General features: G+C 27.7%; 1 long non-coding RNA gene across 1 annotated transcript; it reads left to right on the top strand.

Moving 5' to 3' along the window:
• Positions 1 to 14,487: 14,487 nt before the first annotated feature.
• LOC111626677 lies at positions 14,488 to 38,038 on the top strand. Its single transcript, XR_002756912.1, has 3 exons — positions 14,488 to 14,799; positions 25,334 to 25,384; positions 38,023 to 38,038. It is a non-coding gene; the product is annotated as an uncharacterized LOC111626677 (long non-coding RNA).
• The last annotated feature ends 33,529 nt before the right edge of the window (positions 38,039 to 71,567 follow it).

Below are 71,567 nucleotides of genomic sequence, written 5' to 3'. Positions count from 1 at the left end.
CAAACTATAAGAAAAATTATTTAATTATTTAAATTTTCAGTTTATTTTTAAGTGAAATCTATTCCTTAACGAGGCATTAATAAAGGATGAAAGGGATATTTAACACTATAACTTATACGAAATGATTTCAAAAACTATAATTTGCATTTTAGAATATTATTACAAGTTAAATGTTGAATGTAAAATTTACTTATTTGGATTAAAATTTAATGTAAACGCTCATCAACTGATATCCAAGAGAATTATAATATATTAAATGGAATAATAATAATTCTCTTTCAGATTCGTTTGTGCTACGTAAATTAAACTGTCTGGACCATTTTCTGTTTTCATTATTATCCAATCGGCTTATTTTAACTGTTTAATTCCTTGTTGTGACACTTGAATTCTCTATTCGTTAATTAATAGTAAATTACTAATTGTTTCCGATTAGATACAATCGAGTTATTATGTAGGTTATTCTAAATTAATATATCGTTACATCACACAAATAAAAAGAAAAATCTCATTTCTGAGAAGGATTAAGTAGAAAATTGCTATTTAAACGTTGAAATTCCTAAAGTTAGATAACTCGAGCGGTCTTACATCACTCAAAACAGCAAAAAGTGGGCCTATATTTTTTATTTATTTTATTCTGATGCTTATTCCGATGTTAGAAGTGAAAACGTAGAGTTGCTTCGAATAAGATTGCTTTATTCATATTCAAAAATAAGATGAAAAACTTATGTTTTTTTTAATTTTATAGAATTTATATAATTATATAAAACATGAATAAGTAAAATTAAAGAACTTATCGATTGTATTTTTCCTAGTTTTTTCCATCGGTAAGTAAACATAATTTATACAAAACACGTTCTAAAGTTCTGATTAGTGATTAATAACCTCATTGATAATTCGCTGACTAAACTTAGCTTAATAGAAAATATGATAAAAATAGTAATTTATTAGCTTATATTCGTGGAAAGTATCGCAATAAGGAATAGAAAGTCTCTGGTCTAAGTAAGCTACAAAAATGATTGAAGATAATTTTCTAGTTTCATTCAGATCCCAAGTATTAATCGTTTATGATTCAGCATCATTTATTTATCATCTCGTACAGACTTTCGATGTTATTTTAAGCATTATTCATTATAAAGAAAATAAAAATAAACGTTAACAACACCCCGATACTTTTCAATTTATCATAAATGATTTATTGCCGAGGTGCTTGCCAAAAGTGTTAAAGTAATAATTATTATTATCAATTCATGCTCGACTTTTGGAATGTTTTCTAGAAATAAAAATAAAATAAAATTTATTGGTCGAAAATTACGAAATATTTTCGAGTTTGCACGATTTTATAACTATCAAAAGACGAATGGAAGAAGAGTGAAAGAGGTTAACATTTTCTATACGAGAGTTGAACGCACCAAAGAGAGAGAGGGTGGCATTAAATCAAATATCAACATAACAACACGGAAACTTAAAATAGAAGAAGGCTATTGTAATAGTTTACAAAAATACAGTCTGCACTTTACCGGTTGTCATGGTGATACTGGCGTAGCAACAATGAGTTCCCTCCGCGTCAAACTGTCAGAAGAACGGTGATGAATGAGGTCGGCGTGACACTCAGAATCTGCAGACACCTGTACGTGGTTGGCCCTCTCCTATCTGATACTTTGGTCAGCTTGTACGCTATCGTATAAAGTTGTATAATAAGCCTCAGTGCAAACTGCTACTTCGTTCTACGGCAAATTTTCGAAAACGAAATTCTCGCGTTAATCTCTTCTATAAATCTTATCGTATTTTTATTATAATTTAGCTAAACGACTGATTTATAGAATATCAACTTATATATTTCACAAAAGCCCAACAGTATACATTTAATTCTTGTTTCTAGAAAGTATACGAGTTTGAATAAACAGAGTTTTACATCAAAGTTTTACTTGTCTGACAAAGTATATTTGCCAAAGAATGAGTGATCGTATTTTCCACTCTTGAATGTATAAATAGTTTCCTCTTGCGATGATAAATAAACGTGCTAAAATCTACCTTAATATAACAGAAAGGAAGAGTTATTGAAGACTAATAAAGTGGAATATATTATTTGATAAATATATCATTTTTACGATGATCGAATATATTTCATTTTTATAAATTGAAAAATTAATCAAAAATCGAATTTTTCTGTCGTGTTTCGTATTATTTATTCGATATTTTCATAAGATAAGAATAAAAAAAAATAAGTGACTTAATCAATTAAACTTTTTAATTTATCAAAGCGAGAGGGAAAATTCTCTAATATCATCAAAGAAATGTATGGAAGAAAAAAAAATCACTGAAAAATCTTGACCCGGCCTAAATTGCCATTTTTCATAAGAATTTTTTATTTATTTTTATAAATTAGGAAAACCACTCACTTTAGATATAAAAAAAATCTTAAATAAAAGATACAGTAACTCCGAAACTTCTTAAAAATTCAATGAGAGTTGAAGATATTCTAGGATTTCCTTAGAAAATACTTACGGGTGATAAATCAATAGAAAGTTCAACCTATCACTATACTATACTATATATTACACTAATAAAATTTTTAGAAATAACTTATAAAATTGATATTTCCTATTAAAAATAATAAAACATTACAATTACATATTTTAATTCTGACAATTTTCTAATTCTACTTAAGATATTTTTAAATAAATACATAAATTATTATTTTATTTTATTGTAATTATTTATTATTAACTAGCTTTGAATTATAATTCAATTTACGAAAAAATAATCAGTTTTAATGTAGTTTCTTTAACAATAAAAGGATATTGAAAATAACTTGCTCGATTTTTAGTTTGTTAACGAAGAAGTTAAGAAAAGATTAAATTTTACTTTATGATCCTTTGTCGCACGTATATTTTGGCATTGTTGAGGTTATCAGATATTCTGATATCGAATATATTCTGTAGAGATAAGCAATGACAGGAGAAAAAAAAAGAAAGAAGAGAAATAACATTTTTCCGTATCCGTGGACAAGTTTTGCGCATGTAGGCATTCCATTCTTTTGAACAAAGGCGTCTTTTGTCTCTTGTGTTGGGCACTTTATCGTATCGGTGTTTGGTGAGGCCTTTATCGACTGTCAAAGTGGTCATGTTCGGTTGTTCGATAGTGCACCATCTCCTGTCTTTGGATGGATGATTGGCAGTTCTCGCTTCGTATCTAGCCTCTTTCTGTCTGATGGCTGACAGTCGTGGGTCATGTATATTGATTTCTGGTACAAAAACCGTCTTTGCCTATACAAGTATTGATGTTGGGGATTACAGAACTGCTGGGAGGATCAATCCGAGTGGAAATTAGACTCGCACTACCTACCAGACAGATGGAAACATAAATGATGTTTAAGTTATGTTCAAACCATGAATGGTGCATTGCATTTTAAAACACGATTAATGATAAATTAAAAGTTATCTTTAGAAAGTTGTAGATTTAAAATATATATAGGCTATATATATTTATTTATTTATTTATCCTACAAAAAACACACGCTGGTATGAAAATAGATATGTATAAATATTTCCATTTCTATAATTTAATCTATAATAAAATTATAAATTTTGGATTTTCTTATATATGCAGATGCAATTTTAATAAAAGCATTAAACATTTTTTTCTTAACTGTCTCTAGAAAAAATAACTGCACTTTTGAAATATTACGCTCTGGAAATAATGATTTAGTTTGACTGAAATAAAATTTTCTCTCTTGAATATAAGTTTTAGAATAAAAATAATTACTGATTACTAAAAAATATATCTATCACGCAGTTGACAGACATTAGATATTTATTTTATCTAAGTATATAATTTCATAACGAATAGTGTTTCGATGCTTTAAATAAAACCTTCACTTCATAATTCAATAAAAATTATCGAGTATTTTCATATAAATAACATTAAAAAAAAAAGCTTATTTCAATCTCGACGCTTTAGATTACAAATTAATATATGTAGAACTGCAGACATCAATCAAAACTAACACGTTAAATGAAATAGTACATATCCATTCATTCATATCACAAAAAGCTGCGATTTTAACTGTCAGAAAGAGAAAGAATAATATTATATCCACATGTAATAGCCCGAGATCTATATAATGCCAAGAGTTTTGATGGATAAGTTTAGAAGAAAAATATAGCAAAGATATATTTATAGATCAAAAATTCAGATTCATAAATTAGTCTAGTTGATTTTCGTAGATCACGCATTTCGCTACGTGATCTGCCACATTTGGCTAAGTCAAGGTATTGTTTGAAATGTCTGCCGTGTCTATAAATAAAGCCATTATAACCTCGCATTACTAAGTGAAAATCGGTCGGTACATGTGTACGACACCATTGTATTCTACATATTCATATATCAAACTGTCACTGAATGACTCACACATTCTCTCGACGTCATACAGTTCCTCTCGAAGTGTTTCACACGCAAAATTGTTTTCAATTTAAAATTTTGTGTGGGCGGCTGAACGATTAAAATTAAAGGTTCCCCCTTTGAAGAACTCTCCATACGAATATAAACTTTTTATTTTTCGAAGGTGAACGGGGCTACATTCTTTTCATACCTTAAACTTTCTCCCGAAAATTATTGTTGACGTGACAAAAATACTTTCGTGAATGACTTTTCGTTAAAAAAAAAAAAATATGTGATTTATTTTCTATAATAAATTAATCTCATGTATTATTTAACAGGTTTGCAGAAAATAACAAAAGAAAAAATAATAATAATAATCGAAAGTTTTATGTTGATTAAATCCGTTAACTGAAAGTTGTTAATATTAATGATCGGCAGATGGCGCTAATGTCTCGCTTTTTGATATGCCCGCGACGTGGCTTAAAACATAATTATCGAATTAATTTCTAAATTAAATTATTACGTATATTTTAAATTATATATTATACTATAATATTTAAATAAAAATAAAATACATAAATTATTCTTAGCGTGTTAAAATGAAAGTAATTAAAGTTCCCATATAGTTGCGGATACCTCGAAAAAAACATTTAATCATAGTTAATAATTATTTACAAGTTTAATATCGTTAAATAGGTAAATTCAGTCGATTGCGATAAAATACGTTCTTTTACGACGTTTAAAACAAAATTATAGTAATTAAATTTTCCATAAAAATAACCATAAATATTCTTCAGTATTGTAACCAACTAATTACCTAGTTCAAAGGTAATTTTGCTAGTTTTGGGAGATTTAATTTAGATGAAATAGGTAGAAAATGTAATTTCATATTTGTGACGAATTCCGGAAAGGGAAGCTTTCTAACGAGCATTGTTATTTATTAACTTTACTAAATACAGTATATACTGATATTCTTTGAAGTACGAAAACACAATTACATGGTTTTAAGAAGATTAATTTAACCGAAACTAAATTGTTATCTGACGTAAATTTCGCAGAAAATTGCAATTTTTCTTTAAAAGAATTCTTCATCTTTAATTGCAGAGATGGATTTTTTTTCTTTTTATTTTATATATATATATATATATATTTTTTTTTTTCAGAAAAATAAAACCTTCGGATAAAATTTCCAACGATGAAAGAAAAGCGGATAACTAATCTGTAAATTGCAAAAGCCATATAAGAAGAAGAAGAAGAAGAAGAAGAAGAAGGATCAAATAATTTTTTGCGTGTTAAAACTTATATTAATAAATTGGGTCATATTCGAAATTAAAAAAAAAAAAAGTGCATGCAATAAATGTCAAATTTAAATATATTTTAGCATATTGAAAGATGCGACAAATTTAAAACACGCTCTGCTTCTTCCCCAATTTTTAAATATTTGTTTCTTTAATAATTTTTTTTAAATATTTAAATTAAAATTATTAAAAATTTAAAGACAACATTTTCGTTAAAATACATTTTATATTAAATAACTTTGAAGTAATTAGTTTTTAGTTTAATCATCTTTATAAAACATGTAGGTAAATATTGTGTATGGGTATGTAAAGATTTAACATTTACATATTAAAATTATAGTTTTATTTATATAAATTCCTTTTAATTGATACAAAATACCTGTATAGAAGCTAAAATAACGGTGTAAGAATTTAAATATAAATACAAGTGGAGCAAGATAATTTCTTGTTTTTGTGTGTGTGTGTGTGTGTGTTTTATGAGTGGTGATATTCTCTTACTGGATATATCACTAATATCATAGCAAGTAAATAAAAAATAAATAGTCAAATACGATTTCAGAATTACTAAAGAAATTAGACTAAAATGAAAATAGTTCTAAAATATTTATGAACATTCATATAACACGATTAAAATTTTAAATCATTCGCTGTTAATAAGAAAGAAATTATTTATATAAACATATTATATAAGATAATATATTTATATAAATGTTATTTTCGTTTATATTTTGTTTAGGCTATATTTATATAAATACAGACATGTATTTATTCATGCTGTTTTATTTGAAATGTGTTCTGTTTATATCAATATAACATACAAACTTATATATAAATTTTGTAAATTTGCATGTATTTATAATAAATTTATTTAAAATTTACAATATATTTGTTATAAATTTAAATATCATTTTTATAATACAATATATTTGTTATAAATTTAAATATCATTATATGAAATAAAAATTGTAATCTAACTTTTTTGCAGTTTTTTCTATATACGTGAATAAATTGTAAAGGTTATAATTGTAAATTTATATAAAGGTTAAATAGCACCTGTTTATAGAACGAATCTACACATACGCCTACGTATAAATTAAACAAATATAAAGTAGACTTATCGTGTTTACTATCATATACGTAATAATGTTTATATACTGTACGAATAGACAGACATATGAGAAAACTAAATATAATTATATCAAAATTAAATATTAAAAAATATAAATTAAATAAAATTAATAAAATGAAATGTTAATTAACCTCTGTTAAACAATAAATTGTACAGTTCGGAGGAAAGTACTCTACTCTAAAGCTTATGTGAAAATCGAGTAGCAAGACTTGAAAAATCTGATATTCAAAGATGAAACGGAAATTTAAATATATATTTGAAAACTAAAACCACGTAAAAATAAATAAAAAATATCATCTTATTGACTTTAAAAAATTCTTTTCACATTCTGCTAAGATTATCGATAAACTAGAAAAAAAAATATTCTGGTTGCATTCGGGGTAGTAAAACACAAATGCAAAGTATAAAAATCCAGCAGATCAACATGATCAAAATATCCAGATGAACAACAGTCCAGAACAGACATCATGCGTCAATGTCGAAAATCACTCTGATCCCAGATATAGTACAATCATTTATTTTCCTTAAATAAGTTATTTTATATGCAAATATTATATCAAAATCTTTTTCGGATAAATTAAATTTTGTAAGTAATAATTTTCTTTAGGATAACTTTATAATTTCACCCGATATCTTCGTGACTGCTATGAATGATCACTAACGAGATAGAAAGAGCCATATTCCTATTAAATGATCTTACCTATTGCTGCACGTTTTGAATTAATAGAATAGAATCCATACATTTTTGAATAAGTTATGTCGAATTTACATTGGATATGTTTTCCTATGACTATTGTTTGAATTAATAAACGTCGAACGATTATTCAAAGTGGATCACGGATTGGATTATATTCAACATGCTAACACGTAAAAATCGTGAAAGTTGAATTATAAATTAAAAAAAAAAATGAAATAAAAACGGTGCCAGTCGAATTGTTATGGCTTTAGGCGAGAATTTTTTGACATTCTTTCAATTGTTGACTGACATTTTTCATAAGAAACATTATTAGATGCGCTTTTCATATCTAGTGAAAGATAAACGAGCATCGACACAAATAGAACTACTTTATATTTTGAGCAATGTCTTCTCTGTTATTGTATATATCATAAGATAATTTATTCGACTCAAAACTATGTTATCGTCGTAAAAAATGAAAAATAAAGGAGAGATTTAGTTTGACTTTTAAATAAGAATGACAACGGCCAGATGATTAGCTTATTATGTAAAATCATAACGTGTCGGTCTGTAATAAAAAAGAATTTCGAAATTAAACATTGATATTTTCTTACTAAATGTTACAAAAGCTATTTCAAACAAATAATATATTTATAGCTACTTAATAATAAATTACATACTTCTGAACATTTCATAAACATAATTTTATGGTATTTCGGATTTGATTGTGTTAAACGGGTACAACGGAGACATATTAAAGTAACCAGAATTTCGTTCTAGATTGTCCTCTATAGACTTAATTATTCCGCTGTAATGACGTTCTGCATGATTTCGTCACATGCTTCGTTGGTGTCCTTGATAGAAGGTTGAAGACGGTTTTTTTCACCTTAAGAATTTCCTTTCTTCTCCGACAGGTTGTTGATTATCGCTATATATCATCGCCAACAGTTCTGTATTCCCCACTTGCGCACCTCTTTCTTTGTTCCAATTCAGGCAATAGTTCTTCGCTCTCTCAACTGAAAATATTTAATCGTACACTATCCCCTAGTTTATTTTTTGATTTGAAAATATGTTGTAAATCACCAGCGTAACTACTTGTCTGAGTGAATTGGCACTTCTTTCCTAGAATTATTTACTTCAAAGAAGAAAAAAGTTTATAATTACAGCAATTTTCTTTCTTCCTAATGACTTTTTTGTATTATATAACACACAATACAGATGTCAATATTATTTCTAATTATACTTTAATATCTTTGTTGAAGAAATAAATATAGATCTACATCGTCAATTTAATTTTAAATACTTACAAAAACATAATAACATCATTATTTTGTAAATTAAAAGTAAATTGTATTCTGTCGTTATTAGTTTTACAATTCGTAAAGAATTTCCTATCAGCGACTAACACTTCTAGATCTAAACATTAACTTGTGCAATATGTGAAAAGTCTTGGTAAATCACGTGACACGGTGGTACCCATCGGGAGAATATATAACTGAGTGTATAGTCTAGGGATTCTCACCTAGCCAACCGATGCCCTAATCGCACCAAACATTTTCGGATCATGTGACAAGGAAGAGTCTCACCTGAAGTGATGTAGGGAATCATGTGGGACAAACAATGTGATATATCGCCATCTCGGGACAAAGGTAATTTAATAGGTCGGAACAACGTCCAACTGTCACAATAGAGAAATCAGTGTCTATACACTGTTGATGAAAGACACGCGAGACGACTAAGTTTCTACTCTCGTTATATACAATTCGCCACTAGCTTCTGAGGCCTATTATAATTAATTCATGTTCCCTATTGTAGAATGAATTAGATTTAGAGTTTATACCAAAGAAAAGCTTTTCGAACTGATTACAAATACAAATTTATCATTTCCCTTTCATTATAAAGTTAAATAAAGTATAAATAACAAGTTTTAATTGAATTTAAATAACAATAACATAAATGGAAAATTTCAAAAAAAACAAAAAAGTAGTGAGACAAATTATAATTTTTAATAATTCGAGAAAATTAATTAACATTAATATCATTTTTTTAAATGTAAATTCTGTTTATGAAAGGAATAAAGATAGGATATGTTTTTAATCTAGTTGCCTTTTTTAATAAAGAAAAACTTTGTGAAGATCATTTGCAAGTTGAGTAAATTGCCAATATTATGCAAATGAAATTACTCCTAACAAGTTTGCTCATTCCTCGCTTTCATTGATCTGAAAGATCAATCAGAAAATAACTACATCCATGTTGACTTTTCATCAATTATTATTATTATTCTATCTCTTAACTAACGCATTAAACAGTTTTCAAAGAAAACAACAAAATCTTTCTCCAAATAAAATAAAAATATTCACATTTCGAAGAGCAAAAACTTTTAAAATTAATTAATGCATCGATTCTATCATTGTTATTATTGGCAATCTTGTAATTAAATCAAATTCATTCAAATTCTTAATCATACCTTCCTTAAATAAGTTATTTTATATGCAAATATTATATCAAAATCTTTTTCGGATAAATTAAATTTTGTAAGTAATAATTTTCTTTAGGATAACTTTATAATTTCACCCGATATCTTCGTGACTGCTATGAATGATCACTAACGAGATAGAAAGAGCCATATTCCTATTAAATGATCTTACCTATTGCTGCACGTTTTGAATTAATAGAATAGAATCCATACATTTTTGAATAAGTTATGTCGAATTTACATTGGATATGTTTTCCTATGACTATTGTTTGAATTAATAAACGTCGAACGATTATTCAAAGTGGATCACGGATTGGATTATATTCAACATGCTAACACGTAAAAATCGTGAAAGTTGAATTATAAATTAAAAAAAAAAAATGAAATAAAAACGGTGCNATTCGTTATAGATAATTTGAGCATTTTATATCTTAAAAAAAAAATAAGCTTAAAACTCGAAAAATATTAATCAAATAAATACGTTTTTCATAAATTCTATTACTTTTATCGATCCGCTGGATGGGAACCACAACGGACATCTCTGTTTTTCCAGGGTCTGAGGAAAAATCCCCAGTTCCTTCTTTCGACGACCCTATTCTGAAGAATTATGCTATAAAATATAGAGTTCTTTAGAAGGTAAGAATTGTACATTTTATAGTACGGTTCCACAGAATCACATATCAGTAATATTATATTATTTGTTCGATTTATTATGTTGTTTTCATAAGGTTTATGTTGTATTTTATGTTTTCATCAAACTACTTAGTCCTCTTATTGTGATCGATTATTGTATAACCTTCTGCCAAAGACAGTTTAGACTATATCTTTTATATTAATCCTCCATTTCATAAAGTCTGCTCTTTCTCTCATACTCTATTAGTTCGTATGATTCGGTTCTCTTCTTGTTATTTTGAAAATTTCATAAATCATCGAACAATACTTTGGTTCGATTGGTAGATATTTTCTATAATATTCTTAATCTTTTATATATGATTAGAAGAAATCTCGCCGTTATATTTTTGAAGGATATTAATGTGTATATATATTTATTTAAGACAAGCAATTGTTGGAAAGCTTAAGAGCATCCATCACAATGATTGGTATGGGCAACAGCAATCCAAGAGATAAAAGAAAAATATAAGAAGAAGAAAGATTAAAAAGAAAATAAAGAAATCAATTGTTGATTTATAAATTAATATTATAGATAGGAAATATATATAAAAAATAAATTTAATAAATGAAAGAAAAATAATTTGATATAAAAAATATATTATCAGAGATAAGTAAGAGAATTGGAAATGTATAAAAATAGGAAAACATCATAAAATATATTGCGATAAGTATCTAAACAAGTAATTTTTGAAATTAATAACGGAAAAACAACATTTATTCAATTACAGGTAACTCTCGATCTTTGTGAGGATTGGGTTCCTTAGAAATCTCGCCAATACCAAATAGGTAGGCTTTCTCGAGAATATTTAAACATTTGCAGATGATTCAATTAGCAATGATAACAACTAAAGTTTATTTTCTTCATAAGTTTAATTATATTAAAAACATTAGTATTACATTTTATGACGATTGTGGAGAATTTACAATAGTTTGGAAAAACTGGGTTAATGTTCTTGGCCGACTTTTTTTTTATTCGTGTTCTTTAAGACTTCAACATACGGAAGCCAGGCTGCTTCCAAAGCTTACTTAAAACTGAGATTGCGCTCAGGAATAGGGTCTGATTCTTGCAACTCCTTGCACAAGCTATCAACAGTACTGTATACTTTTGAAAGCTTGGAAGCTGTCGTTGGCAGCATTTTTTCCTCGCTGTCGTGCAGATTTTCTGTAACCATCAAGTCCAATTTCTCATTTGTGTGCTCTGCAGCAATCTTGTATAGTAAGTTCTTAGCATTTTCTATTTACAAGTCCTCAAACCTCTCACCGAGTACCTGATTTGCCATCTTTTAAAAGTGCTAGATTTATTGATATTTAGTCCTATAGAAGATGTAATATTTCTAAAGTGGAAAAAAAATGTTTCGAAATTAATTTAATTTTATAAAATATTTACATTATCATCATTTTATTATAATATTATCATTTGAAGTTTGTAAAACAAAGAGTAATAATGGTCGCTAATTCTTTAAAATATTTTAATTATTAAAAAAAAAATACATATATAATTCTATACTTCACAATACTCAAGTTTCATCTTTCGTTTTACATTCGAATATTTGAATAAAAATTTAATGTTTATTTTTCTTTAAATAACAAAATTGTAAATTAAGTAAATTCAATTAGCGATATTTAAACACATTACTGTTTTTTTTTCTTTTTTTTAACAGATTTGATAACGAAGTTTAAAGGTTGTTTCTGTATTTTTTATTTGTGATGCCACAAATATATTTACATTATATATTGATAAAAATATTCTAAATTACAAATAACTTAAATGAAATTTTGGGATTTTAATCACAATTTAGATTATAAATTATATATGAAGAAATTTATTTTATTTAACAGAAAGCCTAAATAATATAATAATATTTTAATATAAATTTAAGATTTTTAATATTAATTTTTCGAAATTTTAACTCATCAATCTCTAAATTTTATTATATTTAAGTGTAGGTTAAAAAAAAAATTGTTTTGCTATAATGGTCGATCATTAAAGATTGATTTTTAAAAATTAATGATTTAGAAGCATCTCTTTTTTTTAATTTAAAAAAAAAAAATTTAAAGTTTAATTTTACTCAAAGGAGATTGTATCAGTTGTCATTATAATTTTTATACCGTTGGGAATTTTCGAATATTTTTAGAAATAGTTATGTTTCGATTATAATAAATTCAAGAAAAAATATCAAATAAATGGAAGTTGAGTATTCTCTTCCCTGTTTTTTTTTTACACATTAGTTAATCAACTTTTTAGTTAGCAGGAAATTATAATGAAAATAGCATCACGTGTCATTTTTCCACTATAGTTCTGAATCTATTTATTAATCTAACTTTAAAAAGTCGTTAGATGAAAGAAGGGAAATAAATGAAGAGTATGCAACTTTTAATTAAAGGATTTCTAGGAAGGAAAAAACTAAACTTTGGTTTTATGAGGGAGAAGAAGCTTTGAAAGCAGAAATGTCATTAGCAATGACTACATTTCTCTTCCTTTCGTTAAAAGTTTTGGGCGATGTTCATATAGTTCAATTCCCAAAATTGAAAATTGATTTTCTTTCACGCACTTTTCCAATAGAAATATAATTTATTCGTTATAGATAATTTGAGCATTTTATATCTTAAAAAAAAAAAATAAGCTTAAAACTCGAAAAATATTAATCAAATAAATACGTTTTTCATAAATTCTATTACTTTTATCGATCCGCTTTGATAGCATCGATTGACAAGTTTTTTGAAGTACTTTAAAATTACGGCACAGATTATTGAATAGAATTAATTTTATGGTTAAAATTTCTTTATATAAAATTAAATTTAACTATTCTGATATAAATTGTATTTAGTATTTGTTACATCGCTTAAAATCTAAGAGGAAAATAGCATGGAAGAACTTGAAGAAAATTGAAGAAAAAATATATAGAAAAATATTGAGGAGAAAGCAAAATGATGATGATATAATTTTAAAAAGAGAAAAATATTTGATATTAATTGAAATCGAAAGGAGTTGTGCTTACGGTTTAAGGTTTGAAGAATAAAATTTTTAATACAATAAGCTCTGTCTGTAATAGATTGAAGTATGGGATCTTGGCTTCCGTTCTATATATAGATTTATGGAATGCAGCGACCGAAGAAATACTTTTGCAGAATGTATTTTATATATCTCGAAGCTGACAACTGCAGCTTCCTTTTCTGTTGTCTGCCGTCAACAAGGAAGAATCTTACAGAATGCGAGTGAATTTTCTATAGTTCTCGTTGTAATCGGATTAGCGAAGAGAGAAGAGATCGGGTTGACCCTCAGAGGTTTTTCCTGCGCTTTTATATTCTTTTCAACATAAAAAGTTCCAGATTAAAAGAGAAAAAACGAAGAAAAGAAAGCACCCTACTGAATTAAAACCATTTATCCGATGGTTCAGTTCCTTTTCTATTGTTGGCAAAAATTGGAGAATTTATTTCTAACGTTCAAATAGTGAAAATAATTATCTTTTAGATTACATTTCGAAATTTCCTGGGTTTTTATGTCTTTGTAAGAGATGTTTTCCTTCCTAACAAAATGTAATGCAAATTTGTTTGTTATATATTTTTTCTCTGAGAAAATTTAAAATTTTGTTTTCAGTTTCAAAATACAAGAAAGAAAAATTTGAAGAAAGTTTTAAAGCTGACAAAGATGACAACAAATGATCATTGTGATATTAAGTCGAATAAATTACTTACTACTTAATAGAATTCAATTGCGGATTCTATTAAGTATTAACTAAACTGGTTGGAATTGTTGTTAAACAATACTTGCAAATTAACAATATCTTTATTGAGTAATTAAGGTGATAATTTATATATTATCTAAATGACGATATTCTATCCGGAAAGCCGGGAAAATAAGTTTAAATTTCTCACCAACTTGGTAAAATTTCAAGAGGGCATTTAGTGTATGCCCTATTAATATAACTCGGATATTAATGGCGATAAGCGGATCCCCGAAGGTCTACTCAATATTGGCTATCAATTTATCAATATACTATATTCAGATAAGATTTTGTATTCATGAACTCTTCGACTTTGTTTAAACCATAATTGCCAGCGGAAACTAGGTTTCAGTAAAGGACCAGTGAACATCGATCGCGACTCGGGTAGGAAGGATGTCCAAACTGGCCAATTACCAATTTTCTATCTGACTGCTATCCCAAAGGTACGTAATGACTGCAGACAGGAGGGGGCATTTGGCGGAAGTCTCCCGAGCACAAAGTCGGTCCTACTGTGTCTCCTGTGTCTCATTTTTTCTCTTCCCTAACCTCTTTATCCCCTGGGATTCTTTCCTCAACAGTCATCTAATTGATCCTATCCTGGGGAGTTTCACTTACATTAACTTGATGACCTGTACCAACCCAGGCAGCCGAAATCTGCACAGAAGATGAGAACAACACCGTATGAAAGAATGCTCGGTTTACAGGAATTTTTTTTCTTTTTTGTTTTTTTAACGAATTCCCAAAGGCTCTCCTATTGTTTAAACTAGTCGAATGATTTCTTTCTTTCTAAATCGACTTCTTTCGTTCCCTTTGTTCTAATAGAACATTACTTTTCTAAATTACTCCTCTTTAATGACTTTATTAATTTAAAGTACCCTCATTTCTTATCTTTTAAGGATCTTTTGTGGGTTTTATTTTATGTTTCGCAATACTTTTATGTGTTTGTTGAACCGAGTGCCTTAAACACATTTAACTTGATGTCTTCGCTTTAACGTTCTTATAGGAGCCAAGAGAAAGGAATCAAAATAGAAATATAAACTTTGGTATTTTAACAATTTTACTCCAGATAAGTCAAATTTCTCTTTCTAGCAAACGACGTGGGCTTCCACGAGAGAGAGAAAGAATTATAATTTTCTGTTTAGCCTCTTAAATCTCATCTGTATGCAGCACCCAATAAATGATTACGGTGTAGCTAACGTTTACGACTGAATATCTGGAGAAAGGAAGATCTTAATTGGGCCTGTTCATATCGCGAGGGTTTATTTTATTTAATTAAGCTTAATAAGATTAGCGTGGTCTTTATTGAAATAGATAAACATCTTTCCTACATGAGCCCAACTTAAACAGTATTTTAAAAAAGCAAAATTTTGAGTGATAATTTAGTGTTTACGAAAGTTATTTAGAATTTGATGTATCGAATCTTATAAAGAATAAGTTATAATCTACACAAATTACAGGTTTTCGACTAGAAAACTAAACCTTATGTCTTCCAAGCTCTAGTTGTATATTCTTCTTCTTCTTTTGGTCTTTCATTAAATGAACCTAGTTTAATAAACGAGTTATTCAGGCAAACTAATGAACATTTTCATGAGTGTAGTTTAAGACCTATATAAATTATGAAAAATATAGTTATATAAAACATTAAATTTTCCCTGGGAATCATTGACATAGAAATGTATCCATTTGCATATTTGGAACAGGCCTATAACGAATCGACTGACATAAAGATAAGAATGCAAGGTAAAATTTAATTTAAAAGTTTGTAGTCACCTCGTGCCCAGGAGTTTCTTTCAAGTAAGTTGTAAAGAGGTAAACTCAATAACTATTCGAAATGCCAGTAATCCTCCTGTGTAATTCTTCAAAATCTTTAATATCCATTTTCTTTCTGGAACAATTCATTGAGTTTAATTAACAACAGAGACTGGAAATAAATACTTGGAAAATGGGAGGTAAAGAAGAAGTCGACAGTAATGACCAAGTTTATCAATTAGCACATTCTCAGCGGAGGGAAACAGAACTAACAAAGAGTATCTCTCATGATACGGTTATATAACAAATACCTTCTCTGATGATGCACACGTCCTACTGACTGAGAAAGACCTCCCCTAATGGTTCCCGAGAGGGACTAAAGAGATTAAGCGAGCCGTACAAGATGCATTAAAAATCGTTGTGTTTTTCTTTCGAAAGTGACAGCGGTTTGTTGACAATTCCCAGCTCACCACAGTCATTTGACACTTCTCTGTAATTTATATAGATAGGAAAAGCGGAAAACATTATTCTTCCAATGTTTAATAGCATTAAGCAATCTTTAACTCTGTCAAATTGTTAAACACACGCTCATCGTTAGAGTTTTTAGATGTACAAAGTCATAAAAATGACATATGATGATGACGGTTGAAGGGGAATTAAACAGAAAAAAATCATCGTCCGCTTTCAAATATTGATTTCTCTCGGATAAAAATCTGTCTTTGAATGATGATTTGTTTTACTTACAATGGATGCTTAATACCGGAATTGGAAACACTTTCTAATTAAATTATATCCGAGATATGTTTCGATAGAAATCCGAGTGCAGAGGCTGATAAAAGAGAAGAAACTATTATGTTTTTCAAATCATATTTCTGTACTAAGATTTATAGGTCAATTTCTTAAATACATGGTAAAATAGTTTGGCCAAGTCGTGCCAACAGTAAGTTAAGGTTGGACAGACATTGCACAACTGTGTCAATCTCTGGGGGACGACTCAGGTAATCTCGTTTACTTTCTCTGACACATTGGGGAAGAGCAAGCTAACGAGTTGTGGGAACAATAGGATTCCCGGTAAAAATGCAATAATTTATCCTATACAACCTACTATAATTTAAATCAAAATCAATATTTAACTCTGCACGAGAGAAAATGTTTATAAACAATCATCAAAGTTAAGAAGTTAGTTCCTTTTTTTATATACAGTATATATTTTTAAACAAATGTAGGCAAGTAAAAGGTTAGAAAAAGAATCTTTTAAAAATCAATCAATCCCTATTCTGTGGAAAAGGAGATGGAAAATTCGTCGTTAATAGAAGATTCGGTCATCCGAATATTTTCATTGGAAACACCTGGAATTAAATATTGAAATGGAGAAGGGAAAAAAATTGCTGTTGTAGAAACTGGCCAGATAGAAAATTTAAACATCAGAGAAAATTTACATAATAATGTTAAGGCGACTGTTTTCTTATCCAATATCCAGGAATCGTCTTTCTGTTACCAAGAACGAGTAATTGCTTAAGAAAGAAAGGAGAAAAGTAAAAGTGTTATTGCGAAATGAACAATGCGTGAATTAAGTTGAAATTGTTTTACCATTTCAACCATTTCCCCCTTTTTTTCTTCTTCTTCTTCTTTCATCTTTTTTTCTCTTTCTTGGAATTTCTTCGGTTAAAGAAAAATACAGAACGCATCCATTATACTTTGTTAAAGAATTTGTGCTCATTTAAAGCTTTCATCGATCCTAATTAAAAAATATATCTTCGCGTATTAATAAATTAAAATTAGTAAAAAAAATATATATTAATTTCTTATAAAATCTTAATTAAATCTGAATATCTTATTATAATTTATATTTATTGATAGTTTATTAATTTACAAAGATATCAGTTAAATAATGAGTATAAAGTATATAAAGTAAGTAATAACTACTTTGACACCAAAAATGATAATTAAAATAAATAGAATTAATTAACAAGAGGAGTAAAATCTTTTTTTATTTAAAATATATATATGTATATATATATTTAAATAAGCAAGAAAAAACAATAAGATGAGAAATATTGAAAAATATCTTGCTTATGTGGGGATTTCTATTCTATCGATTTGTTAGAATTCTTGAAGGAGAGTATTTCAAAATAAGAATTTATCCAAGGTTATATCTTTGGAAATTTTAAGCTTACAAAAGTAAAATACTTTTGAAATATTGTTTATTTGTCTTGTGTATATTATGATTTGTTAGAGTTTTACAGTTATTTGAAAAAATGGGTAATAGGGTACATTTAGCATTTCAGAATGTACAAAAGATGAATAAATAACAAGAATGTGATATTTGGTGAAGTTATGGAAAAAATACTAGAAATAAGATCCCCGGGTATGGAATATCGTGGAAGATATATAGATCCTCTGTACAACATGCAGGATATACTGCCAGGGGAAAGAAAATTATTACGTCCTGATGAACGAGAGAGGGGAGAGTTGATAGCAATATTTATCAACACTTGAACATGCGCTAGAAAAACAGGAAGTGACCGAGAATAGTAATAATATCGGAAGATTTTTCTGTCAAATTCTCAAGAATTGTTAGCCATTTCGATCTAGAAAAGATGACCAATAACTGGACAATATAATCTGAGATATATGTAGAATAATTTTATCTGGTCAAACTTAAATACTCGAATTGTAAAATAAACTAGAAATGTGGTGTATAATATTGCCTCGGAGTGCTGTCAAACAAAATTTTAGAAAAGAATCATCAAGGGAGTTTCATATACGTTTCCTGTAAGTAAATGCTATCTGAGTAAAATACATTTAATCTGTCATATTTTTTCTACAATATCCGATATTTAAAAAATATTTTCAAATTTATTGATACAAAATTGAAAATAATTATTGACATTTAAAATTTTAAAATAGTCAAAAATGAATATTAATTATTTGAAAATAATTATCAATTAATTTTAGAAGATTTTCTCTCTTTAGGAAGTAATGATCAAATGTAGTAACATTAGTGACGCGACAACAAGTCTCCCAATTTGGAAATCTGGTTGTTCCCTCCACCCAGTACTTAATAGGACGTTAGTTCGTTGTAACAGTTCCTCTTTCCGTTTGTGTCTAATAAGTTAATGCGCTTATGTCACCCCGTCACTTTATCCTAATGTTGGGCCAGATGCATACTTCCTCTGGTTCTTTGAATTAATCTGGGTGGGAATATTCCTGTATTCTTTGACATCCAGTCACGTTTTCGGTCGTGATGTCACGTGCTCTTTTAGTTTATCCGGATGCACCAATCGGTGAATTTAAGCATCGATTTGTGAAATGGAAAAGTTCCTGTAATATAATAAGGGACATGTTTTTGGCCGATTGGAAAAAAAGAATTGCGGATGTATATATACGCTTCTACAGTTGTGATTTAATAATAATAATATTTTTTAGTTTTTTTTTAATAATAGATAATGAAGAATATTATTTTTAATCATATTGTAGTATTATATACTTGACTTCTAAATCTATGACGTGTCGAAAGAAAAAAAAGTTATAAATGAAATTGTTACGGATTGATAATTCCGTGATAAAGCATAGCAAAAAAAGTTGGCAGACTTTTTTTCATAGCAATCAAGATACAGTTTCTGAACAACATGTGTAAGTGAAAGGATGAATGAAATGACAGTTTCAGAACAATAGGTTGATGAGCACGTGCTATGGTTCTTCCCACTATGGAACTGCACGTGCTACCGGTTTAGATGGTAATTTCAGTAGTTTAGGGGAGGGGAAATGTGCGGATGACGTAATTTTGCCTGTCGTGTTGCAGACAGAAATAGAAATTCGGTCCCCGAGGGGAGAATAGGGAATTCGCCAACTGGTAGTTAAGGGATCAATCAATTTCCCAAGGGAAAGAAGATTGTGCAGATTTTTCTTTTTCCTACCGATGAGCGGGACTAAACTTTTTCTGCTATTGATACACGCCTTATTTTAAATCTATTTAATGTTGTAACGACATTTTGACCCTCTGGCATTGTTTAATGAATAAATGTTCTTAAAGAGAGTTCGGCTTTCCTGCTGAACCAAGCATATCTACAGAAAAGAAACCATTTCAGGGATCTCTGCAAATACTCTCAATGGTAAGAGGTTAATGGACAGGTTTTTTTTCCTTTTTTTTTATTTTAAATAATTAAAACCAAAACTATTTTGGACATTTTTATATTTTAGATAATAGAATTGTTATTCTTAGTAAAAACGGAAATAAGAAATTGAAAATATAATTATTAGCTAGTAGAATTTTATTATATCAACAAATATAAAAAAAGCATTAAACAAGCGAATTAAGAAAAATGCTTAAAATAACGTTTAAAAATGAAGTTAATATTATAATAAAAGCGATTTTGGAAGATATAAAAACATTTTCATTAAAAGTGTACAAACAGAAATACAAGTAAATCTTTAAATTCTGGTTGTTAACAATTTCATTGTTTTCACATTGTATAGACGATATATAATGTAATCTTATGTGCTATAAATACAATCAAAAGCTTCTTAGGAATTTTTAATGTTCAATAAATATGAATGTGTTTGTGTTGGTGGAGTATATTGCATGGTCGAGTATTTCGGAGATGGAGAAGAGCTTCTTTATCGCTGCAGATCTACACAAATGGTTTATAACCGGCTATATAAAACAAACATTAAAATTCTGTTTGACATATTCACTACTTGAAACAATTCTTACCGCTAGTTAAGGTTTTATTCGCTATAAAACTACTCTTTTCCGAATGGCCAAACAGATTCGAAAATCGTTGGCTTAGTTGATATCAGCGATTCTATTTTGAAACGAACAAAGGATTAGTTGTGGATTTAATACGAGTATTTCGTTATAAAATTTATTTTCCTTACAGATTATGTCGGATGCATGGATTTATTCATGCCGAAAATAAATTTTTAAAATGAATTTCATTGCTTTTTGGAATTTTGACTCGGATATTATCGATTGATAAATTGAAACAATGTACTTTTTTCCACTATCGACTTTATATTTTATGATTATTTTTTCCTAATAAATTAATATTTGAATTATTTTCGAACTTTAAATTCTAAAAACTAAAAATTCTAAAGCTTTTTTCTTGAGAAAATATATAAAACAAAAGAAGTATTGTTTATGTCGGTTATAATATTTCTTTTAAAAACTCTTGAAAAATATTTTAAATTTCATTTTAAAAATTTATGATTATCTCAAAAATTTTTTTTCTTAAAATTATTACTTGCTAAAGTTTTCCTTCAGTTTTCCTAAATTTACACACCAGAATTATAAATAAAGATTCAATCTTAAATCAATTATCAGCATTAAGCTTNTTCATTTTTTTTTTTATAAATTTACAAATTTTACACACAATAAATAAATAAATAATATTATCCTTGAAAATTTTAAAAATTTTCTTTCGAAATTTCTATTTCGTTCAGAAAAATTCCTACTTTTTCTTTAAAAATTTCCGACGTTTTCTTGAAAATTCCCATTTCTTGGTACAAAAAACTCTCGATTACTTCCTTCAAATTCCTTCTTCTTTTTCTAAAAATCTGTAATTTTTAAAAGAAATTCTTATTAATCCTTTTTATTTATTTATCATTAACAATTTTATTAATAACTCTTATATTATAAATAAATAATTATCATCAAGTTTTAAAAATAGCATTCGTTTCCCTAAGAAGAAAAAAATTGGATCGTTGCTATAAACTAGTAGACTGTTGCTAGTTTGTCTTCATAAGAAAATTTCATGCAAATATTTTTATGAAGATAAATTTTACTTATATTATCTATATATCTCTAGCAATATCCTGTATTAAAAAGCGTTCTTGATCGATAATAAAACCGGAGAACCATTTTATTATCAATCATTGCAGCAGTTTGTAAGTAGCGAACGAGGATGTACAAACGTACACTATCAATAATTTATGTTGTATTGAATAAATTATTAGTTTCTATTTATCATTGTAATGTCTAAGAAATAGACTGATTTACATTTGATGCGTTGAAATTTTAAGACGTTAAATTTTTCATCTGCATTGAGATGTCCAGTAATATATATTCCCTCCCTTCTTTTTTTATAATCGAAAACATCAATCGTCAATATATTTACAGCGAATGAATCTAGGAGTCTTTGTATATATTTATGCACTAGATAAAGAAGATTCATTCACTTATATATGCGCTTATCCATATATTGCTTTCGATACATTTGAGAAATAAATAAAATTGGAAAGAAAAAAAATATTGTATATATTTATACGCATTCTTATAATTCTATTTTTAGCAAGGCATTTGCAGTCGGAGTTTAATACAGGAGGCGTTTAAAATAGATAGCTATCTGTGTTATTTTTTTATCGCTGGCAGTTGTAGAGTACTGAATATTATTCAGTTATATCTATCAGACTATTTTGTTTCAACACCCTGAATGCCATAAAATACTGTATTGAAATAAGAAAAGGCAAAACAAGTGATATGCTGGATAGTCATTCCACTCTGGAAGCGATTCACCAAACTTCTATTCCTTACAAACTTTTATTGCTCTATATTGTCGAACGATCTTTCCTCGACCGCAGTCATTGTACTCGGTTATATTTGCCTGGTTTCCGCCTGGAACATGACTTCCGTAGGGGAAATTGAGTAGGGGGAAAGAGAAGAGAGCTGATCGAACAGCAAGTATGCGCGGGGATTGGAGACACGATATTGAATCACAAATCATTGGGTCACTCACGTGATTCTGTTAAAGCTGCGGGGTATTCTGGGTAAAATCTAGTAATCTGTTTCAAAACTTGCTGAGTTAGCAGCCGGTCTCATCAAACAGTCGACCTGACTTCTCTTACCGCATCTGTTACCTTGTTTCGGCTACCTTACGCCGAATTAGTCGCGAAATTGTCGATCGGGACACACTTTATATCGCAATTATGTTTTTCAATTTGATTCGCATCGTTTCCTTGTTTATTAAGTTACAAATTACTTCGAACGCCTTCGTATGGCTGCCCCCATAACTGAGGTTTCCAGTGTGCCACATCCTTACAGGGGCGAGGGGAGAAATCTATTTATCTTAGTTCCCAGCATTAAAGAAGACAGTTTGAGTAGTAAAATAGGATGTATTATTATAAGAAGGATAACTATAATTAAAGATTATAATAATAGTAAATCCGTTCTGACAAACGATAAATCTATTTTTTTTGTTTTCTTTCTTTCTCTCTTTCTTTTAGCTGTGTTGTGTGTGGAATACAACAATGTTCCACGCGGGATAATACTTGATGCGTGCCATAGTGTAAGCCAATACAACCTGACGGATCTGGCATTTATACTGACTCACGTTAGATATTATCTTGTATACAAAGTTGCTTTATCCATCAATAATAATGTGTATAATCGATTGCCGGTTTAAGAAATTAGACTATTTAAATAATATTCGTCTATAGAATACAATATTAAGAAGTTAATACACAAATAATGGTGAATATTTTTAAATTTCCTACAAAAAAGTAACGAATGCAGTTAAATAAATAATGGAATAAATTAATCTTTATGGCAAAAAACGAATAGATGAACATATAAATTACCTTAAAACAATTTGAAATTGTTATAATTATTAATTATTTAGAAAATATGTTGTTCAAACATTATACACACATTTCACACAAAATTCGGTTCCTAATTTTGTTAACTTTTATATCAAAAGATGGCGCTACCCATCAATATTTTTTGTCTGAATTTTCTTTTTTCGAAATTGAATATTCGATGATTTAAACTGGCGAAAAAATGCAAAAAAGTAAAGAAATAATAATAAGAAGAATTGAATTAATTTTTTTTTTCTTTTATTGAAAAATAAACTTTTAAAACTTTTAGAGAATAAAATGAAAATTCTTATATAAACTCGCGAAAAGAGTAATAAAAGTTTTTATTGCTTATATTTCTACAATCATTTTTTATATTTTTATTATCGGTTTTTATTGTCGTTTTTTATAGCATTGTTTACATGTTCTTTATATAATAATGCATTGAAAAAATTTAATTGTAGAATAGTCTCAAGTAATAAATATAATGCTTCCAGTATATTAAATACACTTAACATATCCTCAGATAAAGAAATTATTATTTAATAAATAGTTTTTTTTATATATTTTTCGATAATAATAATTATTATTATTATTATCAAATTTCCATATTCATAACTAAAATTTTAAGCTCGGATTCTTATTTTAATTATACAATCATAAATTCATTACTTTAAATTTGAAATTTTAATCGAGACATTAATTTCTAATTTAATTTGGAAATAATAAAATGTAAAATTAAGCAAGTGATTAATACTAAAAGAATTTCTAAATTTAAAGTTTTAGCCCGAAAATTGTAAGAGTAAATAAACATAAAAATGACATTCTCACTAACCTAAAAACATCTGTCGTAAATATAGTTAAATCTGTCATTTGCTCTCTCTTCAAACTTATTTTAGATAGGAATTAAAACTAAAAACTCATGAAAAAATAAATAAATATAGTTTTTAAACATTAATGTATATATATATATATATATAACCGTTATTTTATTAATTTTAAAATAATTTTTTTTATAAATATGGTTTTATATTAAACATCAAAATACGAGTCACCAATAAAAATAAATATATTTGACTTAAAATATCTACGGAAAATATAGTTTATTACATTAGTATTAGCTCCGAATTACTTTTGATTTTGTTCTCTGTCAATTAATCCTCTGATTTGGCCCAATTGTATCCAAGTAACCATGAAATCTTTTATCCTCTTTCTTCCTATTCTAGATCCAATTTCGAAAATATCCAGACTCCAATTTCGAAAATTATCCACCTAACTAATTATATAAATTATTGTTTTCTTTCTTATATTAAAATTCAGTTTATCTAAATATAGATACTTTATAATTCTCCATTTAAAATTTATTACAGGTTATGAATATCTTTGGAGATGGCTACATTACTTGTCACATCTCCTTATCCCATAAATTATATTGGATAAAATTTATGTTGTTATAATTTATAATAAAATAATCTTAACTACAATTTAATAATTATAATTACTTTAATAGTCTATATTAATTACATTTTTCTTTATAACAGATTTTTAATTATATTATTAAAGAATAATTAACTATAAAATATTTAATGATATTATAACATAGAATGAATAAGATTAATTATATAATTAACCTATTTTATTATGAAACTTTTATAGAATAAGAGAGATGAATTTGAGAGAATAAATCTCCAGGCAAATGCAGATGTAGTAAGCTTTTTATAATATTTTTTTTTGTATTTTTCCTAAACTCGCTTTTGTTTTTTTTTTTATCTGTGAATATATATATATATACAGTATATCTACCACGATCCTCTACTATTCACAAGGTCACGTGAGCGTTATTCTTCACGCACAATGCCATCGTTACTTTTGCTTAGCGTGACTACTTTTGCCATTTTCAATCATATAATGATGTGGTTTTTGTCAGTTTGATTAATTTTTAATACTTCACGTGTCATCTGAAACTTTAAATATATATTTATTCATTTTAATTTTAAATTTTTAAATATATTTTATAATCATTATAAATATTTACTTATACACTAAAGTTCGATATATAAAAATATTTTTTATTATTATTTGATAAATAAAATCAGTTTTTTTTACTAAATATTTTATTTTATTTCTATTCTATTCAATAATACAGTATATAAACTAAAAAGATTATAGATTTTTATCTCAAGCAGTTTCTTAATTAAATAGAAATTTCTTAATAGAAATAATAAAATTCGTAGCTTAGAGAATTGCAACAGTTTTGTGTTAGAGATAGCAAAGGTCAATGAATTAGAAGAGAATTAATGAGATTGTAAATGAAATATGTTGAATAGAGAAAAGAAAGTTCTAACTAGCAACTGTGTAGGAATCAATATTTTGGAATGGAGATCAATAGACTGAGATCAATTAGCCACAACTAATGACATTAATTAATTAAGATGCTCTTGACATTAGTTAACCCATGACATATGAATCTAATTTCGCAATAAAGCTATTTTGTGGTTAACTTTATTTTTAGTCTTAAAACAGAATTAGTTAAGAAAATACTTTTTTAANCACTAAACCCAACATAATAATAATAATAATAATATAAATTAATCTATATTTTTTATAATTTATTTTAAATATGTTTTAGATCTTTTAAGATAAAATAATATTGAACTTGAACTTATTGAATTAAAAAAAAAAAACTTTCATAGGTAAGTTTATTTTTATAGATGAATAATCGATACGAACTTAATCCCCAACTCCAAATAGATATTGGATACAGCACATTTTATATGCTTTCAATCAAAGTAGATATCCTGAGTGGGAGCATTGCGATGGCTTTAACTAGAAACACGATAGGGATTGTTAGAGTGCGGTATCTTTTTATTAGCGAGAAACTGTTCAAAATATTGAATTTTCCAATTAACAAGAATGGAAATTTGTTTAAAGGCGATAATATAATTTCTGTAACAAAAGTTTCAATTTCTGTCTTGAATGTTGATATAAAATGTGTAATTCGGAAATTCCAACTGGACTGGAAAAATGAGTAATTTCTCAAAAAATTCCAATAGCTCTGAAACTTTTATTTGTTGGGGAAACACACAATTCTGGTATAATTAAGGAAATATATATTACAGACGTCGGCATCAAGATCCCTAATGTCATATTTATGATGAACGATTTCAATAATGAATTTTTGAAATTTATCTAGACCTAGATCGTGTTTCAAAAGACAACTCAAATAAAAATGGTTTATGACTTTAATCTCTTTCTAAACATTAACGTTTTATCTCATTTAATGAAAACTATGAATAAGTACGTAATATTTAAAAGCCTCGCAAACTTTTCTAAAGATAAATACTCTAATATGAATAGTTTGCGTATTTATATACTTTGTTTAATCATAGTAAATATACATAACCATTATTATGCTGTTATTTCTCTCCATAATTTAAGAAGACGTTAATCTATGAAAATTTATAATTATAAATACGAAATTGTGTAAATTACATTTAATTATTTTGGAAGAAATGTGTGATGTTTTAATAAAGACATTTTTCTTGAAAATAATTGGGAGCAAAGAAAGCTGAACACCATATTTTAGGAGCGGGTGAACGCCCTTTGCTATGGTCACATCTTTAGAGACAGAGTTCACAAGACCTTGCAATTATCCTTTCTAAGTCAAAGTAGTAAATCTGACACACAGGTAGACCTATCCTCCTCTGAATCACCGGTAAGTTTACGATCAGTACCTCTGTGGGTGTCCATGGATGACATAACGTTTAGCTTTTGGAGCTCGTTATCTTACTTGCAGGGTTTACATTACTTGTTACTTTCCCAACTGCACTCAGTCGGTGTCTCGGGAATGATTCTTTGTCTACATTTATCCATTGAAATTTAACAGAAAAAAATTGCACTATCTCTGCATTTTCTTCAACAGGAATCTAAATCTTATAAAAGCTATATTTATTTCTTTTATGTTTAAAATATTTTATAAGAAATATATTTTACTGTATTTAAAATTATTATGCAAAGTTGAATAGCTATCTAAATCAGTTAAGCTTCTTATAGTTAGGATGTTATTGTAGAAGTGGATATCATAGCTTGTATATAGGCCTATATATGCATATATATACAGATAAATATTCCAGTTTTAACTGAAATATCAAGGATTATTTTCGAATAGAAAACAGTGTTTTTTATAAGAAAAAAAAATTAAAGTTCATGCCCATAGGTATAAATTAAAAATATAATTTGTATGCATCATTGATATGTTCACGAGCTTCTTGCACAATTTTACTTGCTTTCTGATACTTAGTTGCTCATTTTTAATATCTGGAAAGTAAATAAATAAAATACCTTTAGGTACAGATTTTTAGAACAATTTTTATATTTAAATATCGCAATTGTTATTCTTACATATAAAAAAATTCTTAAAAGGAATGGATAAATAAAATAAAACTTCTAACTTATAAGAATAAAGCTTATTTAAGTAGAATTCAAAGTATGACGAAAGGAAAGCAATTTAAATGCAAAAGAGGAATTTTCTAATTAGATATTATGGTAGGTTGAAGGAAGGAATTGAATTACCTGAAATTCGTTTAATTCGCTAAAACTCATTTTTATAGAAACTTCGACAAATAATAAAAATAAATTCCAATTTTCATTAATTTTTATTATTAATAATGAAAAGTTAATCGAAAAATTATTATTTTTTAACTTATAATGTTTTTTTTTTAATTTATATTATCATTATTCATGAAATATCTCAAGTAATTAATAATTCAACTGATTAAAGTAAATTAAATTTATTAGGAAAACGGGATAATTTTTCTTTAGAAGCATGTTTAAAATAAATCTTTCTACAACACAATAATTGAAGAAGATAAATTATTTATTAATTTAATTTATCAAATTTAAACAGAAACTACCAAGGTTAAAATTAAATTTAACATTAAATTGAACGTATTGATGTAGATTTAAAAAAAAAAAATCTTTTTACATTTACTGAAAAATAAATATTAAATTATTAAAATAATAACAAATTAATACATTTATTAACAATTTTTTAAGTACATTTTAATGAATTCATTCATATTCATAAAGAATGAATAATTAAAATTGCAAAAATAATCATTTATTCTTTAGATAAACTTATTAATGTATTTAAAATGTTATAAAGCCTCGATTTATTAGTATTTTCTTTTATATTTTAAAATATTTTGATTTTTTTTAAACTGCAATTTTTTACAAGTACTTTCCAGTAGAGAAATCCACTTAGGAGTTGTCCTATAACTCTTAATTCTTCAATATTTTTGTAAACTTTTAATGATTTAGTTACATTTTTAAATCTACAAACTCGTGTATATATTTTCTCATACGATCAGTTAAAAAGTCATCATTTCTAAAAATCTATTTTAGCGATAAAACTAATTAATAAGTAGTTTTTACCTGCAACTTTTTAATGATATTAAAATCTATAAATAGAATAAATAAAAAAATTTCTAAAAAATGTTACTTAAGAATTTTTTTTTTAGTCGTATGAGTAATTCGATTTAGATATTAATGATTTAAATATATATTTATACATACATAATTTCTTTCGTTTAATATGTAAAGTAAATGTCTTTATATATAAAAAAATTTTGTATATATTTTTAAATGATTATATATAGCGGTTGTAAGCAAAAATGCATCTATTGTTTTCATGTTTGATTAACCTGCATTTATCTGCAGCCACAGTAGTCATGCAGAGGACTATTATTTGCTATCCTTACGTCAAGTCTAACGTCATAAATAACCGTAAACACATAAGACGGGGAACTTTCCCTTGCCGAGATAATCCTCGCTACGAATAGTTTTCGCAAAGTGACAAGATGACAACTGACTGGACCACACACGTTTTGAAGTCGGTAGATCGAGTCACATACGGGTGCCCAAACACACACGAATCGAAGAAAAAAAAACCTGACTATAAATGTCTGTTTCTCACAACGTCCTTTAATGCCGCGTGTCAAAAAATTCCCTAAAAATCCAGATATCTCCAAAATACCGTTCGCTCAAGCGTAAACGTCATAGAATTGTGCCGCGAACAAGATCGATTCTATTAAATATCTGACCAGACAAAGGAAAGCTAGATCAAGTAGCCTAAAGGCGACGTGATTGGCTTTATAAGTTAGTTTCAACACCTTGTTCACCTGGAAAGGAAAATCACGGCAATTATGATGAGTGCAAAGCGTGACAGTGCACGTGACATCACGTGAAATTCCAGTTAAGGAAATTAATTGCTACCGTACGGAATCCGATAGAGGGTCGTTATTTTTTGGTGACGGATGGACTACCAGATCACCTTTAATCTTTGACCCCATTGACCTTATATTAGCTAGGTGTTGAGGCTAGGTGTTACCTGGAGGTCGTCATTGTCTAGTAACTTTCAAGGTGATTTTAATCATTCTTAGACAAATTACAGGATTGACGAATGGACCGACTTGACCGAATTCTCTGCTCGGTTTTAGTAGAACTTTACACACACAAGTTAGCAATCAACCCTGTTAAAGGCCAAAGGAATTCTCGGGTCAGTAGAGAGAATGTCTAATGTCACGGATGCTTTATACTCTTTAATAATACATTTCTAGATGATGTGAATTCATATTAATGGTATTACATTTGGATCAATGAACTAAGAAGAAATTATATAAAATTAAACTAATCTCTACATTTTGTAAACATGTTTACACGTCTTCTCTCAGTGAATACTTTTTCAATAAAGCAAAATTATTTTAAATATTAAGTACGACCGACTCCGATTTCTAAATAAGGAGCTAGAATTTCATAATCCAAAATTTTCAATTAATTAAGACATTTCGAACATTAATCATATCATTTTAGATCACTTATAAGTTATTACCTTTGCTTAATTTAGTTTCTTTTATATTTAATTACAAATAAACCAAAGACTGATGGCGAACATGCAACAACGAATGAATAAATTGAGTTCATAGTCCGTTCTTTAACTAGATGTTATCATTTTCTAACGAATATAAAACGCCCTATTAACTGCTTGAAGTTATTTTCAGTGCAAAAACTAAGCAAGAAAAGCAAAATTTTTGAATTTATAAAAAAATTTAAACTTTATCCAACAATAATTATTGATTTGAGATCAATTATTATCGAAGATTTTGTGTCAATCGATTTTCAGTTTTTTCTCTTAAAAGAAAAAACTAGAACTAGATACTACTATAACTTTTCCATCTTTTTTGTTGCCAAAATGAAAATATAAAAGCAGAAAAACTTAAATTTCATTAATTTTTATAAATGAAATATTTAATAATAAATTAAATTCTATAATTGTCATATTGGAAAGAATTTGTTGAAAATCGGAGATAGTCCAATTTATTTATTTGTTTTTAATAATTTGAGAAAAAATGAATTTTTTAGAAGTTGATCGAAATAAAAAACAAAATAAGTGATAGAACATAAGTTATTTAAAATTATATTATAGTTTAGAACTTTTAAAGATATTAGTTTTGTCGACGATATAGTTTGAATCGAATGGAAAGAGTCTGAATTTTTAAAATAGTGCGATATTTATTTGTTAGAGAAAGTCTTTTAAAAGAAAAGTTTTCGGTAAAGTTGTTTTTATTGTTTCTTTTTCTAAAATGGAAGGCATCCAGGAGCGATCTGATTACACATTGAACGCGGCCCCAATGACATTTATTCAATCCAAGTTAAGCTAAAAAAGTTGGATCGATAGTAAATGCAGAGATACAATCATCGGCAATCAAAAACAGATGGGCTGTCTCAGCAGTTAGCACAACTTCTACCATAGATCACTATTACAAGCCAGATCCTGTTGCATTCACTACCACAATAGTTGATGGATGGGGCTGTTTTCGTTCGCGTCTCGGGAGTGGACGATCTTCTAATTAAAGGAGAAGTTAAGCCAATATCAGAAGCTAAGATTTGTCTTTCCGGCTTCACTTAGATTGGGAAAGTTTCCTTCGCAAGCAAATCATGACCGGATTGAAAGTAGTCGTTCCAAAAACACAAACTAATTGGTCCAGCATCGTTATAGCTCCAGTTTGCTTTTTATTGGACGTGAATGGGAATTAAGTTTAACCTCACTGCCATTCCCGGTATAGTCGTGAGCGAAGTTCCATTATCCTTAACTGCACCTTAGTTAAAAGCATACTCGGAACAGTTCAGAATAACGACGCACTTCTCACGTCACCGGAGACAACGACTTTCTATGTAGATCGATCTTTGATGTTAAGCCACTGACCTAAAATAGTCCCCATAGACGTCGGTTCGGTTCGGCTCTCGAGACTTTCTTCTAATACTCAGACCTATATAAGAACCATTAACAAATCGGGTCAAATTAGCCATTAGCCAAATTTCATTTTAAACAAAATCGATTTCTTTCACGACTTCTTTTAAATTTTAACTGTTTTCTAGATGCTTTCACTACGGTATGACTTATAAGTTAATTTACTACACGACTTAAATGTTTAGACTATCTAATCAAAGGGTATTCAGATAAGAAGCTCTTCTCTTTGATTACTTTCAAATGAATTGAAAAACTAATCAGCAGAGTGCATAAATAGTATCGCCTGGTAAGATGTTAACATCATCTTCCAGTAAGACTAATCAAGACTTTTTATCAAGAATTGAAAACATCGTTTAGTTTTCTTTGATTAAAAAATATTTGCATATATATTTCATAATATAATTTCTCTTAAAAAACAACTTATAATTCACTTTCAGTACATCAATTATTTACAGACTTTTTTCTTTTAATTTAGCTCTTATTTAGGAATTTTTGAGAAAATATTAAGTCTACATCAGATTATTTTATAGTTTAATGATATACGTGGTATTTTATCAATAAAAATTATTTAATATCACATTGACCCAATAATTAAACTATTCAATTTTATATCTCAAATAAAAGAAAATTTATATACTTTTAAATTTTATTTTATTAATTTCTTAAATTTAAAGTTCTTTAACAATATGTATTATTATTTTTCTTTTTTTCTTTGATATTTCTTGAATAAAATGATTTATTAAGACCTTTCGAGATCCGTAGACAGCCTATTGATTGACCTAAAGATTGGGCCTCTCCAACTAATTTTACATCATAAACTAATAATTCTATAGCTATTAAACTAATAAATAATTATATACAATTGCAACAGTAAAATTGCTTCAATTTTTTGGGAGTTTTGGGGGCCCCGATTCACGGGGCTCCTAAGCATGTGCCTCACGTGTCTGATGAGCAATTCCAAATTTAATATAATTTGCGTAAAATGTTTACAGTTCTAAAATGCATATAGGCTTATGTTCTTTCGTTAAGACCTATAAGAATATAAGCTTAAATATAGATACATATAAATTTTATGAACTCTGTAAATTAACATCAAAATTATTATTTATTATCATCACGTTTATTGAAATATTGCTTGCTTTATAAAAGATAAATTTGTTATATTTCCATTATTTTTTCGTACTTACTCATTTTTCCTTTACTTATAATTAATAAGGAAACATCATTTTGTAATTAGGGACAGACACCTTATAAAATTAAGTTCGCTTAGCTACTCTAGGGAGAAGCGGTACAATCACGTTTGAATATGTGACACGTATTATAGCCAAGCCAATGTAATATAATTATTGATATTACTGAGAAGAGAGATTTTAATTGCTGGCTTGCTTAACGAGAAATTTTCCGACTAGAGTTGTTTGTTCAGCTTTATCAAGTAATGAAAGAAAAAATATAAGTATGACAGATGCAAAGTCAGTTGACAGAAATTTCGAATTTCAAAGTGTTTATGTTCGACAATTGTTTGCTTAAGAATAATTAATTAGATTTTCCTCGAAAATTCTTCATCTACGTAAGAGATGATGAGATGCCAAACAGCTTTTTGACTACGAACTACTTTTAACTGCTAGAGTTTTATAATTAAGTGTGTGTTTTCACTCTTTTTCTTTTATATTTTGCTTCTTAAAATTCGGCATTTAAAAGTGGATTAATTTGAAAAATTTCTACTCGTTTCCGATATTCTAATAAAGTAAAAAAAAAAAGCTCTTATTGTCTGTAACGAATGTGTTTTTGATATGATCTAGAAATGGCTATTTTATGACCCTATTTATTGCGTTTTTATTGTAATTTAATTATGATTCGGCTAAATTTGCTTGGTTCGCAATCTTCTATTAGCGAATAAAATGTGTTGATAGTAACTATCGCATTTCCCTCTTTTTTTATATATCCCGATTTTAAAGCTAAATGAAAAAGAATAAGTTAGATAGGCGTTTTGTACTCATCCTCTTCAGCGTAGAGGGATTCCCAGAGGCTGTGCCGACTCAGCAATCTCTTAACCACAGAACGAAGTTCATTTTTCTCCTTGTGGCAGAATGTCGATTTGATATGCAGATTTGCTTGTTGTTTGTCTTTTTTCCCAGTTAGATAGCTTGCATTTTTCTCATTCTATTGTGCTAACGAATAGTTATTGGAACCGTCCTTACTTTCTCGACTGGCAAAGATCGATAAAAAAAATAATAATTCCTATGTAGAGAACATTCTGTTTTCGATAATGAAATGATTAAATATAAATAAAAAAAAGTATATCAATCAATATGTTTATATTCATTTAAAATTTAAATTTATTTTTCAAAGAAAAGAAAAAACAGAACACGAATATAAAAAAACTGTGTTTGAAATAGAATTATATTTAAATTCTTCTATAAATTTGTTGAACTTTTATCATTTCCACTCGAGTGATTCTGTAGACATACTGTGAAAGTTAATACCGTAATTTGTGTATATACTGTGTCCTTTCTCGACATCTAATTATGAGATGACATCGTGTCGCTCCATCTTTGTATATTTTCAAAGAAAAATCGAAAGTGAGAATAGTAGCATGACAGCTTAACCATCACCCAAGTATCGAGACCAAAAGACTAGTTGTCGCACAGTTCACTTCATTCGTGGCCTGTAATTATGTCAAGCACCGGGTGGTAGAACCAGCAGCTGCACTGTCTCACACGTCACCTGATGAGTATGGCATAGCTATCCAGTCACGTGGGCTACTGTACATTACAGAACTGCGTTCACTCGCACTATTCCGATATGTCTGTCAGAGTTCGACGAACCAACAATATAGATAGGAGATCCATTGTGATGTGCAAGCTATAACAAAGGAAAGATATCCCATAGGAAGATCGAGAGGGGGCAGAAGGCGGGATTCTCAGGCTTGCTCAGATGTCTAAGATGGGTCAGGTGTTCAATTTTTTCTGTAGTACCATCCTCTACGATGCACTTTCTAATTACAAATATTAACAAAAAGCTCAATGATCTAAACGAGTTGTCATTATTATAATAGATCGTTGATAAATTTTTTTTTTAAAGTCTATTAAAATATTAAATTTCATATTTAAAANAGTTTCTTAATTAAATAGAAATTTCTTAATAGAAATAATAAAATTCGTAGCTTAGAGAATTGCAACAGTTTTGTGTTAGAGATAGCAAAGGTCAATGAATTAGAAGAGAATTAATGAGATTGTAAATGAAATATGTTGAATAGAGAAAAGAAAGTTCTAACTAGCAACTGTGTAGGAATCAATATTTTGGAATGGAGATCAATAGACTGAGATCAATTAGCCACAACTAATGACATTAATTAATTAAGATGCTCTTGACATTAGTTAACCCATGACATATGAATCTAATTTCGCAATAAAGCTATTTTGTGGTTAACTTTATTTTTAGTCTTAAAACAGAATTAGTTAAGAAAATACTTTTTTAATTGATTTAAAATGATAAATTTTTTAATACTGTTTATATTTTTATAGTTTAAAAATATTTAATAGATCTGTATAATAATAATAATANAGCTTTTTGACTACGAACTACTTTTAACTGCTAGAGTTTTATAATTAAGTGTGTGTTTTCACTCTTTTTCTTTTATATTTTGCTTCTTAAAATTCGGCATTTAAAAGTGGATTAATTTGAAAAATTTCTACTCGTTTCCGATATTCTAATAAAGTAAAAAAAAAAAGCTCTTATTGTCTGTAACGAATGTGTTTTTGATATGATCTAGAAATGGCTATTTTATGACCCTATTTATTGCGTTTTTATTGTAATTTAATTATGATTCGGCTAAATTTGCTTGGTTCGCAATCTTCTATTAGCGAATAAAATGTGTTGATAGTAACTATCGCATTTCCCTCTTTTTTTATATATCCCGATTTTAAAGCTAAATGAAAAAGAATAAGTTAGATAGGCGTTTTGTACTCATCCTCTTCAGCGTAGAGGGATTCCCAGAGGCTGTGCCGACTCAGCAATCTCTTAACCACAGAACGAAGTTCATTTTTCTCCTTGTGGCAGAATGTCGATTTGATATGCAGATTTGCTTGTTGTTTGTCTTTTTTCCCAGTTAGATAGCTTGCATTTTTCTCATTCTATTGTGCTAACGAATAGTTATTGGAACCGTCCTTACTTTCTCGACTGGCAAAGATCGATAAAAAAAATAATAATTCCTATGTAGAGAACATTCTGTTTTCGATAATGAAATGATTAAATATAAATAAAAAAAAGTATATCAATCAATATGTTTATATTCATTTAAAATTTAAATTTATTTTTCAAAGAAAAGAAAAAACAGAACACGAATATAAAAAAACTGTGTTTGAAATAGAATTATATTTAAATTCTTCTATAAATTTGTTGAACTTTTATCATTTCCACTCGAGTGATTCTGTAGACATACTGTGAAAGTTAATACCGTAATTTGTGTATATACTGTGTCCTTTCTCGACATCTAATTATGAGATGACATCGTGTCGCTCCATCTTTGTATATTTTCAAAGAAAAATCGAAAGTGAGAATAGTAGCATGACAGCTTAACCATCACCCAAGTATCGAGACCAAAAGACTAGTTGTCGCACAGTTCACTTCATTCGTGGCCTGTAATTATGTCAAGCACCGGGTGGTAGAACCAGCAGCTGCACTGTCTCACACGTCACCTGATGAGTATGGCATAGCTATCCAGTCACGTGGGCTACTGTACATTACAGAACTGCGTTCACTCGCACTATTCCGATATGTCTGTCAGAGTTCGACGAACCAACAATATAGATAGGAGATCCATTGTGATGTGCAAGCTATAACAAAGGAAAGATATCCCATAGGAAGATCGAGAGGGGGCAGAAGGCGGGATTCTCAGGCTTGCTCAGATGTCTAAGATGGGTCAGGTGTTCAATTTTTTCTGTAGTACCATCCTCTACGATGCACTTTCTAATTACAAATATTAACAAAAAGCTCAATGATCTAAACGAGTTGTCATTATTATAATAGATCGTTGATAAATTTTTTTTTTAAAGTCTATTAAAATATTAAATTTCATATTTAAAATAAATAAATTATTAAAACATTACATCAGAAAATTTAATTAATATTATTTGAAATATTTAATCTTTTTTTTCTTTTTAAAGATTTAGTTAAATATTATTTTTTATGAATAATATTTTTAAAATATTTAAATAGATAATAAGCTTAAAAGAATGATATTTGACAGAAACAATTTTATATTGTTTTAAAGAATAATAAATTTAATTAACGTAAATTTTAATTAGTTAGAATCAAAAATTGTTTTTATTTAAAATGAAAAAATAACAAAAAAAAAAAAGAAATGAATAAGAATAAAAAAGTTTGAATTATAGAGAACTTTTCACAAGAATTAAAGTTAATTAAATATTTAAAATTTCATTATAATTAATATTATTAAAACTCAGTCAACACATATTTTTTTTCGTGTATTATTCGTATATTTTTTATTATTAATCTTACAAAATCATTTAATATTTTATTCCATGAATCTATATTGAATACAAATAAATAGGCCTATTTCTTATCTGAAATTTATTCATTTGCACAGTACAGTACAGTTGAAAAGATCGATATTTTTGAAGTTTATAAAATATCTTTCAACAGGTCGAAACCTAATTAAAAATTAGGCAACAACTTGTTAAAAACTATTTTATGAATCTCGTCGAAAGTTAATTAAAAATGGCTATAAAGTTATTAACGTCATACCAGACATTACTTATTTTCTATTGACAAATGAGAAATATTATAAATTACATAAAAATTTATTTTTTATTCTTTTTTAATTTAAGAAATGAACTTTATAGAGTTATATTTTCATCCAATATTTTCGAAATTTATACATTTAATTATTAATAAAATTTAATTTAATTTTGTTAGAAAATAAAATAAAATTAATTGTATTTATCTAAGCCGATTAATTTTAAAGTAATCACAATTAAAAAATTAATAAAGATTTATATATTTATTTGTTTTCTAGGATCGAATTTGTAAGAAGAAAAAGAAGAAAAAAAAAAAAAACTATATATACGAGTATATATATGTAGAATTAAATATTAAGAAGATATTTTTGTAATTCTAAACCTGTTTCTAATAAATGAACAGTGACTAGAAAACCAATTAAGTTTCCAGATTTTCGGCAGGGAAATAGTTTATTTTGAGAAATAATTTTCAAAAGTAGAAGTAAGTTTGCTTTTTTTCCCTCTGATCTTTAATCTTATTGGAAAAAACTTCTCGTTGGGTTTCTGAAAGGCAACATTGATGGTCTAATGCATCAGAAATTGGCATTCGCAATTTGGATAGGGAACACGGTCAATCTCTGATCGTTTTTCTCTAGTTGTGATTCTATCTCTCAGAAGTTGTACTCCACATTTCTTTTCAATTTCGTCGTCTTTCTAAGCGATTTCATTTCGTGTAATTTTTGAGAAGTCAAACATATCCAGTTATTTTTTCCCCTTCTTTCTTCTGTTGCTACTGTATTACTTTCTCCGTTTTTTTTTTTTTTAAATAAATGCAAAACATTCTAGAGTTTTAAACATTCAGAAATGGTTTGTTAAAATATCTTATTAATTCTGCTTCATATATTAAACAATAGTTGGCTCATTTTAGTATTTTTTTTTAAGCAAGAGATATATTAATCTTTCGAGTCGGTCGTATAAACTTCAAGTTTTGAAAAGAATGACAATAATAGGATATTTAGAGTGACATATTGACATTAGCTAGTGAGAAAGAAAATTATTGGTGCGAAGTAATGAAAAAAGCGAATAACTTGGCCATAATTTTAGTTTTATGATCGAAAAGGTTTTAAGTATATACTCGTTTTGTAATATTTTAATTTCGGTTCGTCCCGAAGATGTTTGTTGTTAAGAACTTTAGAGGATCTTTGAATATTTTTACATTTTAATTAGACTTACGCCATATAAACTGTTCTTGTTGTCTATCGAATGCTTGAAAATTCGAGCACGTAGTATAGTTATCCTCTCATCTTTCATATTATATATTAAGAAATATTAAAAATTGAATTATATTAACGAAGTGGAAATTTGAGTGGATTTTAAAGTATTCACGAAATAAAATTTCCGATTTAAATTTACTGAATAAGATCTCGAAACTTCTTAATAAGATTCTGAGTACTTTTATCATTTTTCTCGATATATCTATAATAATTTATACGGGTTTATATTGCATATGTTGTCCTTTCAGCCGATAATTAAAATAAGCTTCTCATGTCAGAACTTGAAGTGAATTGGCCACTTAAGATAATTAGTCAGATGATGATGATATAGGAATATCAAATTTTTATGTTAAAGTTTTGATTATTGATCAATATACTCGTAAATCTCGTTTCATTCGCATTAAATTTCTTCCTTAGTAATACATCTTTCTTTTCTTTTTAATATCATAATAGAGCTTGTGGCATTTATTTGAATTTAGATACAGATTCTTAAAGAAATGGCAAGTGAATATGTAGACCTAAGTTTAGAATTGGTCTATCTGAAAGAAAAAGGTTTTAAATCGTAGATTTTGGAGTATGTACTGTACCCGATTTCACGACTCGTACTAACGTCACTGTTCTAGCCATTTCGGTGATTGAAGGCACTTCAGTCAACGGATCACGTTTTCTTCCGCAAAAGCAATACTAAGTGAAATATACGTTACAGAACAGTAGCAGAAAACGTAGGTGACATTTTGGAACACTTATTGGATCAAACTCGCTTCTTAGTAATGCGAAACTGCTATAAACTTATAACTATTTTGTTTACATTGAATAATAAATTTCGATTAGGCTAGAATTTTTATTAATAATATAGTAAAGTTTGATCATATTAAAAAGCAATAATCAAAATTGCTGTTAATAATACAGTAACGTTTCATCAGTTTAAAAAGAAAGTTTATTTTTTAAAAAAAGTCTATTTAGTTATTCGATAAATAAATCAATAAAATGAGCTTAAGTATTATAGAATCGTCAAAATAGTCTTCATATATTATACATATTAAACTAATCTATATCATAAAAAATATTCCAAAATTACAAATCTCAAATTTTTTATCCTTTTCTTTAATTTATAGTTTTGAATTTACATACGAATGTGACTCCATCCAGCTATATTTTACCAGATAAATCTTGAAAAATCCTTCCTCGAATATCCCTTAAATTCTAAGTTACGGAAACCGTATCGACTTTAAATAAGAATATATAAAGAGTGAGCAATTAACTAGCAGACCTCAGAGCTGTGACCTCATATATCACACCAAACATTCTATCCAGACGTCTTTCTTGTCGATATTAGTTGGTGTTCGAAATAAATGACTTTAGTTTTACTAAAGTATTGAAAATGAATTTTTCTTAAGCTATATTTTTAATGTCAGGTCATCACCTATGCCCTAGTCATAGTTAGTTCATCAACAAAAGAAAACTCATAAAAAATTACATTCATTTTTTTTAAATTATAATTTCTCAATTAATGATATGGGCATATCGATCACTAAGAAGAGGCAATTATTAAGCGAGTTTAGACACTTTTATTCATGTATAAATATGTTTAGAAAGGTCTAAAACGATTAAATTCTATGTACTCTACTTTATATATACTGTACATCTTCATAGATAAACTTGGTTCCTGTTTTTTTGTATGTTTGTAACTACTCCAGGAAAATTTTAAGGATCACTTGTAATTTCCTGCACGAAGATTTTAACTTAGAAATTTTAAAAGTTTTCGAAATAAAAGTTTGTAGAAAGAGTTCGAGTAGACATTTAAGAGTAAATAAATTATTTAAGGAACATGATCGTGTAAGTTTTAAGTAATAAATCCCATAAAACTTTGTCAAATTTACTATTAGAAAAATAAATAAATAAAATAACTTTTACAAAAGTTAAATTATATTTCAAAAAGTTTTAAATTATTATTATTATTATTTACTATTTAACTTTTCTACTAAAATTCTATATCTAATTTTTATATTTTGAATATTCAAATCTGTTTCGGTATAGATCAATTTAATTTTACATAGACTTATATTCTGTTTTGAAATTTTATATAATATTTAGACAGAAATGTACTAAAATTTAGAAATTACAATATATTTTTCTTTTGTAAAATTCAGAAAATATAGGAAAACTGTTTATTTGACACTTTTTTTTATAATAAAAACTGTATAAAAAAGTATATTCTGAATTCTAAAAATAAAATTTTAATAAATTAGTTAATAAGTTTTTAAATGATTATTTATTACTTAACTCTTCTAATAAAATTTTATATAATTTTTATACTTGAAATCTTCGTTTAAAGTAATTTATATAAGTTTATTTTAAAAAAATTAAAGTGGTTCTTTTATTTAATATTCCATAGATTTTTTAGTTGAACAATAAAAAAATAAAAGAGTTGTTGTTCAATTTTTATGTCTTTCGATAATCCTTTTTAGTGTTTTCTCAATTTTTATTCGAATAGAATTTATTATTAAACAACTTAAAAAATTAATTATTTAAGATATTCTTTATCGAAAATTAATAAAATAAACCATATTATTATTATTATTATTTTGTTTTAAAGTGTTTCTATTTAGCAAATATTTAATTGTCTGAAAAAAGAAGAATTTTAAATAATTAATAGATTCCTTTGATAAATCATCAATAGAAAAATACTTAATTAATTAATTTTTGAAATGTCATATTTTTCTACATGGCTTCAACAATAAATTTCGATCGATTTTCTTTTTTGTTTTTTACTTTCACAGGAGTTTAAATATTTCAAGACACGGATCAAGACAAAGCTAAATTAAATGGCCACTTTAATATCTGTATCAATATCAACTGAATTGTTTTACTGTTATTGAATCAATCAAAAATTTAAGAATGTATCTTTAAGGATTTTTTTTTATTTTATTCCACTATAAATTTCATTTTTTCCTTTATTGAATACATTGCTAAATTGATTTTAATAATTTAATTGTATTGATACATTGTAATAAGAATTAAATTGAGTAATATCGAAGCTAAATATGAATAATATTATGCTAAAAATATGATAACTAAAGCTAATCTCAGAAAGAATTAACTTGTTAAAACGATTTTTAAACAGTAATTATTTAAGAATAAGTTATAGAAACTCTAGTTAAGCATCGTTCTAGAAAAACATATGATTTATTGCTTCATATCTAATCGATTTTCAGTTATAAGATTTGTATAAAGTACTATATATTATTAATCGATAATACGGATAAAGGAATGATGTAATTATTATGGTATTAAAAAATTGAATAGGCTATCGAATTAAGGAAAGAGAAGAGAACAAAGCAAAGATGGCTTGGCAGAAACAGTGAAAAAAAGAGAGAAACGTAGTCTATGTATAACAATTACAGTACATTACGGCCATGCCGCCTCCGTTCATTAAGATGACATGAAGGAACCGCATAGTGACAGCTATCCAACAGAATAATCGAATTGCTATCTCCAGCTATGTTTGTCGAACCAAAGATCTGTCAAACTATAGAAATCTCTTAATGCAAATTACACATTTCCAACAGAGGAAATAAAATTTCCGAATTTGGTAAAAGAATAGACGAGCATCGAAGAAAAATGGCAGCTGACGGTCTGAGTAATAAATACTGTCCTCTTTCGACATCCCCTCTTCTGACCCCACTATAACCAAATTTAGCTTGGAGGAACGAAGAAGAGGTAAACATGGTAATTGGTTTACTTGTCTTTTCCTAGGTGCTGTTATTTCAGTAAGTTTGCGATAAATTTTATCCAGATAACGATCGCTGTTTTGCTCCAATCAATATTTCATACTTTTCTGAAATAAACTTGTTTTGCTTGTGTTACATTTCTTACTTTATGATGACTTATGGGAATCGAATTAAAAATAAATTCAATTTACTATATGTAATAGGTGCGGATTTTATGATTCCACTTTGAAATTACTATCTTACAGTATCCTCTTATTGATCACGTTCTTTTCATATAACATTATGCATGAGAACCAGACACACTTAATATCTTTTCTATATAAATTTATTTATACTTCAGCAAGTTTCTATAAATCAATAACATGAATTAGATTCGTAAATTGCGTTTAAATTTTTGATATTTTAATTCAGAATCATATTTTCTGCATAAATTTCTTTCTAGTTTGTCTCGATTATCTTAATTGAATCGTTGCTGTTTGTATAACTGTAGACATTGTTCAAACTTATCCACTTATGCACATATAATTCGTTCATATAAGAACTTCGTGATATGTTTTATCTTATTAACGTGTTTAACTTTTAAGTTATGATATAGCGTAGAAAAAACAAATAATAATAATAATAAGAGATGAAAGGTTATTGATATTTGACTAAAGCATAAACGAGTTTGGCTACTTATATCGAAAAGTTGGATCTTCTAAACCTGACTTTGTACAGTTAATTGGCAGAAGGATATCCAGGTAAGAGATAGATAAACACGACCGAAAGCGAACCGTATCTTGGGAAATAAGACACTTGTCAGAGAATTTGAGTCGAGAATCAAGTTGATTGAAAGACTTCCAAGTGGTATAGGAAACAGAGGGCCACTTTGTGGGATTGAGCAAAACAAGTTGGTGTTGACGATAGGGACTGAAGTGGTTAGACTTATTCAAACAAAGACAACCATACTCGTCATTCAGTTCACCCAGTCTATCTCATACTTACTCATAAGGTAAACAAAAAAAGAGAACAGTTAAATGCTGCTACAAACTTTAGGTAAAGTTCGTTGAATAGTCTTGTTTTTATAACTAAACCTTTAATAGCTGTAACTGGAGCAGCCTTAAAAAATAAGCGTATTTTATTAATTATTACGGTATAATATTTTATTTTTTAAATAATTTTTAACGAATTTTAATCGTTTTAACTCTCAGAGAGACACTTTTCGATAAAGTTACTCCAAATCATTTGTTTGTTTGCATGGAATTAATATATAAAATAATATATAAAATTTGTTTAATATAGTACAGAATCTTAAATACAGGCTATATTATATCTAATTTTTTAAATCGATTTCACAATTTAATATGTAATAAATTTTATATTTAAATTAAATCTTGGTAGATAAAATATAAACAAATTTTCCGATATTTAAAACTGAACAAAAGGATTTATTAGTGAGAATTCTCATTGTCTCTATGAATAAATTAATAAGCATCTTAAAGAGTATTAAACCTTCCATTTCAATTCTAATCGATCGAAATTTTCCTTAGGATAATCCGTTCGGTGTTGATCGAAATTAATCTAAAGTTATCTCGGATCTAAAAGTGTGTCGTCAACGATGATGTTATTTAATTACAGAAAGTAACAATAAGAAAAATCAAAGTTGTAATACTAGAAGCAGAAAGACAGTGAGAATAGTGCAATTAATTCTTATACCAGCCGATATTTACCCTTTATTAAGGAAGAAATTAGAATTGACTATCGCTTCCCCACTCGAGGGAACTATACTGGACGTACATTTAATTAAAATTCTGTTAATTGACACCGAACACGAAATTGGATTTCCTTGCATCTCTCATAAAGTCTCATTCTTCTATAAAATATTCTATCTTTGTTGTACACTTCTTTACAATCCTCTACAGTTTATTAAGTTCAAATCCATTAGCCCATTTTGATCCTAAACAATATAATATATTCTTCCAAATATTAAAACTGAGTTTTTAAACAATTTATGATGAAAATTTAAAGTAACATAATCCTTTCTTTCGAAAATATATTGATGATAATTCACATTAACTTTAATATAAACTTTACTTTTATCATTTAAATTATGGTTTTCAATTTCTCAAGATTCTAAAACATCATTTCCTAAGTAAAATAAAATAATATGGATTATTTGATAATTTTCTTTTTCCTACGGAATAAAAAAATAATTAGCAACAAAAATGATTTTCCAGAGGTGATATGTATGAGACACGTGTGGCAAAAAAATATATATCTGTGATATTTAGAAAAAAAGGATGATCATTATCCATGTTCGTATACTGACCTTACTTAAGCATATCTAGATCATTGGAGATAGATGCCAGTTATTAATATTCACGCGAGTAATAACGCCATTTACAATTAAAGTTTGCATTTCTTTGTCATTATTGGATTTAGAATTCTGTAGACGTCTTTCATAATAATCTAGGCACAGGCATTCTTTTCCAATTAGAACATCAAACAAAAATTTTCTCGAACATCCATTATTAGTTTCTCAAGCAATTATAGTGAATTTACTCTGCTCTTGGCATATTTTCTACAGAAATTTTTTAAAATTCGATCGAATAAAGAATTTCTGTCCTTTTGTCTTTTAATTGAATAACGTTTAATAATTAAATAATTATTTATTTTTATAAAACATTATGTAAATATTAATGAATTATAAACGATGTTTCTAATTATCTTAAGTTACGTCTAATCTTGAAATATTATCTTTATTAATCGAGAAAATTTGCTGAATAAAACGATGTAAACATTAAAACTCGAATAGGTTATATTGTCATCGGCATCTGCACTATTTTAACATTACATATTTACGCGTATTGCCACTAGAGAGTAGCAGATTACTGTATTATATAAACCATAATTTATTATTAGCTAATGGATTTTAGATGATAAACTATTCCAGACCCATCTGCAATATGAATACAATGCGCTTTACATTTTATCAAAAGCATGTAACTTAGTTATTTTAAAACTCTTTATAATTTAATTTTATTCATTTTTGAAATATGATTTATTAAAATCCAATTTTCAACCGTAAAGAGCCTTTTTTTGAATTTTTAATATATTAAAAGCTATTTTCTCCTATTAAATTTCTAAAATAACAATCTTTCCAGTCTTTTTAGATGTATTTTATGCCAATATTACGCCGTCGAATATTGATATTTTTGCGGCATTTCTCATCGAAAAGAAGTTAATCGTTCCTACCTCGTATCTTAATATCACATTGTGCTGTACAGTACATAGCGTATCGACTTTCTTCTTCCCCTCGAGATTTTTCAGTTCCCTGTGGAACCCACAGTTTGGGAGATATGGATCAGCTAAATAAATTAGGCCAACTGATTAAGACATATGATAAATGATGACTCGACGCTTCCTTAACAAGCTAAATTTATGACATCCACTCGAAAAACGGAGAATTATACATTATATTTTATAGTTGTCCTGAAAAGTCGAGGCTGTGTAAATTTTTTTTTTGGTGTCGGATTTATGTCCGCTTCGGAGAGATGCGTGACATAATGGGACAAGGTCGCATACCGGGCTCCAATATAGCACGCTACAACCACGACATTATAAGTCCTTGTAAATTCGATAGATTCTATCCAAGAAAATGTAATATCGATGTCACGAATATCTCATCCTCCTGCTGGGCCAACGTTGTTTGATGCGACCTTCACTGTCTGCTACATGCTAATAAATATTTCCCACTTGTGATACAGGCTATTATTAAGAAGGAATCGTGATTCACTCAAAAACAACCTGTAAATTATATATGCATTTGGTAATACTTCACACCACATCGCTGACTCGGGTTATAGATGTATCGACAAGCTGAATTACTATACCAAAGGACGTTGACTTAATGTGATTTCTTCTTCGACATGTGAACTTGGAAAAATGTAAAGGAAAAAAAAGGACAAGAAAATGATGACACAATTGTAAAGCGGAACTGAAAACACTTATTTAGATAGAACTTTTGATTTTCGGATAATGTAGATTGACTTCAATAAATGGGTTTTGTATGCTGAGCTATGCACTTGTCTCTACTTACATAAATACATTTTCAGAGTATTAGATCATTCGAAATAAAATATTAAATTATTTTTTAAGAATTACCACAAAAACTATGCTCTTTATAAAATAATATATTTTAAAATCATAAAATAATGTTATATATTATATTATATGACATATAACATTATATTTCTATAAATTAATATATTAAAATTAAATATTTTTTCCTAAATTACAAAAATAAATTTTAAAAATATTTTTAGCTTTAGACCGTTTTATCTAACAAGTCATCTTTTAATAAATTTACAAATCAATAAATATTTTAAAAAAACACTTAAAAGTAAAAGAATTTAGAAAAATAATCAAATAAATTAGATAGTTCTGTAATAAAAACAAGTTTAAAATTACATAAAATCTGCAGATAATATGGAAATTACAAAAGAACTGTCAACAGAATTTCAGAAAATGTTTTGATTTTTCTAATTTTATTATTCTTTTCTCTTTGTAAACGCTTTGTATAGCCTAATACTTCCTCCAAATTGAAAACAAGAAGATAACTTTCAATAAATTCGTGTCAAATAATAAAATATAATCGTTTTATATTAACCATTTTGATATAATATTAACCTATTTGTTTATTTTTAATTAAAGGAAAATATGATTATAGTTACAACCGTAATAAAATGACAAAGTGTGAAAAAGAGATGATAAATTTCCTGTTATTTATAACCGGGAGAGGTTGTTTTAATTTTTCTAATATAAAAATTCGTTAATGAATTGCTATATTTAAGTTTAAGCTTTGTTTAAGTGTCTTTGGTGCCCTTTGCTTGTAACCCGGTTTTGTGTAAACCTGCGCCATGACAGATTTATATTAGGATATTATAGGTGGGCTGTACGTTTTATTGCGACTGTTTACGATCTCATCCAAGATCATATAATTACAACCGGAGTGTAATTAAAGTCGTCTCTGCGACTAGCACAATACTGGCTGAGGTCATACCTGATGATTACCTATGGCCTGATAAAGTGCCCAATTTGTGTCATTTAGACCTATTGTTCGCTAGAGAGAAAATAAAAAAAAGTTTTTTGAACGTTTATTTCATTTAAATAATTATTTCAACCTAAAGTATTAGTAAGAAAGTGAAATTTGTATTAATTGTAATTGCAAAAAGTTACGAATTTTTATAAAATATTATACCCGATTATATTTTATTTTTTGTATTCGTAAAATTTAAAAAAGAAACAAAAAAAAGAACTTGAAATAATAAATGATGAGTCTGTGCAAGATTCTTCAATTTCTTTGGTATCATCTGTCCTTTATGTCATTGGCGAGGCGTCATATGGAGACATGAAAAAACATCCATTTTATCTGATAATTTCTTACTCCGATTTTCTTTAACAAGTTTACATTTAGTTTTGAATCTTTTATATTTGAAATTTCAGTTATAACTACTCGAGCCATTCATTCGGTACACAAAAAAAATTTTTTAACTCGGTAAGAAATTTATATGTAACGAAAATTTTGACATCTTGACATACTCCGGAGATATAACAAGTTTTTCTCTAGATTTTATTTAAATTTTTATTTTATTTTTTTCTCTTCTGATGGCTTTAAATAAAAATTCTAACGATTAGTCAATAAATACGTGAACTGGTATGAGACAGAATTTATTAAGAAAAAAAAAAAAGAAAAGAAAAGAATTGAACGTATTCGAGAATTTCTATTGTTGGAATTTTGTATATTTTTGCATAGATTGGTTTAAATTATAATTACATTTTTGTACATAAAAGAGAATGAAATGTGTACAATATGGATTAATTATGATATCATTTAGTTAAATTTGTGCGTTTTTGTTATCATAAATTTTGATAAAATTTTCTGTATTTTTGAAGGTTTTCCTAGTAAAATAATTTTGTTAAATTATTCAAATAAATTCAGTAAACAAATATTTAGAATGCGATCATTTTTACATTCAAATTTTAAATAAAATTTCTTATTTGAATTTTAGATTTTTTTTATACAAAACAGAACATTCGATTATTCTAAAATCTCGTTAGCGTGGACCTAATATTCAACTTTATCATGTTATTTATCATGTAAAATGTAAAATTTTTCTAAAATCTAGCTAATATTGAAAAAATTATTAAGATCTCAAGAAGATTTTCGAATTTTTAATGAATTCTTAACTTAGTTTTTATTAATTTTCGCTCTTATAAGAAATTATGAGAGGGAATGTAGAGTTTTCGTTTTGCATTTGGGATGTTTGCTTGTTGGTTGTGTGGATATCTGGTTTACGAAACAGTGGCAGGAAATCCTCACCAAGTGTTTTACTTTTGCAGCAGATGAAAGTTAAACAACGGAAAGTGTTGATTCTGTTCTGACTCGACTGACAACGTAATTCTGTCTGAGAAGCTAGACATCGTTACCCAATCGAACTAGATAAACATTCCTATAACCGCACGTTCTTCGCTCCCATCACAACAGGCTCTAGTTCTCCTGGGAATGAGCGATCTGCAGATTCTTTGTAGACTATCTCGGGAGACATTACTTACTATAAGACAAAGCACGTCTCTGGTGCTGCTACTTTCCTAAACTTCGTGTTTTAGTTTTTATGTTTCTCTTGGTATGCGATTGAAGATTTATTCTTTTAATCTTTTTTAGCTTCCGAAAATCAAATTTTTCTCCCTTCGGCGACTTGTTTAAAGCAAATTCGATGCATTGGATTTCTCGAAAGAGCTAAATTTACCAAAGTTCAATTTGAATTTGTAAAACTAAGAAGATTGATTGAAAGGAAAAGAAGAAAATAATCGATCATTTCTAATTGATCATTATATAAATTGAATAGATAAAATTCAATATTAAAGTTTTTTTTCCTTTTATAAAATTACAAATCTACATAAAATCCGAAAAAATATCAGCGAGTAAATTTTGAGTGGGGAAGGAATGATAAACTTGATTTAGTACAGTAAATTGTTTATGACACGTACATTGTTTATTCCCTAAAAATGGTTAATTAGATAAAATTAAAATAAAATTTGTTTCCTATGCTTATCGATTTAAAAGAAACAAAACTTGCAATTTACTGAACTTGAACAAACAATGGAATTAAATAGTTTGTTCAATATTGAATTTGGAGTGATAGGTCAATAAGGGGATTAAGACAACCAAATCTGTTTTCCCTATTTATCGATTTAAACAAAACTGAAATAGTAACTTCATCAAATATGGGCATTTGATACTGAATTACAGTAGCTTACAATAGGCAATGTGAAATTAAGGACAGATCTAATGTAAGATTAATATAAATTACGTCTTTAAAATTCGAATAATTATAGATTATACTAATTCAGTAGAGACTAAATTTGAAAAAATAAATATATAAAAAGATATTTTTACTGGAATATAATGTTGTTTTCTGCTACTGTNTAATACGAAACTGTTCTAATCTAAAATTTAATTTTTCCTACATTTATTCATTTTAAGAATCGAATAAATTACTTACGACATGAACATATCAATTTAAAACGTTAAAGTTCTTTTTTTAACAGTTTGCATCCAGTTAGACAAACAAAGTCAATTTTCTTAGTGATAATTTTCTTTTGCTTTTGACAAATAAAAACACTGTTAGAGTTAGTTCTTTCAATCGTTGAGTCATTTGTTTGTTTGGTTGTCATGGTTACAGCTAGCCCACTGAATACAGCCCGATTGATCAAAATGGCGTCCAAGCTTCTCTGATAAAGAAGGGTGCGGAACGACATCCCGCAGTGACTATGTTAATTACGCTTTTCTTCGTTTTTAGATCGATTGATTTCCGATGAAATTCTCCAGTCTAATTGTCTGTCGAAACTTCTAGTTTACTTTACGTGAACTCGCTAAAGATCTATTGGATTCGTGTAGAAGTCCGTTTACAATAGGCTGCCTATTCAGACATGTTCGTTTATGATAGATATGTCTGGGCTCTTCATTTACATATATCCATAGGAGACACATAAAAAAAAGTTACGATAATAAATCATATTGGGACGTTTGCTTCAAAAATTATAGGTTACTTTATGCTTTATCGTTATCCATTCTGAAATTTTAGCGAAAAGGAATTAAATTTTGAGTATTGTTAGATGTCCTCCACTACAAATAATTCAGGAATGATTTTTACAATTATAATAAATACAATTACAAATTTTACATATAAATAGAATATTTTCGTTAGTAAATTTAATTTCAATAAAACTTTATGTATTTTGCTTGTGTAGCCGCATTGAGAGAGGAAATAATTACAAAATCCATCCAAAATGGGAACTTGCGGTGCAGATTCTGTAGAAGTATTTCTTTCTATTTCCAGGGGTTTTTAAATTTACAACTGTAATTATTCATATAATAAACATACTTGTGTATGTAATACGTTTAATTTATTACAAAATCCATCCAAAATGGGAACTTGCGGTGCAGATTCTGTAGAAGTATTTCTTTCTATTCCCAGGGGTTTTTAAATTTATAACTGTAATTATTCATATAATAAACATACTTGTGTATGTAATACGTTTAATTTATTGACGATGTTTCTTTGAGCAATTCAAAAACTGTCCACGAACGCACTGTGAATCACTCGGGAAGGTCAACATTTCGGTTCGTTATATCAACAGATCAGCATGCAGTCATGCAATTCTTTTGTACATTTCATTTATGCACCTGTATTTTAAACCGTTTATAATAAGTTCTTTCTTCCATGTCTCCAGGTAGACACGAATAAACTGTTGTAGAAAGTGACTTTCATATTGTAACTTAAGTTCATTCTTAATGTAATAAAATTAATGAATCGAAATTTACGTTTAAATAATTACTATTTATTCCATTAATTTAAAGATATTATATATTCTTAGCATTCGCGATTAAATGTAGAAAATATAATTTTAAAAACGTTAACGTAAAATTAATCTTAACGAATTATTGTTAGCTTTTAAGCTTAAAAATCAATTACTTCGCATATTTTTCATGATTTTTATATATGATATAATATATTTATCTGCTATTTAATTAAAAGATATTGTAGGATAAATTAATTTTAAGTGATACATAAGCTTATAAAATTAAATAATTCTCAAATTCTGTTTCGTAGGTATCATATTTTATAATTCCTATATCAAATAAAGCATGACAATTAAAAAATTTACAAATAAAATTAAACAAAATAATGTTTATTTAAAAATTAAATTTTAAATGCTATCATTTAAAAAGATTTAAAATAAAAAAAATAGTTTGAAAAAAACTAAATTACAGAGAATTAATTATCTTGCTTAATGGATAAAGAAAATAAGGATAGAACACGAAGGAAATAAAATCACGATTAGAAAATTTTCGCGATCATAAAGTTAAGAGTTAAGAGGTTGAATGTTTTTAAGCGATAATCAAATCCTGGAAAAAATGTTCGAGGATAGAAAAAATACCTAAGCACTGGAGATGGTTTTGAAATAATTAAAAAAAAAACAAAAACTAAAACCGGAAGACGAAATGAAGGGAAATGTGTCAATAACTTGTATTTTTGAAATATTTTTGAAAAAAAGAAAGGAGCAAAAAAATCTCATTACATTTTTTTTACTTCAGTTTAATTGCGTTAAAATAAATGAAAGAGAATCAGCGCTACTAGGTCTAATTACACATTTAAAAATCTACAGATAATTCTAGAATATTTAGCGATTCTCGGAAACATAAAACGTTTAATATATTAAAGCTTACACAATAGAAAGAAAATAATTCATAGAGCTATTAGTTTTTATTTTATTTTATTTTATTTGCTTTCTTTTTAAATTGTACTCTGATGTATTTTTATCTAAAAACAGCGTAAAAACTTTATCCAATTACTGTTATATCTTTCGGAAGGAAATTTTGTCCAGTATTAAATATTGGTAGATAAGTACAATATTGACAAAAGAGAAGAAAACAAAACATTTAAAATGAAACGACTTCTATTTTGTGTCATCGCATTTAGCCTACTATAATTATAATTAACGTTTATAAAATTTAATTACAAATTATTAAGCCAATAAAGAGTTAGTAATTAAATTTTTAATTAAAATGACTTATTAATAAACATAGAAATGTAAGCGCGTGTCTTATATATATAAATAATATTTCATTTTACTTTTATTTACATTTTTAATTAACTCCGTTTTATATAATTATTATTTCTTAAAAGGCTTATTTAAATTAATTCTTAAAATTTCATTCTATTTTCTATTTTCTTGGATTATATTTCCATTTATCTCGTACCGATCATGCATTAGTCATTGAGTTGATGAATTATTTTATCTTTCTTGACATGTCAAATATTTTAAGCTTTAATGTAATTCTGACTAGATAAAATTCTGCTTCGATTCATTTAGATTTTATCAGAAGAACTTTGTTTTTAATTAAAAAAAAAACACATATACACACACATGTATACGTACTGTACGAGTATATATGATTCCAAGTCTATCTTTATTCAGTAAGATTGGGTTTACGTGATTGATAGCATTTATAATTCAAGATGATTTAGAATAATGTTACCGTAGAATGGAAATAATTCTATCGAATATCGTTTCCCTTTGATTTAATATAGTTTTCTCCTCACGAAACATTCGGAATATATACTTTTTTCCCTGTAAGAAATAGTACACCTAAATTATTCTCGTATAAATGAGTAAGAAGTGTGAAGAAATATAATTAAGTCTAGTACATAAAATGAATTAAAATGTTGTATAATTCACGCTTTCAGTAAATTCATTTCTTTTTTATAATCGAAGTTAGTTTATTCTGAAATGCGAGAAACGAAACTAAAGGAAGTTTTTAATTTAAATGGAGAGAAAGGAGTGTCAAAAGAGGTCTTTTTGTTGATAGAGAGGGGAGAACGCGTTAAAGGTAGTATTAATGATGAATAGGTGCATATCCGACCAATGCAGATCGATCCTTTTTTTTTCTTTACGGACTTTGTTAAAATGGATTATATTTTGTAGGACTAGAATCCGCGTGTCGTTTCTATGACAACCGCCCAATTTCTTTTTTGAGAAAAAGAATCAACTCTCGTATTTAACTTGGTGATAAACATCAGTAAAGGATAATTTAACGACGTCATTGATTTCTTCGAAAGTTTTACTTTAAATTTTCATTTTTGAAGATAAAAATTTTAAGGGAGTCACTTTCGCTTTGTATTTAGAAGAGTCGACGAAAGATTGAAGTTTATATCAATCAATGCCGCCAACAATGTACCGAGCTTTATGTTGTCTTTCTGGTGTAAAGCGATCATAAAAAAAGCAAGTGACATTTTTATTACTTCATTGATTTTTTCTTGTCCCTTATAACTTCGGTTTTTTGTCAGTTCCGCATTGGGATTAGTTTGCTCTTTGAGGTCTTCAAATATTTCCCCCTTTTTTCTTTTATTTTTGTTTTACCTGTATTTTATCTCTGTTTTTATCATTTCTTATCAATTACAACTTGCTTTTTATTGTTCTTATAATTTACTTTCACTATGCTTATTATTTTAAAACCGGGATAGCTGTTTATTTTCTTCACTTTTCTGTTGATTCATCTCGTTCTTTGCTACTCTTTCGCTATTTCTAAATTTCTCATAGGGTTATAGAACATTGATGTTTCGAAGAAGGAAAAACACATCAAAGATTATTAAGCATTATGTTTTATTCCTGAACCTGAATCTTTTTTCTTTTTTTTCCGACGAACGAATGTCGAAAATTTTTTCTTACATTTTATATGATCATGATGCTCCTTTCGTTTGGCTCACTTATTTTTAAAGCTGTATTATTCTTTGTTCTCTTTTGCTTTGCTTTCTAAAATCTATTTTACAGCCGTTTTTAATAACTTAATCAATAAAAATATGATTTTTTTCTACTATTCAACTCATTCTATGTTTAGTTGTGATTGGTATCAAAACAATATTTTAAAAAAGTTTTCTACTCCGGAATTCAAAATCAATTTATAGTAGATGTTAAATCAGAATTACTTTCTTTATTTATTTAAACAATTTATCTTTTGTCAATACATTGGAAAAGGAATAAAATGACTTTTCTTTCTCATATTTTACATAGTTTTAAGACATACCCTCATTTAAATGCAATCGATTGCCTGCAGAGATACATTAAAGAATATAGATCACAATTTTGAACTAATTACATTTATCTAAAATGTGCTAATTAATATATAAAAATTTGTATTGCTTAAAAAGTGTTTTAAAACTATTTTATGATTGTAAACACGGTAGAAATCATCAAGAAGTTGAATGGAAACGTGTTTATGGGGCATAGAGACAAACAACAGGATCAGCTCCTTGTAATGAGCAATAAATTAGTATAATCTTTACACTTTACTATGGTCAGACATGGAATGTGCTCCCTAATAAGCGGAAAGGCAACAGGAATAGCAACAGTCGATCCAATTACGGTATTCCGAAGCATAAGCACATGCTGGGAATAAGAGGGTGGCCCTTCAGGAATCACGGTAGCGTATTACACGGAGGGTACACTGCGGGTAAATTTTCGGTGTTTGTTAAGAGACGGGTGCAGTGCCCTTAACTGCAGGAATAGCCACTGCTGTTAATGACAGGTGGTAAGACTTTGTCGCTGTGTGTGGCCTTTAGGGGTGTCGGATCTTCTTTTCGGCTCCTGGAAGTTTAGAAAGAGAACTATAATGAGCAAAAGTGAAGACACGCTACAAAGTCCGAAGAAAATCTTAAATAATAAAGAAATATTATAGTGATACTGTCGTTGTAACAAGAGATGTAAACATTATAACAAATTATGAAATTTATAACTCGATGTTAATAAAATGCACTCTAGATGTCCGAGGCTTGTGAAATATGTTTTTAGAGGCGGAATTATTATATTCCCTATGTAAGTTATGCTTACAGATGGCCAATAAAGTGATGAATAATAAAATAGATCTAAACTTGGCATGAAAAGTATGGGTCTACGCGATTTTTAAAGAAACTTTATATCTTTTAATAAAAATAAATAAGCATATCCATATTTCACAGAAAAAATTAATATGTTAAAAATACATAAATAACTTTNGTTAAAATATATAATAATAATCCAAGTCTAATAACAATTTAATACATAGTAACTGAGAAAAAACCATTTATATCAGATAATTCAAACGATTACGCTGTTAGAACAGTGGAAACTTTAAGAGTAGAGTCATTGGCAGGATTAGATAGGATAAAGACAAGCCAATCAAAGGCTAAATGTAGATCGCAATGAAGTCTGCAGATGGTTCCAGAAAACTGGATCAATAACTAGCATACACTGTAAGGGCAACTAGGATTACAACCTATCAGATGATAGACATTTGTCCTAATGGATCAAAGAGATTGGGCCTCAACATTGACCAGTTCCGTTCGGATCTCTGTATACCAATTCCAACATTTCATAGGAAGCTGCGTAAGTGTGGTTTCATGCGAGACGTGATTTGTGCCGCTGACCTCTTAGGTCGACTGAAATGCATCTGAATTAACATAGGGAACATATCTTAGGATCTACACAAATGAATAAAAGTTTTCCTTTCAATATGAGTCATCCGGAGGGAAATACTAAGACTACTAACATAAAGAGGAAACCATACCATAATGTAATACGACATTATTAAAGATGTACAGATGAGCAGAATTTCAATTTTTCTCCAGGGAAACCTAAATATTTCGTTGGAGAAATTTTAAAACTATATACATATGTATGCATCTTTACTCCAGATTTAACCCAACAATAACTGTACTCGTAATATCGATCAATACTGACAGCCAACACGGTATCAATTATACAATTTGATAACATAAAATTTTATTATAGTGTTAAGTACAAGCAAATTTATTCCTTATACCCTAAATATGGATTGAAGATGTCAATTAACATAATTATTAGAAACTTTAGATACTAAAAATCTGTTTCAACTCTCCAAGCTTTTCGTGTCTTAGTCGATTAGTAAATTGAACAAAATATTTTAAATAATTTCATGTAACTATAATTATTTAAAACTTGGATAGTTCTGAAAACGTTATAAAATTCTTTTAATTATNGAATATAGAATTAATAATGAAGAAAATTTCATTTAAAATGTATTTATTATATTGATTTACAAAGATATTTGTTTTATAAAGATGAAGTGGGTAATTGCGCGTATCCAAAACCGTGACAATTTTATATTTTAGTAAAATAGCGTGAAGTTATACAGACAATATCAGTTAAAGGCAAAAAAAATCTCAGGGTGCATTGACCAAAATAGAGATTCAATCTGAACCCCAACATATAGTTTAAAGTGAATCTGAAATACAAATTAAAGCACGCCTAACATGACTCTTGGGTGGAGGAACTCGTCAAAAGAAGAATGGAGCGCAACATCAGGTTTCTGCTACCAGAAACTACTGTCAAAATATTTTCTGCTTTCTAAAATCAGATATAATGCTATAATGGTTTATAAAAAGAATCAAACAAAGCATGAATTTTTTGAAAAAAAAATAATATAATGCTTTTGTACGAAATGTAATAAGTGAAGTGAATTTAAAGAAATGGTAAAATGAAAAAACTTTTAATTTTGTAAATTTGAGAAGCTAATGCACGTATTTGAAAGGATTTTTTGTTTAAATTTTCAAATAAGAAAGATTAAAAATAATCATGTTTAATTGTAGAGAAAATGCACTAAAGTCGGACCCCTAATTTATTTTTTACTATAACTTAATAATATAACAGCTAAAATTTTCTGACTCTAAAATATTCTTTTGTTAGAAGCGATTATAGAATTTTTGTAAAGAGCATTTTTGAACTTAGCAAAGCATGTCAAAAATGACGGTTTGGAAAAAGTGCTCCAAATTCGGATCCCCAAATATACATGGAATTTTACAGAATAAAAAAGAAAGAAAATTGTACAAATTATAGCATAAAATAATTTATTTAAACATTTTTATGCATCAAGGAATGATTTTTTTTTCTTTTTGCAAAAATTACAGTTTAATCATTTGCTCTGCTCTTGAGCATTCTCCATGAACCCAATTACTGTAGTGTACTGTACACATCTCATCCGTAGTTCACCGCAGCAATCTGATCGCCACAAAACATACAGTGCCATTGTTTAGTGTAATAACCACATTAAAATTAAGACCAGAAATATTTTTACTTCTCTTTCTATTTCATCTTCTCTCTTGTAGATTCTATATTTTTAGCCATGGATTCCGACGCCATGCTAGCTTCTTCTTTTTTCTTCTTTCTTCCTGTCATTGATTTCAATCTATATATAAAAGAACATCTAATTAGTCGAATGTTTAAAAGCGACTATTCCGCTCTGGATTTAGGAAAAGGAAATTTTTTTTTTTTTGGAACAACGTGGCATCGTCAATTATTGAATGTCAGAAACGGTTAACAAAGCACATAATCCGTTAATTTTATTTTCTTACAACATGTTAGTAATGAAAAACGAATTCTTACCTGTTTAGAAAGGAAGTGATGACACCACAAAGTCACGTTTTAACAATTTCGTATATAGCAAGAATGAAAATCCACGCACTTTTAACAGACGAGAAACCAGAACTGAGTAATAAGGATTCCACAGGTTGATGACAAGATTGTGAAGTATTTACTCCACTTAATGCTGGTCTGCAGCACTTCTTTCGCGAAATAAGCCGAGGATTTTATTTAGGGGTAAGGGTCAACATTGGTGCTTTCCTTCTACAGGTTAACTTTCTACTCATTTACGGTTAAGAAACATTCAAACAGAAAACAATAAATATAAGAACCTGTGTCAATAATTAAATTTACAATATTTTACAGGAAAAGTTTATAATTTCGAAATAATCGCACTTTTCCATTTGAATTATTTATTAAACCCCAAATATATCATCGTATAAGCCTGATTATATGGAAGGAATTACAGTTAAAGTACTTTATTTTCCATAATTATATTATTCTCGTTAAACTGGTTAAAATTTTAGGCAACGTACATTAGCTAAATATTTCTCGGAATTAGTCAAAGTCCCAATAGAACAATAGGGTCATTTGTCAAAATAAATATAGATTAAGAGATATACATGTATTAAATTCAGAATGACCAGATTATTTTAACTTGCTGTAATAAAAATGGCAATAAATTAAAAAGGTCACACGAAATTACATTTAGTGAGAAGCCCTGTTTATCTTTGAATTTTTGTTGACATTCACTAAAATTGATAGAGACACTTTTTTTATTATTATATGTAAATGAATAAAAGTTATTCAATTTCCATATACACTGCCTTAAAAATATATTTTTAAAAATTCTTTTAAACTGTTTTTTAAGTTAAAAAATTAAATCAATTAAACAAAATGCTTCTAATTTTAAATTTTAATTCTAGTTTTATTAATAAAACTATGAATAATCTCCGTGACTTCTTATTTTTCACGCTTTGTCACGGTGTATTATTGTTAGCATATCAACATGATTAAATTACATTCCTCGTATCGTTAATAAGAAGGAAAGTTTGGCTTATAATAGATATTTAATATTTGGGTAATTGAAATGAATATTACACATAAAAATTAGCTTACACGGCATTAATGTCTTATATCCGAAGAGGATTGGTAGATTATAACTTTTGAATACATATCTTAAGCTACAAAAATTTAATATATTCAAAAATGGTAATGGATATAAAGAATTAAAAGAAACAATTAGAATATTTATAGCACTTGCGCTTTTATTAAGTATACGTGATGTCAATAAATTGAAGAAAATAACCTTATTTTATTCACTTATAGGTATCGTATTTATACAGAAAAAATCACTTTGAGATTAATGCACGAGCATTTTCGTACATTATGATCCAATAACAGCATACTTGAAAGTTAATTAGGTTTCGAGAATCATAATATCGTGCCCAGTTAGGTATCATCTTTCCACCTGTTCTTCGACATATTTCATCACAGATCATTAACATTCCTTCAGAGTAGGGTCCATCTCATTTGCGTATAGTCTCTAGTGTTAGAAAATAATTCGTCTCATGATTTATTTATGATTGAGCACATTATATACAATGCAAATTTTTATTCCTAAGCATTTATGCCTTACAAAATTAATATTTCCATTCGGTTTTTGATATGCGCGGTACCTTATGGAGAGACCCGTATCGTAAAATAACTCACGATTAATGTGAAAGTTTCTTTCGACCTTTCATCTCTTAAAAAAGTAAATTATGATAATTGTAAGAAAAATTAATTTCGTTTGATCTCTGAAGAGGATTTAGAAATAAAAAAACAAGGTTAAAAAATCATCTACTTGAAAGAATATACAAAGTTTTCCTTTATAAAGTTTGTATGCCCGCATGGTAGTATATATATATTATACTGAATGCTGTATGTTGATAACGTTAGAAAAGGATAATGTCCCTTTACCGCAGATAAGACAACAGTGTCGACTACCTATCCATTTAGATTACAATCAACTGACATTCGAGTGGTCCCCGATGACTGAAGAGGTCGGAATACTCGGCTATAACGTCCTTCTGCACAATGTATTATACATGCAGACGAAGGGATTGGATAGCCTATTTATACAAGACTTAAGTTACGGTGTCTACAATAAAATTGACTAAAATGTAAGTTGCATCTCTTAGGATTTAGTCGTTTCTGATTCTATTTAATCATGCAGTATGATGTTGATGAAACGGTCCAACAAAGAATGAATGAATCCATTGTCATAATTGAACAGGTAGTTTCTCGATAAATACTCCAATTAAAATATCTTAAATTTGTGCCATATCGGAAAGAAAGCAATAACGATATTATTCATAACAATTAGACTACAATATTTTAAAATTTCGTTATTTAAACAGACATTTAAGATTATAATAAAGGTCGTGGAGCGTTAGAAAATGATTATTTTTCTTATTTTACTCTTTGGTTAAGATACATATACACAGCGGAATTGTATTTTTATTTTTATTTTTCCTTAAATCTCTTTTGTTTGAAGTAGATTTGTATTGGAAATGATACGCAAACGTAAAGAGTCTGGGGAAGTTTTATACCAAAATAGGATATATTAGCTAAAATAAAGATATAGAAACAAGTGCGTTTACGTTATTGAGACAAAATTGTTGCAATACAATTTGGCAACAATTTGGATGTTGGCAAAACACTTAAAGTGTCGTTAGATTCGTGTGGAGAAGCAAAGTATCATTTGTCAGGTGTCTCTTGGGAATCTGTCCTATTCCTTCAGGATTTTCCGCTGACGCACCACCGACCAAACTTTTAGAAAGGTTTTCTTTCTGTAATTGTAAAATGGGAATTCTGAAACAAACACAATACTATTTGATTCAGTCTACTCGGTGCAATGTTCCGTAAGATATTGTTTAAGTTAATTTACAACAACTTAGTAAGATAAATGTAAGTAGAAAAATATATAAGAAAGAAAAACTGCTTGTGATAAATACAAAATTGTTGTTTAGAGAATTCAAATAAGCACGAAAGATTAATTTTTATGGGATTTGGGACTGTACTTTTACTGTTTTTAATGGTAAAATAAAAGTCTTTATTGGACAATATCAATAATTAGAGAATTTATAATATCTTAATTAACTTTTATATGGAGGAAAAAAGTATCAGAATAATTGGCTTTATTTGAAGAAAATAAATTTTAATTTATTTCCAAACTTTAATGAAAAAATAAAGGAATCGAAAGAAAAAATAAGCTTTGTTGAATCATCAGGCTACTGAAAGAAATACAAAGAACTGATTAATTGGCAATTTTAAAAAGTAGATATTAAAATTAATAATTCCCCGGTGAAGATATCTAGAGAACCAGTGGGGAGTTTGTAATTAATCTGTAAATTTAGATAGAGAGTAGGGAGAGGGAAATGAAATCCCCAATTTCTAAGGGGTATTAATTACAAACCATGTTGTAGTCGTGGCTGGAATGCGACTAGACTATCCAGACAGCTGATAGAACCAAGTACAGCCTATTTTATCTGATGGAATTATGTATTTAAATATCGACTTTCTTCCCCTATCTGCTTTTTGTATTTCAAATTTTCTTAAGAAAAGCTGAATTTAAATTTGTATATTAAAAATTAAACAATGTCTTGTTTAATTTAAACTATTTTAAATGAAATACTTAAATTTTTAATAAAGAATTTAATCGCTTTTTATGTTAAATCGTTGCTTTTAAGATATCGAACAAAGTCTAAAAGCTTTTTAGCTCGTGTGTTTTTATATCCTGAGTTACATCCCTGTAAATGAACTTTGTCTTAACTCGTTGCTGGTACTTTCAATCGATGATTTCACTTTTAGAAGTTTCAACAACTTTCTCATAGATGAAGGAACCGACGTTCAATTCACGTCTGCAGCGAGCTGTCGATCACAATTAATAGGATCATCTCTCAACATATAAGTTCACAGAAGGAAACGCACATTAAATAATAGCTTTGCCTCTGGGAATTCGTGACGTGAAGATCCTCATTGTCACGCAATCTTCACGCAACCTGTCAAAGTTGCCACTCAGAACTATATTTGATAGGCGGTGGCTGCCACTCAACACTCCACGAGTTAAGGCCTTTGACCTCTTCCTTCTAGAATACTTTTTTTCAAAAATTTGTTACTGGAATATTTAAAATGATTGTAATTAATTTTTAATTAAGAAAATTTATTCTAATGATTTAGTAAATTAGAAAGTACTATATCAAAGAAAGCATTAATTTAAATAAAATATTCATTTTCTTCTTAAATAAAATATATTTTATTCCGAATGATATAAAAAAGAGATTTATTAAATATTAATTTAATAATTTATGTAAATTTACCTATAAGCTATTTAGTTAAGGATAAAATTTTGGCAACGACATAATTGTTATCTTCATTTCTAACCGCATAATTAATTGTGTAAATGTGAAGAATGCTTCATTTTCATCTGTTATCTCCAATTATTAACACAATAAGCTCTGTTAATACAGTAGGCCTAGTCGTAAACTTTGTCAGCGATAGAATTGTTTAAATCTGTTATTTTGTTAGATACAATTTCCAAGAGAACTACTGACAGATGCCATTCTGTCAGTAATTTTCCACTTGGATATTCGGAGATGTACGATTTTCACGCTCTTTCAAGATCATCAAGCGAATACTGGAATGAGCTCTTTAAAGATCATACTAACTGCTACATCCTCTAGATTATATGCATAGGAAAATTTAAGTCTTCTATGATTAAGTCTCACTTTATTGATCTAGAAATTGGCCCAGAAATAATCACGGAATGAGATTTGTCAAAGCGAAATTTGCCCAGGGATTAATCGAATACAGTTATATTACGTTTAAAATATTTTGAAAAATTAATTGATATATTATAGTTTAAGGTACTTTATACAAAACTTAATAGGCTAAATTTCTTAAAGAATATTTATTTTACCAGACATTTTAATTGATTTTTGATATTTTATCATGTGTAAATGTTTAGGCTATACAGTAAACTATTTGAATTAGTCATTTAAGCCTATTCTATTTTAAAGAATTTAATAAATTTTTTAATGAAATTGTTAAAAATAGGAGAGAATCTGATAAAACATTATTGTCTTACTGTATTGCTTCAATTTTATTCTATTTCAGTAAATAGAGAATCAGCTGCACGCGTTAAGAGGATTGACTATAAAGCTGTATGCGAATTGTCAAGTGACCAAGTTGCAGAAGACAGTTATAAGGTGGACACTTGACAATTTGTAGAATAAGTCAAATAAGTAGCTTTCAAAACCGAAGTTTCAAAATTTTCGAGTGTTCCTAATGTTTAATAGGAAAGGGTCAACAGAGACTTAAATCGCATTTATTTCAATATTATAAAATATTTAATNTATATATAGTATAAAAGCGGAAAAATTTAATAATGACACAATAAAAATCAATTTTTTAAATCCTTTGGATTACTAAAATATAATTTATTGTTATAATACACAGTAGAACGCTATGGGTTGTAAATTATAAAAGACGTTGGAGTCGTTAAATTTTTTCATTTATTCGAAATAACTCCTCCCCCAAAAAAATATCCGATAAATATTCATAGCATAAACTGAAGAAGAAATCAATTTTTTCTAATCTTAATCGATTTATAGGCTATAGTTTCGCCATATCAATTTTGTTATCGAACACGTTATAAGCCCTCGTAATTCATAATTCATATAAAAAAAATAAAGGTATACTTAACTGCAAAGACTCTCTCTCTTCACCTGTAAACAGCCAGAAAAGATAATCGATCGTTATATAAATAGTTTTGCAGGGGGGAATGTATTGATTCAGAAATATAGATGGCATTCTTCAGTGCAAGTGAAAAAGAAAGAAAAAAAAAATCTTTTCACTATGCTATTGTTACTTTTGTCGGATTGTGTATCCCGAGGTCATGCTTCACCTGACCTCCGCAGGGCATGAGGAGTTATTTATCCAAGAATGGGAGGAGATAAGTTGTCAATCAAGTCTTTCCCACACACGAGGACTTGTGTAAGGGACCAGTTTACACAGCTGGGATAGGAGTGCCCTCTGATGAATGAACTTGCTTCGAGACCATAGATTATTGGGGGCACAAGGGTGACAATACGAACGTTCGGCCTCCCACCGTGTCCTTTTGTCTCACAGCGGGGAAGAAGACCCATCTGTCTGATCACCGGAAGCCTCATAGACCATTTGAGTGGGCCGTCTCCCATCTCTCCAGTTCGCATTGTTCTCGTTAAATTGCGTCCTTCACAAAATGAAACTTATTTGAAATAAATAGGCCTTTCCATTGTTAAAACCTCTTTGTAAATTACAAATGAGTCAACAAGAGGATACTTGGGTGTTAAATGCACATTTCTTCCAACCAATTACAACAGACACTTCGTAATTTAAATGATTTTTCAGTGCTTTTTCCCCCCTTGTTATTTAACGCAAAACTCTTTCACACGAAATTACAATGCAAGACAGAAAAATTATATTTAAAAAAATTATAGATATAAACTTTTAACGTTCTTATCTTTACACTTTATTAGCGCTATCATTATTTAATTTTTTTTTTAGTATCGAAACAACTATATTTAATTAGTGCAATATGTTTTTTTTTCTTTTTTCAATATTAATGGTACAGGTATTCGGCTATAATCCGTATTCTTTTTTATTTTGTCGGAACAACACACAACATTAAATTAGGTATCTGAATAGCAATTAAACCTGGTTAAAATAGTTCTCACTAGATGGAACTGACAGTTATTTAAAAAATAGTGTAAGAAAATAAATGAAATAAATTCAATTATAAGAAAAAATTAATTATGTTTACGATTAAACAAAATTTAAAAAATCTATCAATGAGTTTATAATGCTTATTTCATTTACATTGCCGATAGTTAATTTCAAAGAATTAATAAAGAAATAAAAATTAAATTAGGATTTATCATTTACAATTATTTTTGATAATATTTTCCGGAAATTTTATGAGAAAATGCAAAACGATAATGTGATAGAAGACGGAAAATAATCAATATACTGTAGTTAGATCTTCTTAAATCATTTATCTAGTAAATAGAAAATCACTCAATTGTAAGAATTAAGCATATATACCTCTATATATAGAGCAATACAATTTTCTATATGAGGAAGAAATCAATAATAATACTTTTTACAGTTACAGACTTTTTCTAAATATTATTTTTTTCGAATTGGATTCATCTGTGGAGATAGATTTATCCGAGTGGATAAATATTCATCATAAGAAGCGGTTGTCTGTATATTAATATCGGTTCAAGAAATGATATAGGAGAAAGTTCTGTATAAAGTTTTTTGCAATAAAAAAAAAATAATAATAATATTCAGTGACTTCCATAAAAAAACTAAGAAAATATAGTTTTCATTTATAGTAAATCTGAAAATATAAACTTTATATAAAAATAAAAGTTTAGATCTTTCCTGTTCTTTGAACAGTGAAATTTCTTTCAATTGGAAACTGACCTGGTGCAATATATTCTTGTGCGAGTAGAACATCTCCAATAGAATTGGTCGTGTGTTCAGCTCTCTTTATGATACGGATAGAATCTAAACAGTCTCCCATTACACAAGCCAGCGTCAGATGTGTAGGAGGTAACAGTTTGCAGAAGATAAATGAACATCATGGTTGAGCGGCGTCTTGACAGAGAAGGACAGAAGGATGAGCAGCGACTTCGCAGATACAATTATCTGTGCTGGTCAGTGACATGTCACACTATCTTCCCGATCGGATGTATCTCTTGTTTAATTCAACATTCTGCAAAATAGCACCATTTATTTGTATTAAGTCTTATATATTGAATATAATCATCTTTATACATAAATTTTGTACGAAGCGTTATATAGTTAACGTGTCTGCCTATATAATCTCGTCGTTTTACAAGCAAAATAAATCTGAAAATGTTGCAAAATATAAGTCTACTATAAAATATATTTAAATTTTTTATTGACAAAGATGTAACATGGGAAATTTCCTGGTAGACGATGTAAATTTATTTCAGAGATTTTATCTGTAGATCTATTAAGCTAATAGTACTGAAGCGAATCGGTGATTGAAAATTTGATAGGAAGAGTCTAACAATAAACGGATAAGCTGTTTGCTTTAGAACAGATTGGACAGGAACCAGCTTAACTTAACAATTTTAATGATATTTTATGAGAGTTTTTTTAAAAGCAGGAATAAAACTTTTATTAGAAATATGGAATTTTATCACATTTCTATAAAGTAATAAATTTTATTTTTAAAATATATTAACCTGATTATTGATTAATTTAATTTTTATTATAGTCAGTTGAGCTTTTAAGTTTTTATTAAGGAAACAACATTAATATAATATGAAAAATTATGCTTACTTAAAGTATGACACATTTAAAAGGTATAACGCAAATTAACTAATAAACAATTTAATTATAAGAAACAAAAATATGTTTTCAAATATATACATAGGCCTATATTTTTATTATATAAAGCATTTAGTTTTAAAAATTTGTTTCTTTAAGTGAAATATTTACTTTGTTTTCAATTAAATTCTAAGTAAGAACTCTCGCTTTTGAGATTTACTAGCTTAATTTTGTTATATCGACGTTTACGAAAACATCAAGAAGTTTATAGGGTTAAGTTTAGAAGATACTTTTGAAAATTTGCACTGGAAGGAGCATTTGCACGACAGCTGTACGATATAGATCAGAGTGTTACTTTGGATAGAATTAATTCCATGCGGGAATACGAGTTTATGAAAACAAGAATAATTTTATTTTAAGTTTACTGTTATATTTCCACTTTTCGAGTAGTAATTTAACTCTTGTTAATTAATAAATAAACATTCGTTTTATTTAAAATCTAAAAATTATTTTTCATAAGGCAATCGGAGACTAAAGCAGAACAAAATTCTTCTATTAGTTGTTTGAATAATAGATTTTTGCAGTAAAAAAGTTTTTTAAGTAAAATATTATGTTACATGATAGACGGTGTAAATATCACGTAAGTGCATGGCGGAATTCCTATTTTATCTTAATTTAAAAGGATAAGAACATCACATCATCAACAAAGGATGAAGAGAGCAATCAAACCGACAAAGTAAATTAATGAAATATTATAACTGCTAGACTTTGTATGAGTATAACCAAGTACAAAAATACAATTGTAGACGTCAGAAATATTCTTTTTTGGAATGATTATCAAGTCAAGTCAGTAGGTGAAGATTGATTAATTTAATTCGTCGGCAATATCAGTGGAGTTCATCGGACGTATCTTGAAAGGAGATCTGATTAACTGTAGACAAACATAAGTTGAGTGGATCTCAAGAGAGTTGTTTGAAGTATCGAATTTGAGCGATGGCACTTTAAGTGGACAAGCACCATTATAGTGTTAACGAGAAAGCAGTAAAACGAGCCGTTCTTTAGGTTTAATGGGCCGAAAGAGTAGATGCGTGCTTCTTTCACTGAAATCAGCTGATTCGAAGCATGTCAACTGATATTTCACTCAAGAAATTATCACAAATGGATGAAGTACGATTTCTTTCTTAGCCAACTAAATGGATCAAACAATTATCGATTCTCGATAATTCTATATTTCTTCAATCAATCTGACAGATCTAATTTTCTTTCATAACTCGCTACCTCGCTAATATTTCTTTTCATTCCGTAAGTTATCAATCTGGTATCATAAATCAGCTTCGTTTTTTTCTTTATTTTCGTAAAATTTGATTTAATATTTACGAAAAGTTACAAATTACTCTAGGATGAGTTGCAGTAGAATAATTGGCGATATATTTAGAACAATTTTCTAAGGTTTCATATTACTAAAACCTGATGCAGGTATAATTTAATTGGTTATAATTATCTGTATCACTATAGGCTATACTGAAATCAAATAACATCTATTATATTAAATTTTAGATGTTTGTAATGTATTTTGTAACAATGCAATGCGGAGGTAATATCGAAGTGAGTGATTAACATTACATGGTATCACAAAGCAAAATTTCATTATTTCGAGTAAAATTAGTCGTTTAAACAATTTTAAATTTAATAAACATAATGAATTGTATTAAATTTAAATGCTTCTCCCAAAAATATGAGGAAAATTTTATGCAATCTAGTTAAATCAATATCAAAATTATAATTCTCTCCTCTATCCTGCATTATCATCAGCTATAGTTCGAAATAGCTATCTTTACGTGAGGCAAAATAGCCGAAAATTTGTTTGAAAGAAAAAAAATATCTTGTAAACTAATGTAATTCGATGATAAATTAATTTAATATAAAGAAATCATATTAATTTTAACAAAATGTTTAAATGAAAGCGAAAGGTTCTTAGGCAATTTTGATATTCTACTGATTAAACTTGACAGATTATTACAGTTAAAGCTGAAAATCTTAAGAATGTCGTCCACTATTAAAAGGAAAAGTAAAAAGCTGATTAAACAATGTTACGGCGGACATTAAGGATACCAAATATACGTTCTCAGAAAGAGCATTCGAAGAAATTTTTCTCAACTTTTCCAACAATCTAACAGCGATGATTTTTTTTCCTTTTTTTTTCCCTGCCTCTCTCACTTAATTTATGTCTGGTCATGGAAAACTTAAGCATACTTACACAGTGTACATATATAGAGCAAATAGCGACACCACCTTACACGGGCCTCAAACTATGATAGAACATCGGAAATTTTAACACAAAAAATTCGAGAAACACACCATCTATTTTTAAAGTACTTATTTATTTATTTTTTTAAAATATTTTCTTTAAACTATTTCTATTAATGTTAAAATTTATTTTGTTTAAAGTGAGCTTTAAAATTATTTATCTAAAGTTAAATTCGAGAAAATCGATTTTAAAGCGATAAATGAACCAATTAAATATTCGTTTGTAATTTCTTTATAATCTTTAAATTAATTAGTAAACTAAGATATAATTTAACTGAAAATGTCTTTAACTAATATTCGATTGAAACAAACACAAAAGCAACTAAGTCTTTCGCATGATTTCTTCGTTTTATTACATACTTTAGTAATTCTCTCAATTTATGTAAGTCCGGTTGACAACGATTTGTCAGTTTAATGACAAGATGTGCAATCTAATGTTAAAATTTCTCTACCTGGACGTATAAAGGGAGACTTTCTGACACCTGTCACATTATATTATTGTCCTCTGTCACATTGGTGACGGGTGAATTTTTTTTTTCCGTTTTTTTCAAGCTCTGCTAACTGTTTCTTGTACAGTTGTTGGGGCGATTAGATAAGCTTATATTGCAATTTTGACGAAGAGTATCAAGCTACAGATGAAAATATTTTTATAAAAATAACTTTTAGAAAAATTGCTATAGGTATTGAGAAAAATAAAACAATTAGAATTGATTTCTCTTTTACAGAATAAATTTATAATTTTCCGATTTTACGTATAAAATAAATAATTGTAACGTTGGAATTATGTGAATTAATTTATTATTCTGAGTAAATAATGCAATGATTGATTAGAAAATATTAATTATATTTATTAGAAGTTTACGTTAACTTTATTACATTCTTAAAGACAAACAAACATTTGATGTTTCGTACAAAAAATTCAAGCAGAAGGAAAAAGAAATTGTTATTCTAAAAAAAACATAATAAAAAATTAAATAAATTTGTAGCTATCAACAAATATAATTAAGACGAAATTAAATTAATTTAATAAAACTAATTAATAATGTAAGTAATGATAACAAGCAATTTATTTATTTTTTAGTCTAATGATTTGGAAAGTAAAGACGACGACTTTTTTTTAAATTAATTTTAAAGTTTTTAATATACAAGAATTGTTATTAAATATTCTAAAATTAAAATTTTAAAATAAAAACTTTTTATTTTTATAAATTTTATGTAAAGTTGTTGGGAATTTTTTAAAATAATAATTTATCTTTTATTTCAAATTTTATAATTTTATTTTAAAAATTAATAACTAACTACTTTCATTTATAGGATTTTTAAAATATTTCAATATTTATTATAATAAGAATTATAGAAAATATTAATGCCATATATGAAATTCTTAACAATGAACATCATATATTCAAGAAATTTGAATAGAATTAGCAATAAAAATATAAATAAACTATTTAATATATAGGCGTATATATTTTTTGAAATCATTTATTATAGTATATATTATATTTTAAAAGATATTAAAATTTTTAACATTATACAGTCAATATATTAATTTTCATTTCTATTTAATGAATAGCATTAAATAACATTTAATTAAAATTAATTTTAATCTCAAAATTGTCCATATTACATTTGTTTTTAATCAGTAATTTAAAATAAACATTGCATCTTTCTCAATTAAGTTGATTTCAGCAATTAATTTCTTTAAAATAGCGTCTGTTATATTGATCTGGAAGTTTTATTTTAGATATAGAATTAGTTATTGCGAATGGAAAACAATTATCGATCAGTTCTAAGGAATAAAAAGTTTGAATTTAATGGTATTTGCTCTGAAAGGATGAATACTTACACACAAGATCTATTGAAAATGTGTTTTGATTACTTTTTTTAAATAGCGTGTGAAAATTTGAGAAAGAATACGGTTTCTGAATAGTTTTTCTAGTGTGTTTTCAATTTTATCTACTCATTGTAAATATATATAAACGTATAGAAGGAAAAATAAGTTTAAGATTGAAAAATATTTCTTCTTAAAATTTATTTTACATTTTTCTATTATTGAAATTTTTTCCCGAAACATTTTAAAAATTATGTTTAGGACAATACTTTAACGATCTGTTTATGGCTTTATCTGCATTTCTCATGCTTAGAAAGAAATATGGATAAATGAAATTGCCTGTTCTATTAGCAAAACATGGAATTATAATAACTTTAGTAATAAATAATGTTTTTTATTTTGTTTTTTCCCTTTCAACTATAGTTTATGAGCGAGTGATATCCCATTTCGCTTAAAATGGAATTACTATTAACAAGGATTTTCTTTTACTCTCTTCAAATATCCGTGATGATTTATCAAAGAAAAAAGTAATAATATTTTTGTGCTTAGTTGAAACCAGTAATTGGCTGTTCTTTCTCGTAATGATGAAATATTACACTTATTCTTACGTGAATAAGTTGTTTAATTTTGTAAATTTGAAAACCACAGAAAGAAAATAATATATATAAAAAATTAAAATAAACAGCTTACTCATAATTTTTTAATTAAATTTTTACTGTATAATTTAAAATTTGTTTTGTTTGGTTTCGTTTTAATTTGTAAAGATGTAAAAGAAATAATTGCATCTCTTCTCAGGAAAATTCATATTTTAAAAATAATAATTATAATTT

The sequence above is a fragment of the Centruroides sculpturatus genome, unplaced genomic scaffold, assembly GCF_000671375.1.
Source record: "Centruroides sculpturatus isolate CEXI.00-Female unplaced genomic scaffold, Cexi_2.0 scaffold580, whole genome shotgun sequence".
NCBI lineage: Eukaryota > Metazoa > Arthropoda > Arachnida > Scorpiones > Buthidae > Centruroides > Centruroides sculpturatus.
The sequence above is the reverse complement of the archived record's forward strand: the minus strand, read 5'-3'. Positions and strand labels throughout refer to the sequence as shown.